General features: G+C 53.1%; 5 protein-coding genes and 1 non-coding gene across 9 annotated transcripts in view; 2 read left to right on the plus strand and 4 right to left on the minus strand.

Moving 5' to 3' along the window:
* Window positions 1-3,633: 3,633 nt before the first annotated feature.
* On the minus strand, window positions 3,634-9,727 carry DAPK3 (death associated protein kinase 3). The gene is made up of 9 exons (XM_072845785.1): window positions 9,624-9,727; window positions 8,636-8,779; window positions 6,705-7,065; window positions 6,367-6,496; window positions 6,161-6,209; window positions 5,969-5,995; window positions 5,716-5,868; window positions 5,040-5,085; window positions 3,634-4,817 (listed from the first exon to the last, which is right to left on the minus strand). The coding sequence occupies exons 2-9, from the start codon at window positions 8,695-8,697 to the stop codon at window positions 4,275-4,277; spliced, it is 1,371 nt and encodes a 456-aa protein (XP_072701886.1). The 5' UTR covers window positions 8,698-8,779; window positions 9,624-9,727; the 3' UTR covers window positions 3,634-4,274.
* A 368-nt stretch (window positions 9,728-10,095) lies between these two features.
* EEF2 (eukaryotic translation elongation factor 2) lies at window positions 10,096-19,332 on the minus strand. The gene is made up of 15 exons (XM_072845915.1): window positions 19,176-19,332; window positions 18,162-18,376; window positions 17,291-17,472; window positions 16,993-17,204; window positions 16,019-16,197; window positions 15,524-15,629; window positions 15,094-15,207; window positions 14,773-14,911; window positions 14,153-14,348; window positions 13,713-13,971; window positions 13,275-13,382; window positions 12,828-13,181; window positions 11,703-11,885; window positions 11,484-11,616; window positions 10,096-10,526 (listed from the first exon to the last, which is right to left on the minus strand). The coding sequence occupies exons 1-15, from the start codon at window positions 19,176-19,178 to the stop codon at window positions 10,333-10,335; spliced, it is 2,577 nt and encodes an 858-aa protein (XP_072702016.1). The 5' UTR covers window positions 19,179-19,332; the 3' UTR covers window positions 10,096-10,332.
* LOC140643749 (small nucleolar RNA SNORD37) lies at window positions 15,397-15,465 on the minus strand. The gene has a single exon (XR_012039641.1). It is a non-coding gene; the product is annotated as a small nucleolar RNA SNORD37 (small nucleolar RNA).
* Window positions 19,333-19,471: 139 nt separating the features above from the next.
* On the plus strand, window positions 19,472-44,514 carry PIAS4 (protein inhibitor of activated STAT 4). Of its 2 annotated transcripts, none has more exons than XM_072845917.1 (11): window positions 19,472-19,559; window positions 25,883-26,318; window positions 32,338-32,422; window positions 34,183-34,224; window positions 34,640-34,730; window positions 35,083-35,211; window positions 35,299-35,404; window positions 38,807-38,880; window positions 39,042-39,202; window positions 42,752-42,882; window positions 43,822-44,514. In XM_072845917.1, exons 2-11 carry the CDS (start codon window positions 25,886-25,888, stop codon window positions 44,025-44,027), a joined length of 1,458 nt encoding a protein of 485 aa, XP_072702018.1. In that variant the 5' UTR covers window positions 19,472-19,559; window positions 25,883-25,885; the 3' UTR covers window positions 44,028-44,514. The 2 variants fall into 2 exon arrangements, with proteins under 2 accessions (XP_072702018.1, XP_072702017.1); XM_072845916.1 differs by lacking the exon at window positions 19,472-19,559 and adding an exon at window positions 21,419-22,476.
* A 2,587-nt stretch (window positions 44,515-47,101) lies between these two features.
* Window positions 47,102-50,621, plus strand: LOC140643710 (uncharacterized). Its single transcript, XM_072845873.1, is given in 5 exon segments — window positions 47,102-47,380; window positions 47,717-47,889; window positions 47,983-48,062; window positions 48,065-48,248; window positions 50,600-50,621. Coding segments are annotated over 5 exon segments (738 nt in total).
* Window positions 50,622-52,513: 1,892 nt separating this feature from the next.
* The window catches only part of ZBTB7A (zinc finger and BTB domain containing 7A), a 21,565-nt gene continuing 5,860 nt past the window's right edge, over window positions 52,514-68,218 (minus strand). For all 3 annotated transcript variants that reach the window (XM_072845157.1, XM_072845158.1, XM_072845159.1), the window contains exons 2-3: window positions 57,830-59,037; window positions 52,514-54,510 (exon numbers count right to left, since the gene is read on the minus strand). In XM_072845157.1, coding sequence (XP_072701258.1) covers window positions 54,057-54,510; window positions 57,830-59,022 — 1,647 coding nt within the window. In that variant the 5' untranslated portion in view covers window positions 59,023-59,037 and the 3' untranslated portion in view covers window positions 52,514-54,056. The remainder of the gene's footprint in view (window positions 54,511-57,829; window positions 59,038-68,218) is intronic.

Genomic DNA, 68,218 nt, shown 5'->3' on the forward strand with positions numbered 1-68,218 from the left:
CTGCTCGGATGGGTCTGTGCTGCCACCAGCCACGCTGGGGGCAACATCTGCACTTGCGTGTGCTGGGGACAACAGCAGCTTGCTGTGGCTGTGGAATAGACTAGACTAGACTAGACTAGTTCAGTTGGAAGGGCCCTACAGCGGTCACCTGGTCCAACGGCCTGACCGCTTCAGGGCTGACCAACAGCTAAAGCGTGTTCTTAAGGGCATTGTCTAAATGCCTCTTAAACGCTGACAGGCTTGGGGCATCGGCCACCTCTCCAGGAAGCCTGTTCAGTGTGTGGCCAACTCTCTCGGTAAAGAAATGCTTCCTAACATCAAGTCTGAACCTCCCCTGGCGCAGCTTTGAACCATTCCCAGCCATCCTGTCCCTGGATCCCAGGGAGAAGAGATCAGCACCTCCTTCTCCACATCCCCTCCTCAGGAAGCTGCAGAGAGCAATGAGGTTGCCCCTCAGCTTCCTTCTCTCCAAAGGAGACAAACCCAGAGCCCTCAGCCGCTCCTCAGAGGACATGCCTTCCAGCCCTGTCACCAGCTTGGCTGCCCTTCTCTGGGCACATGTGAGGACTTTCACATCCTTCTCAAACGGCGGGGCCCAGCACTGTAGCTCTGCATGCACGATGAAGACCTGGTTGCAGCGCTGTCCTTGGCTAGCGGTTAGCTCCAAGCTAATAATAAATTCTCCACGCCGCTCTGTGCCTGGTAACTAACTGAGCTTAAATACTGTGGTGAGATAGGTGAGCGTGTTGAGATCTGTCAACCTGCTATCAAAATACGCCGGCTAAAGATAGGAAGTGCCATTAAACTGATGTACTAAAGCACATGCGGCGCACCACGCATAAAAGGTTCGCCATGTTAAAGTACAAAACCTCTCACGTGGGATGAGTGTGGTGATCTTTTGGGCACTAAAATAACTTGGCTGTGGTGTCAGCACAGCTCGCTTCAGAAGATTTTTGGGCATGCCTTAATTAGAAGCATTGCTCCAGAAAAGCAGCTGCCACAGATTAGCAAGAAGTCACCCAAAAACCACCAAGCCTGTTTCAAGGGGTGTTTTGAACAGCCTGGTGAAGCAGCCAGCAGCAAGTCAGATCCACCACCTTGTCCTTGTGTTACACCGCTATTTTCCGATTGTCTGGCCAGAACAGGGACGCCACAGCCAGAAACGAGACATGAATGCTGATGGCATCACCCACACTTCCACAAGCTATAAAAAGGCATATTTCCTTGTGTGCAACCCCGTGCATGCCTGGAGAGACCCACAAAACTATAATTACACCGTTACACGGCCAGGCGCTCGTCAATGGCAAAGCTGAGGAACGCCTGAGCCAGGGACAGTGTGCTGCGACTTGTCACCGATACCTTGTAAGTCCATTTGACATCGTTACGTGGAGCCTTTCCCACAAATTAAATGCAGCTCTGCTCGCTGGCAGAAAAAAAAGCAGCCTCAGCTCCCCAGCAGGATCCGGCATATAATTTCCATCAGGGTTTCCCCCGTGTTAACAGATAGGTTTAACCCTCACCCGATAAGCCGTGCAAAACCATTTTGCTTTCATGAAGACATACAAGGCAAAAGACATCGCGCTCCCTTCAAGCCAGCCTCTAGGAAGCAAAAATCGAAGCCTAAAAAGGCCACTTTGATATTCTCTGTCCGCAGAGAATATACAACACCCCAGGGCGGCGTTAGCTCTGGTTGCAAAGAGGGGAACCGAGGCAGAACATCCCAGTACGTCACATCGCCGAAATCTCCTGGGGACCAGCACAACCCCTCGCTTCTGAGCACCACCCGAGTTCCTATAGTGTTTAGTATTATCTGAGTCCCTATGGTATTTACGTCCTGGACACTTTCTCCCCAGTAAATCCTCCTCCACGGTGTTTTTCCCTTTCTTTGCAGCTGTACGTGGTACATCGTGCGGCCTGCTGAACTCGTGCCAAGTACTCTGCAATTTAAAACCCTCTAAAGCAGGTCACCCTGAGCGCAGCGGCAACAAAACCCACCCCAAATTCTGGTTTTTAAAAAATGTTTTGGTGTTATCTTGTGCATCCACCAGGATGAGATCTCCTGCTACCACCCCCTCCAGAGCAAGCGTACCTGCCGGGCGGCTGGGGAGGAGACAGCCGTGCCGGCCAAGGTGAATGGCCAGCCCCTTCCAAGAGCCTTGAAACAGAAACCGGCGGCACAAGGAGCATCTGGGAAGCCTTAGCACTATGTGAACTTTGCACAGCTCGGGAACAACTGTTGCTACAGGATTTCCATACATCCTTTCACACGCTGGCTCTGGTGACGAACCAGCTCTGCGAGAGCAGATCAAATGCCCGGGACTCCAGCTGAATCTGCACCCCAAAGCCTCCCCCAGCCTCCAGGACACAGCGCCTGGAGGGAGGATGACGGCCCCAAGCCCCCCAGCCAGGCTCCAGCGTCCCCCACCATGGCCGTACCCCCCTCCAGCACGCTGGGGCCGCAGCACAGATCCTGCTCTGCCCTGGGACACTGCCACCAGCCGGGCGGTCACGCCATCACCCCTGGATGCCAAGCGCCTTGGCCTGGAAAAATGGGACAGACTAAAATTATCCCCGAGCCTGCGTGCCCCGCAGGTTGGGATGAAACCTACACCCCGTGGGACGTCAGCGGGCAGCGGCCGGCACGCGGGGCTGCCTGACGGCTGGCGCAGACGGGGGCACGGGGCATGTCCCCTCCGCCCAGGCTGTGCCTATCTTGCTGCCACCCCAAAGCTGCAGGGGGGGACACTGGAGTGACAAATAAAGCCTGAATTGAGCAAATCCCCTCAGCCCGGAGCTCAGCTGGAGGAAAACCCCCCAGTGCCCCCCCGGCCATGGGTGCTGGTGAGCCAGAGGGACACCTGCCATCTGCTGGGATTTGGCCGGTGATTCCCCCAGGTCAAATTCAGCTGGATTTTGGCTCCATCACCACAGGGCCGTGGGCAGCCGGAAACCCCTCGGTGCTCGTGGTGGAAACCCAGCACCGGGCTCTCGCGCATGCTCTGCGGAAAGCGGCGATTTGGGACCTTGTGCCCCCATCCCCAGGAGGCCAGGGGTGAGGGGACAGGGTCCAGCCCACGCTGGCCCCCCGGCCCCAGCCACCAGCTGCTCTCCGGCACTCACCGGGGCATCTCCTGGTGATGCCAGAGCCCAGCAGCCCTTCCTGGCCCCGATAATATTGGGGCTAATTCCTTGTCCACTCTGTTCCCACGCAAAACGGGATCTGGCTGGTGCCCTGCAAAAGAGGGATCCCTGGGGAAAAGGGTAGGGACCCCCTGGGACCCTCCCCACACCCAAGGGCCTTCCCCGAGCCCCAGGGACCCCCCCAAACCCCTCCAGATCTTCTCCAATTCCCAGGACCAGCCCCCAACCTTCCCTGAGCCCCCCAGACCTCCCCCGGGGTCCGAGGCAAGAGGGGCTGGGGGCTCCCCCCGCCCGGGAGCATCCTGCAACCCAGCCCCATGCCCACAGCCCCCTCCAAGCCCGCAGGGAGCTCGCCCGCCAGCGTTGGGGCCGATAAGGCAAAACAAAAGCCCTTCCCCTCCTAAATTAAGGAAATCCCTCTGGGACAGCCACGGCGTGTCCTTGCCCCCTTCCCACCACCCATCCTCCCACGGCAGGAGCCAAGGCGGCTGCCCCGGTGCACGGAAACCTTTATTTTGTTAAAAGGGGGAGCGCCCGGTGGGCCCGAGGGCTGGGGTGGGTGCAGGGGGTTGCGATGCCCTGGGGGAGCAGGGGACGGCCAGGGTCACCCCTGGGGCTGCCACGCCTTGGGCCACGCAGGAATCGGTCCTCAGTCATGGCTCGCATGTGGCAGACGCTGAGCTGCTGCCAGGGTTTAGAGGAGGGGTCTTCCCACCAAGACCCCCCCCAGGCAGGGCACTACGGCAGCTCCCCGGGCCCCGGGCGGGACGGGGAGGGGAGGACTGGTCCCTGAGCCCTGTGGCAGCGAGGGGAGGGCAGCCAGGAGCACGGGGAGCATGCGGACAGCAAGCCAAGCAAGAGCCGCACGCAGGAAGCCAAAATCCAGGCGAGCACAACTCAAGCCCCCTGAGGCGGGGGTCTCCAGGGAGGCGCAAGCCCCCGGCACGCCACCGCGAGCCCAGCAGAGCCTAGGGACATTTACCGAAGGCTGTCGGTGGACCGGCTCCTCGGGAGAGCCAGGGGCAGAGCCACCGAGGTCCCTTCGGCGCTGCTGCCGCTGCGGGTCAGCGGGGGGAATTGGGAAGGACGGCCCAACCTCAGCCCGAGGGCAGCCGACCCCGGCACCGGCCGAGCTAGCGGATGCTGCCGTCTCCCTCGCCGCTCTGCAGCTTCTCCCGCTCAATGGACCATACCAGCTCCTGGACAAACTTCATCTCTGAGGCCACCTGCTTGGCCAACGCCTCGTAGTGGTTCTCCAGCTTTCGGTAACGCCTCTTGAGGCCGTTGGCCACCTGCACCACGCTCTTGGTCTCCTCCTGTGCCTGCTTCTTCAGGGCCTCCGTCTTCTGCAGCTCCTGCCGGATCTGGCGGAGGTCCTGGCTGATGCTCTCATTCTCTTCCTTGTACCATGACTCCTTCTCTTCATAGATGGACAGCAGGGCCTCGATGTCCTCCTGGAAGGACTTCTTGTTCCTCTCCAGCTCTCGGAGGCTCTCCTCAGCTGCAGCCACCTCCTCCATGACCTTAGAGAAGCGCTCGAAGTTGATGTACGTGTTGTTTGGCGGCATGCTGGAATGGGACTTGATGGTGTACTCCTTCAGGCGCGTGGTCTTCAGCCGGCGGCGCTCGGGCTTCTTGCAGTTGTCTTCATTGCGGACGTTCCTCCTCTTGATCACCTGTGGAGAGGGACAGCCGCAGGCGTGTGGCGCAGCCGGGACAGCGGCAGCCAGACAGCTTCGGCGCCCACCCACAGTCCCCGGCAGCGCAGCCACCAGCGGCACCAAACCAGCCCCAAGTGGGGGCTGGAAGAGCAGCGGAGAGCTGCCGGAGCATCAACACTCACCCTCGACCTCTTGGATGTTTGACACCCAAAAGGTGCCGATTGTTTAACTTCTCACCTTAATCCAAGGGTGTTCCAGGCTTTGAGCGATGGTCATCCGCTTCCTGCAACGACAGCAAGGCTGCGACCGAGGGGCAGAGGCTTTGCTGCCTCTGTCCCAGTTAAACTCCTGGAAGAGCAGCTCGGATCTTATCACCTTTGGGGCGCGGATGAGCCCAGACAAACTCGCTGTACCCAGGGGCCACCCCAGACAGGGACTGCATCCAGCTCCCATGCCCTCAGCCAGCCTCCCAAGAGCAAATACACGCAGAAGAGCCCACACGAACCTCCCGACCGAGGCACAGCACCACTGCTCCCGCCCCAGACCAGCGTCCTGGGTGCCCCAGTCAGCCCTTGATCCCTTCCAAACCACGCTCCCTCCATTTCAGCTGAGCTGCTGCACCCTCAGGGTGATCCCAGAATTCACCCCATGCCTGATGCGGGGGAGACCCTTTGGCTGAGGGTTTTGCAACACCAAACCCTACAAGTAGCAGGAGGGAAACAGGGGGATAAATGGGATTTATAAACAACCAGCACAACAGGGATGGGCACAGGATGGGCTGGCAGCAGGCAGGCTCGGAGCTAAACCCTAGCGCGGGCAGGAGATGTGGGAGCTGCCTGTATGCAGGGGGTCAGGGCAGGAGGGACCGTCCCCTCTCCCAGGGTAATCCCCAGGTCTGCTCCCTCTCTCTCACTTGGGGTCCTTGACAAGCAGGCGGCGGATGAAGTCCTTGGCCAGCTCGCTGGTGTTGCTGAAATACTCCTCGTCGAAGTCGTAGTTGACAGCGGATATGTTGGTCAGGGTCTCTTGCTTCGTTTCCCCCAGGAAGGGTGAGGCTCCGCTCAGCCTGTGGCGAGAGCGGGTTGTGACACCCCAACAAGGTGACAGCCCGAGGCGGGGGACTCGCCCTGCAGCGCCCGTCTCTGCCAGACTCCCCTTATACTCACAGGATGTAAGTGATGACCCCGATGCTCCTGGAAGAGAGAGGAAGATGAGGCTGAAGCCCCGCCGAGCACCGTCAGTCCCCTCTCCCTGCGCTTTCAGCAGGAGGGGAGATACACCAGCACGACCCCGGTTCCGGGAACCGGCCGTTGGTGCCATTGGAAGGGGACTGGGAGAGGAGGGGGGGACTCACTCACCACATGTCGGCCTCCAGCCCCAGGGGTTCATAGTTCACGATTTCTGGGGCTTTAGAAGGAAAGAAAACAGGCTTATTCTGGGGGAAAGACACACCCCAGCAGCTGCCCAGCCTGCCGCACCAGGGCTTTGGGCATCTCTCCGGGATTAAGCCAAAGCTTTCAGAGCCCAGAGGAGCCCCACAGGAACACTGCCAGCCGGGTCTCACCTACAAACTCCGGGGTCCCAAATATATTCTTGAATTCATTCCCAGCTTCAATCTTGTGGGCAATCCCGAAGTCGATGAGTTTGATGCGAGGGTTTGGCACATTCTTGTCCAGCAGCATGATGTTCTCTGGCTGCGGGGGGAGAGGAGCTGGTGTTTACCCCCACACGCTCGCCCATAGGAGCCTTGTGCCGCCCTGGGCTCCTCTCCCCAGAGGAGAGGACACATTCCTCCAGTAGGGAGAGATCCCAGAGCCAGCCCCACTGCTCCGCAGGAGCCTGGATGCTCGTCCCCGCTCCCCAGCTGCCGAGCATGGGGCGTTCGCACCTCCCAGACCTCACCTTCAAGTCAAAGTGGGCGATGCGCTTGGAGTGCAGGTAGTGCACCCCATCCAAGATCTGCTTGAGGAACTGAGTGGCCTCCTCCTCCGTCAGGGACTCCTTCTCAGCCAGGAAATCAAAGAGCTCACCGCCCGAGACCAGCTCCAGGATCAGCACCACGTCCGTCTTGTTCTCAAAGATGTCGTGCAGCGTGATGATGTTGGGGTGCTGGATCTCCCGCAGGATGTCCACCTCCCTCTCGATCTCCTCCCTGCTCACGCCCCGACGGCTGGATGACAGCCGACGCTTCTTGATGAATTTGGCCGCGTATTCCAGACCTGTTTTCCTCTCTCGGCATTTTCGTACAATGGCAAACTGACCACTGCAGGATGCGGAGAGGAGGTGAGGAGAGGACCTCCTGCATCGCACGTGCTGGCGTGTGCTTGGCAGCAGGGTCAGCACCAGCACGAGGATGGGAGACGCTGCGTGCAGGGACTCAGTGCTGTGCCAGAGGACGCACGGTTTCCCTGGGGTCTGTCGGGGATCAGGGTCCTCCCGGCACACAGCCAATGGTGGGGTTTACACACCCTGGCACCACTGGAGCAGGCGTGTAAATCCCAGTGCTGCCCGGCACGGAGGAAGGGAATTCCTCCGAGGGACACGGCAGCTGCTGACCCTCCCCGGGCTGTTTCACGTGCTGCTGTGACCACCCGGGGTGGGAGATGCCCAACGCCCACGTTTCCAGCCAGGAGCCCTTGGGCTGCTCCCGGGAGCAAACCCCGGAGCCCGGCGGGGGACCATAACGCTCCAATGAAGAAGGTGGGCAGGGCGGGGAAATGCCTGAAATAAAAGTAACCGCAGTTGACAGCTTAGTTCAAAGCACGCTGTGGTTGGGGGCCGGGGGGAGGCAGGGCTCTGGGCATTGACAGGCACTTCAATGAGCCGGGTCCTGCCAACACCAGCATCTCTGCTACAGCAGGATCCTGACCCTTGTCCCTCCCCGCCCCGGCCAAGCCCCCCACAGCCTCTCTGCCAGGATGCACAAGAGCCCCTCAACACCTTTCCCTGAGGATGGGATCTAGCCCACGTCCCCATGCTGCTCCCTCCCGGTGATGTGCGGTCCCCGTCACCAGCCTCCGCGCACGCCTGGACCCAACACTCCTTTATACGTCCCTGGATCATGGCCAGGGCCACCCACAGCCCCCCCCGGGGCAGGGACCAGCCTTGCCCAGGTGGGATCCGGCCTCCAGGCACCATCTCCATCCCCATGGCTCACACCGGACCGCAGCTACAGCGCAGCCCTGAAGGGACCCAGAGCAAACCGCTGGAAGCTCCCCCCCTTTAAAAAAAAAACACTAAAGCCACCCAAAATGTTTCCACTGCACAATTATTTCCCAGTGCCTGAGAAGCCCCGTGCCCAGGCAGCCATGGTTGCGGCAGACCCTGAGTCCCGGCAGTGCCGGCACGGGGCTGGCATGGCCGAGGCAGCGCTGGAGGATCCAAACCCAGCCCACACCCCTCCCACCGCCGCAGCCTTTGCATCCTGGATGATTAAATCCCATTCGCATGCAGTGATTCACCCCCAGATCTGTCCCGCAGGCGCAGAGCCAGGCGGCAGCGATGGAGAAGGGCCGGAAGCTGCCAGCACCAGCCCGGCAGCCCTGGCCAAACCCGGACAGGATGGGAGCTCTGCAGGGAGCTGCTAGGCCTGCCCAGATGTAAGAGCGAGTTTAACGTTAATTAACGCCCTTTTTTTTTAATATAGAGCTGCTAGAGGTGCCTGGCTCTCAGCACAGCCCCCTGCCCCCTACCCACCACCTGCAGGTAGCACAGAGGTGGCACAGGGGATGCCACCGGCACAGGGACACCACGAGGGCTTCAGCAGCCGGGTGAAGCTCGGGCAGGGGGTGCAGCCATGGAACCCCCCCAGAGCGCGGCAGGATGTCACTCACCTGCCCAGCTCTTCCCCCATCTCATAGAAGTCCTCCACGCTCTCCTGCCGGAAGGTGGACATGGCTGCGGAGCCCTGGCAGAGCTGAAGCCGCCCTGACCCTGAGAGCCGAGGAGGACACCGGGGAGCAGCCGGGGATCAGCACCTGTGGCACCAGAAAAGGGGGTTTATGTTCTGGGAGCTGCACGCCAACACCAGCGATGGACGGGCCCCACTCAGGGACCCCGTTCCCCCAGGGGGACAGAGGACAGGAAGGCAGGGAGCCCCGAAGCAGCGCAGCCCCATGCCGTGCTGTACCGTGGGGTGGCTGGGGCCGAGCCACAGATTATTCCTGGCCCCCCCACCCAGGTCTCATCACGCCCCAAGGCTTCTGGGAACCCCCTGCCCGCACTGGCCCCAGTGGGGATGCCCTGGAGGAAGAGAGGAGGGAATAGGGGCGGTGGCTGCGTAGGCCCCATGGGCGCCCTGGCCCCCATCCTCAACCCCAAACCCCTTGTCACCGCAGCCAGCGACACCCAGCTGTGGTGAAGGGACCCCCCCCACCCCGGCCAGCAGCACCCCGCCCTGCCCACAGCCCCCCTCACAGCCCCTCCCTGCCTCACAGGCCCCACAGCCCCCCATCCCTCACAGCCCCTCCCTGCCTCACAGGCCCCACAACCCCCCAAAATCGCTCACAGCCCCTCCCTGCCTCACAGGCCCCACAGCCTCCCCCATCCCTCACAGCCTCTCCCTGCCTCACAGGCCCCACAGCCCCAAAATCCCCCACAGCCCCTAAATCCCTCACAGCCTCTCCCTGCCTCACAGGCCCCACGGCCCCCCATCCCTCACAGCCTCTCAGGCCCCACAGCCCCCAAATCCCTCACAGCCCCTCCCTGCCTCACAGGCCCCACAGCCACAGCCCCCCACCTCTGATCCCCCAAATTCAGGATCTCGCCCCTCTCCCACCCCCAGAGGCCCCCAACCCCCTCCCCGCCCCACATCCCCCCAACCTGGGCCGCCGCCGCCCTTGTCGCCGCCGCCGCCGCATTCCAGCACTGCTGCCGGCTCCGCCCACCTTTGGCTCCGCCCTCTCCGCGCGACGCCCCGCCCCGCCGGTACCGGCGGGGCGGGCGTCGCGCGGAGAGGGCGGAGCCAAAGGTGGGCGCGCTGATGTCGCCTCTCCCCGCCCCGTTTCTCCCCCAGGTCCTCCCGCCCGCAAGGGGGCGCCCCATTTTGGTAGGCAAAGCACATCGATCACCATTATCCGATTTTTATTAATTCCAGTGGCACTAATACAGGCGGTGATGGTCACGACGGACAGTCACACTGCAGAGGGGGCATCTCCCCCCCATCCCCCCCCCTTTTTTTTTGTTGTTTTCCTCATTTTGCCCCCATTTACCCTGTTTCGGGAGAAACGAAGGAGCGCGTCCCCTCCCCTTCTGCAGAAACGCTTTGAGGCAAATAAATACAGAATTGGGCAAATCTAGTGGAAATGTTTTAGTTACAATGGCAAAGATGAGTCATGTGCAACACAGAAACCTATAAGGCTTTTTTTTTTTCCTCCTCTTTTTTCTTTCCTCATTTGAAGTCTCAAATCGCTATGAAACCGATTAATTAACAATGCAAAGAGATGGCGGTCACGGGCGTCTACCCCTTCGCACGGGCCTTAACGCTAATTAATTAATTCCCCCCCCTTCCCCCAGAGTCCAACGAGTTTAATTAGAGTTTATCGAGGAAGTTGTCGAGGGCGGGGATGCCTTCCTTCAGCCCTTTGCGTTTGCGGGTCTCGGCCACCACCTGGCAGGGACGGCTGGCGCTGTCGAAGGGGTCCCCGGGCAGGATCTGCCAGTGGTCGAAGACGCACTGGGGGAAAGCCTGGCCGCCCGTGTTGGACCTCAAATCTGCTGTAAAACCTGCGAGGAAGAAGAGAGGGGGTGAGGTGAAGGGGGAACGAGCGTAGTCCGGCATCACCTCTAGCAGAACCCACCCTCTGGGTCATCACCGGCACACGGCTAGAGTGAAGGAACCCAAAGCGGCACCCAAAAACCTGCAGAGATGCCAACCACAGCGTGCCTCTGCCGTGAGGGAGGGCTGGAAAAGAGGAGGCTCCGGGGAGACCTCGCTGCTGCCTCACGATACTTCAAGGGGGCTTCTGAGCAAGCTGGGGCCAGGCTCTAGCAGAGCCTGTTGTGGTAGGCCAAGGGGGAACTGTTTTAAACTAAAAGAGGGGAGATCCAGACTGGATAGAAGAAATGTTTTATGCTGAGGGTGGTGAGACACTGGCCCAGGTTGCCCAGAGAGGTGGTACATGCCCCATCCCTGGAAACATTGAGGGTCAGGTTGGAATTCAACCTCATCTAGTTGAAGACGGCCCTGCTCATTGCAGGGGGGTTGGACTAGATGACCTTTAAAAGCTCCCTTCCAACCCAAAGCATTCGGTGATGTCGGTCTCTTCTCCCACATAACAAGTGCTAGGACAAGAGGAAATGGCCTCAAGTTGCACCAGGACAGGTTTAGACTGGATATTTGGATATTGGAATTGGGTATTAGGAAAAATTTCTTCATCAAAATAGTTGTCAAGCACTGGAACAGGCTGCCCAGAGGAGTGGTGGAGTCACCATCCCTGGAGGGATTTAAAAGACGTGTAGACATGGCACTAGGGACATGGTTTAGTGGTGGGCTTGGCAGTGTTAGGTTAACAGCTGGACTCGATGATCTTAAGGGTCTTTTCCAACCTAAGTGACTCCGTGATTCTACAATTGTTGCCGTCAGACAGCTGGACACAAAGGATCTCTTTCCTTCCCAGGGCTGGCACCAAGCTCCAGGAGCTGCCGCTCGCCCAGGGGAGTGCCCAGGACCAGCCCACTCACCAAAGGACTCGTTGACAGGCAGGTAGGCCTTCACCACAAACATGGGGGTGCCAGCCACCTGGGTCTCCTCAAACACGTGGCCACGCTTCCTGTTCAGCACACCGTAGATGCCACCGACCACCTGCTCCGGGCACTGCAAGAGAGAGGTGTCAGGACCACAGACTGCTCGCCCACATTTTCTTCACCCAGGATCTTCTGGGCTGAGCAGAGGTTCCTCACCTGGATTTCCACAAGGTAGATGGGCTCCATGAGCCTGGGCTGAGCGGTGAGCACGCAGGCGTACAGGCATCTCCTGGCAGTGGGAATGATCTGCCCGCCTCCACGGTGGATGGCATCGGCGTGCAGGGTGACATCATGCACATCAAAACGCACAGCACGCATGTTCTCCTCGCACAGGACCCCCTGGAAAAGCAGAGCAGGGGATCAGCCAACAGCATGTCGGGGGACAGCTGGCGTTCCCCACCGGAAGGCTCCGGTCCCCTGGCTTACGGGCATTCCCTGGAAGCGGGTCCTAGAGCAGGAAGCACAAGAGCCCGCTTGGCAGAGCAAGGAGCCCTTCAACAAGTCATCTTCCTTGCCTAGGACCCAAGAACCAGCTACTCCTGCCCCCGCGTCACCACTGCAGCACCTCCGAGAAGGCTTCAGGCGCTGCAGCCATTTACCAGTATCTTCATCCAACAGCTCCAAGGTTCACATCAGCAGCAGAAGTGCTGACGCACATTTATGATGCTGCAACCCAAGTATTTGGCCAGGAAAAGTCATTTTTCACATTACTGGGACAAAAAAAAGTTGTTGGCATGGTATCGTCTTCAGACTAAGACTACCTTAAAAAAGTAAACAGGGAAAAAAAACCTCTCCGGTTGCTGTTCCCAGTCTACCTGTCAACTTGTTCTTTCACAGTCATCTGTCTAGTCCTGAAAAAAATAATTAGTAAACAAGGCCAGATCTTTGCTGAGGCTCTGAGTACCTTTCATTTTCTTTTGATGCTAGTTTCATTATTCATCTTAATAGTTTCTGTCCCTGCTGTTGCATTTTGCTCTCCAAAAAGCTTTTTAAAATTTTAAGTATGTGCTGCCACAATGAATTTCTCCACAGTCCTGGGAGAAGGCTTTTTGTCTTGAGGCTGTGTGTTGTGTCTAAACTGACATGGCATCTTCATTCCAGCTGTCTCTGAGTTTCATTTATCCTAAAAGATACTTCTGAATTATAAATACGTTGCCCTCTGTGACAGTTTTTCCAAAATTTCTCAGAGAAGACGTGCCGTAGCTGTTTATGATGCCACACACCGCCTGCCCCAGAGCAATCCCAGCCCCGCCGTGACCAGAGCCAGGCACTGCCCCTTACCTCCTTCGTTGCCCACTGGAAGCCAGCCACCACGCTGTCCTTGATCTCGTTCAGGTACTGCACTCCCTTGGTGATGTCGGTCAGGATGTTGGGGCCGGTGCCGTCGGGACCAAAGCACCAGATTTTCCTGGCTTCGGTAACATCCCACTCGTACTTCTCAGCCAGGTAACGAGCTCGCTGCTTCAGCTCCTGACGGGCAGAGACTTCACCCTTGTCAATGTCTTCAGCCAAGCCATCCGGGAAGGGCCGGGCCTTCATGTACAGCCTGTTGTGTTTGTTGGGGGACTTGGAAAGGCACATCACGTTGGATTCCTCGCTGACCGTCTCACGGTAGGACACAACAGGATCCGATTTCTGCAGTGACAAAAAGCAGAGAAGAGCAGTGAGCCACCAACCAAACCACAGCTCATCAGATACCCCCTCAGAGCTCACCAACAGCCCCTCTACCTTGATAGGAATGCACGCGTGGTCCTCTTCCAGATCCTTCAGGCAGATCTCCAAGTGCAGCTCCCCTGCGCCAGCGATGATGTGCTCCCCAGACTCCTCAATGATACACTGAAAAGACCGTTTACGCAGCAGGTGAAGCTTTCGACTGCAACGCAACAAAAGCTCTTGCACATACAATACTAGTGACTGTCTCCAATTTTTGCCTTTGACTCATAGAGCTACTTTTAGATGCTCTTTCCACTGATCTGGGGGTGACTCGGCACCAACCCCAAGGTGAAACACGGTGTTCCTTCCCACTCTGATAGGCCTGGGACCAATACTCAACTCAAATAACTTTTCTGCAAGCACCCCCAGTACAACCACGATTAAAGGCAGAAGCCTCCTGCGCCAGCATGACCAGGACTTCTTCCTGTCCCCGAAACCATTTTGGACTTTCACCTGCACCATAGGGTCAGACTTGGCAAGACGCTTCAGTCCCTCCACCAGCTTGGGCAGGTCAGCTGGGTTCTTGGCTTCCACAGCCACACGCACAACGGGGCTGACGCTGAACTTCATGACTCTCATGTTGTGAGCGTGCTCGAAGGTGGTGATGGTTCCAGTCTTCACAAGGAACTGGTCAACACCAACCAGACCAACAATGTTTCCGCAAGGCACGTCCTCGATGGGTTCAACGTAGCGGCCCATCATGAGAATGGTCCTGGTGAAAGAGAAAGTTGTTTTAATTAAGTTTGAAAGAGGAGGTCCCACCAGGCCATATCCTGGAGTTCAGCAGCAGGCTTGAAGTCCACAGCCAAGCGCCTTGCCTGGCCTCAGAGACGAGAAGAGGCCCAAGACAGTACTAGAACCACAAACCAGAGCACACCCCAGCCAGGACTGACCTTTGAATTGGCTTCAGGTACAGATCCTCCTTCTTGCCAGGTGTGTAGTTTGGTCCCATGATTCTGACTTTCAAGCCAGTTGAGACGAGACCAGAGAAGACACGTCCAAAAGCGTAGAAACGTCCCTTGTCAGAGGTTGGCACCATTTTAGAGATGTACATCATCAGCGGGCCTTTGGGGTCACAGTTCTTAATACCTGGGAAGAGGGAGAGAGAACAACCTAGTTCAGTACCATTTCTCACATTTGGTATACATGCCCTGTCCCCCCCACTCACCCCAAATCCCAACACGAGACCTGTACCCAGTATTGTCCCAGCCTGTTCACTTCTGTCCAGGCAGCTGGCCAGCCCAGACAGAAAGATCACATTGCCAGGAGATGTTTTAAACGAACACAGGCTCAGTCTGAGCCTTTGGTATATACCTCTCCAGTTACTTAGCTAGCTCAGTCCTCCAGAGTAAAGCTCATAAGCTTGTTTGATCCATACTAGAAAAGCTACAGACTCAAGAATTACACTGGCTACCAAGCTGTGTACTTGGAGAACAAGATGGCTACGGGCGCATTGGAGCACGGAGCACTTATGTGAAGAGAAGCCTAGCACCAAAGCAGCGGCTCAGCGTACCTATGGCAGCCTCATCATCAGGGGGTCCCTCGTAGAGCAGCTCACAGCGGTACTTCTGGGCTGTGACAGGAGAAGGCAGGTGAATGGTGATCATCTGCAGCAGGGCATCTCCGGCAGGCAGCCACCGCCTCATCACAGCCTGAGCAGAGATCAGAGTAAGAGCCGGTCAGATTGTTCACGACCTGGCAGTTAACCCTCCCTTGCTTCCCCAGCCTCCAAGCTGCCAGCAGCACCTTCCCACCCAAGCAGGGTCTGCAGCTGCTTAGTAAGTTGACATGGAGCAGCACAACTACTCATCTCCTCCCCACAGACAATTCAGACCTTCAGCAGGGGTTTGCCTTCCTTGTCCTTATCTTCGCTGTCAAGCTTGATGTCCAGTTTCTCAATCAGTTTAGCCGCCTCCTCTTTCTTGAAGTTCATGATTGCATCAAAAACCTGGAACAAAAGCAGCAGTTATGAATGTCGCCGGTGACCTAGTTTGAAGCAGCAGCACAAACGTCTCTAAAGAGAATCTCTGTTCTTGCTTGTCACCCAGCTGAATCCATTTGGAGGCTCAGACACATACTTGCCTGCACAATATCTACTACCAGCTTCCCTGTCTGCACGAGTAACAAGCTAGGCTTGTGTCAGATATTTAAATTTCTTCAATCAGACAAGTCAGGTCAAAGTGAAGAAATTTTCCATCATCATACACTGTAACTGAACCAGAGCGTGTACGGCACCAGCAAGGGCAGAACGCTAAGGAACTCACCTTGAAGATGGGATCAAGGATGAGCTGGCAGAAGGTCCTGGGCAGTTTCTTTCCATCAGGGCTGGTAGCAGACTTGCTGAACTTGCCAGTAGCAGGATCAAAATATCTGGAGAAAGAATAAAGTCAGACAAGTATCAATGCTCACTTCAGCTACAGAAGCGTGGCTTCTTCTGCTTGCTCAGGTCAGAGGAAAGAGCTGCTGAGTAAGAACCGTCTTCATACCTTCCCCCATCACTCTGAGGCTTTCAGAGCTCGCCAAAATGCGTTTAACTCATGCTGCCAACTCACCGTCCCCTCCCCATTTATCTGGGTGTTTCCTGTTCTGCAAAGATTTCATGGGAAATGGTTCTTTTGCTACCACATGCACCAAGTCACTGAGACAGGGCTGTAAGCAGGCACAAACACATCCTCCCTCCTTGCCGATCTTCTACAGCATCAGGTTGCAGCCACACAGAGCTCATCTGGAATTAAAATCAACAAGCCATGATTCCTCACCTGTCTCCCCACAGCTTCTTCATCATGTCTTCTACTTTCTTGGCACGCTCAGATGGATTCAGCTGGGCATCACCCTTGGCAGCGAACTTTGCAACATACATTTCAGCAAACTGTTTCAGAGTGAAAGCCCAACCATGCAGGCCAGAACCAAAGCCGACGGTACCAAGCACTGGATCAATCTGAAAGGGAACAGGAGAGCTGGGTTACAGAGGAACAGCCACAGAGCGCTACAGCAGTCAGCCTACTCAGTCCCAAACAACACTCAACTACAAAAAGAGTTTGCAGGTGGAGCTTTAGGACTACAGGACCCTCAAGCAGTTCTATGACAGCAGCCATCTCTGAGGTCTGGGGACAGCCTGGCCACACACCCACCATTTTAGCTTTGTACTGCATCAGTTTTTCATTACTTTGACCAACTACGTACTCAGACAGCTCATAGCTACGTAGATTTGCGTGCAGGTAACATTCCTGCCCTTCATGGGGAGTATCAGCAATACATGAAAACCTGCAGCATGCAGGAGGGTGCTCAACAGGAACAAAGCACAAGCTTTTTCTCAGAGCCGACAGTCCTGCTCGCTACCCAGGAACCCAGCGGGGAGAGCTCGGAGCGCAGGGACTGGCAAACACCTACTGGCCTTCCATTTCAGAAGACAGCCGGGGGAGTGATGCTGTGTAGGAGCCTAGGATCTCGCATCACCCAACATCACAGATGTGATGTGGGCAAGAAGGCGTCCTACAAAACAAGGGCACCCTTTGTGAAGAGAGAAAATACTTTCTTGTATTTATAGCCTTTATTTGCTCAAGCCTTGAACTAGCAGAAGATTTGGAAGGAAAGCTAGCAAGAGCTCCAAACCAGCGCAAGCCAGGGTAGTACGGGTACCTTCATTATTCTACTCTCAATTCTCCACTTGAGACAGTAAAGAACCACAACTGCTCCCTCTCACTAATTTCGAACAACACAGCCTTCCGCTTACCATGATATTTCCCATGGGGCCACTTTCTCCTTCTCCATACGTGGAGATAATGACGTTCACGTTTTCCACGATGCGCTGGAAGGTCTGGTACAGCTCTTCTGGCTCCAGTTGCAGCTCCAGCAGCGCTCGGTCCATCTTGTTCATCATCAGGACAGGCTTGATCCTCTCGGCAATGGCCTGACGCAGCACAGTCTCTGTCTGCACGCACACGCCTGCCAAACACAGGGGTATTAGTTATCCTCATCTTTAAATGCGCCCAACATACAGTCCAGTTGCATAAGGCTACAGAAAACCTTACCAGAGACACAGTCTACAACAACCAGGGCACCATCAGTGACACGAAGAGCAGCAGTGACCTCTGAAGAGAAGTCCACGTGCCCAGGAGAGTCAATCAGGTTGATCAAGAAACCAGAACCATCCTTGCTTTGCTTGATGAAGGCCAAATCATTTTCAGAGAGCTCATAAAATAGGGAAATAGCTCTGAAAAAAAGAAAAACTATTAAAATTATCTACACGTTACCCCTCCCCAGTGCTTAGAAACAGCTTTTTATCACGCACAGACAACTATGCCTGGGCTTAAGGATTTCCTGAAGCATCCTCCTGGGAGGCCAGTGGGGGAGATAACCAGGAGCGCAGGCTAAAATCTGCCCTTCCTACACTTTTCTGAAACCATAACCTCTTCTGACACCGTGCCATTTAAAGTGTCTGAAGAGGGATCCATTTCTTCCAGTCAAGGATTTATGCTTTTTCTACTCGGCCGAATCTCCTTTTTGATCCCTTCTCATGCCCCTTAGGGTCCTCAAACTGCCCACGGTGACACAGCCGCCAGAGATGCTCCCAAGACAGTCTCCACACCGCATCCGTGGGACTTCAGTGGACATCAGCCACATCCAACAGTCCCAGTGCAAAAACAGAAGGCTGAAGCTCCCGCTGCACATCTATTTCCCAGTGGCCACCAAGGTAGTGCTCTATGATTCACCACAAGCCAATCAATACTTGCTCTTTCATTTAAGCAATCCTCATGAGCAAGAGATGAGCTTCTGAACTAGACTAGAGAAAGCCGTGTCGTCTTCTTTCATCTCACGATCAAACCAGTGGAGGACTCAGAGCCCCCCTGAGCTCAGACCATGCAGCAGGAACACTGAAGTGCCTGAAGGGAGGGAACTCACGTTGATTTAATGGTGATGCACCGTTCCTGCTCATCCTTCCTTGTGTCGGTGAAACGGGTCTCCCCCGCGCGGGCAGAGGCAATGATACCAGCTTTGCATACCAGAGAATCAGTCAAGGTTGATTTGCCATGATCAACGTGGGCAATCACAGACATGTTTCTGATGTTGGCCTTTTTGTCCATGATGGCCCGTATCTGGTCTACTGTGAAGTTCACCTTGAAAAATGAGGGAAGGGGGAGGGAAGAAAAAAACGCAGGGTATATAGAAACGCCTTCGGCAATTCTAAGAAGCCCAACCAACACCGCGGGTACCTGCCATAGTCACTCTGACATCAGTTCTGCCTGTGCAGCCCGCGTTACAAGACAACCCACAGCAAGGGCACCGCAGACACCGACATTACAAGCAGAGAGGCCTGGGCCTGCAGCGCCAGCACCCAGCGCGCTCCCTCTCCAGCTCAGTGTCCTGCAAACTGCGGCAGCGTCAACATTTCCCTGAGACAAACCCCCACGAAAACCCAACCCTCGTTCGGTCGCTGCTCCCCTCGGGCGGGTGACAGCCCGGTGCGCCGGTGGGTTTGTCCCCCGCCCGGGCCGCAGCGTTACATAAGGCCACTGCAAAGGCCCGTCCGCGGCGCCAACGCCGTCCCGGTGCCACATCACCGCCGCCGCTCTCCCTCCCCACAGGGCAGGCGCAGCAGCACCGGGCCCCACCGGCACGGCCGCGGCAGCCCCGACACCGGGAGAGAAGGGCCCTACGGGGGCTGACACAGACCCCCCGGGCCACCGAGCCCCACCCGCTGGGCGAGGGCCCCGAGTCTCCCCAGGGACAGTCCCCTCCCCGCCGGCACGCTTTCCAGCCCCACCCCTCTCCCCTCAGCAGCGGCCCAGCCCGGCACGACAGGCCACTGACACGGCCGCAGGCCCGCGCGCCCTCCCGGGGCAGCCATCCCCACTGCTGCAGCGAGCGCGGTGCCCGCTCGGCCCCCCAGGGCGGCGGCAGGACGCGGGGGCTCACCATGGTGGCGGATGGCGGTGGATTCTCCGGGGCGGGGGGGTTACAGCAATGGCGGCGGCAACAGCCCTGTCTCGCTGGCGAGCGCAGAGCGGGCGGAAGAGAACGCTGACGTCAACAGCCCCCTTCTTATACGACGGCGCCGGCCGGGGGGCGGAACCTGCGCACCCGGCACCCAAAGCGCATGCGCTGCCGCGCCTCTCTGGCCCGCAGCGGCCGGCAGGCTCTATGGTTGGGAGGGCTGTTCCGCTGGGGCGGGACCACGTGGCCGCCCACCGGGACTGCACCGGGGCCTGCAGGGGGAGCTGGGACCGGCGGCTCCCGCCCCGTCCTGCCGTGGCTCTGCCCGGGCCGCAGCGGGGGGAAAGTCCTCCCCACCCGCTGCCGGTAACTCGGGGGGGAACCGGTCCGGGGGATCGGAGTCGGTACGGCCGCTGCGGGCGGTGATCCCCGAGGCGGCGGCGCCGCCGCTGTCGGAGCGATGAGGGCCCCCGCCGCCGGCCCCACCAAAGCGGCAGGCGAGCCCGGGGTCTCGGCTCCCAGGAAGAGGCGGTAGGGCAGAGCCCGGTGTCAGCCCCGGCCCGGGCACCAGCACTGGCCATCGTTGGGCCCGGCCCGGCCCCTCCCCGCCAACGCCGGTCGGGCACTGCCGTGGCCCGGCGCACCCCGCCCGCCCCGGCCCCGCAGGGTCCCCGCGCTGCGCATGCGCGGGCCGGGCGTAAGGGGGGGGGGCGCGGCGCTGCAGCGCCCCCTGCGGGCGGGGAGGAGCGCGGCGCCTCGCGGCGGTGCCGGGCCGGGGCGGGGTCACCGGGGCGGGGGGAACCCGCCGGGCCCCGCACCCGGCTGGGCTGCTGGTCCCGGCCTGCCCCCCGGGGCTGCCATGCAGCGACAGGTCGGGCACCGAGGCATCCCCGCGTGCCCTGGCCGTGCCCTCGTCACCCCTGCACCACGCCCCGGGGGTCGCGGGGGGGGACGGTGAGTGCACGGTGCTGCACGGGGGACGAGGCCTCGCCCTGCACGCCCGGGCCGTGCTGCTGGGCACGGCGCCGTGGCTGTGCCCAGGGGTGCCCAGGGCTGACGGGCTCCGGATGCAACCCCAGGGGCCATCGAGGTCCCTCAGGGGAGCCCAGCGGCCCCGCTCCTCCTCGGGCAGCGGCGTGATTGCTTGTGCTCCGCAGAGCCGAGGCCGGGATAATCCGACGGATGGATGCGGAATGACTGGGCAGTGCCAGGGAAGACCCCGCGCCCAATTTGGGGAGGATTCCTTTCAATCCAGCGCAGGAAGGAAGGGCCAGGCTCCCCTTGGTCTGTCCCAGCGAGCTGGGAAGCTGAAGCTTTACGCAGTGAGGAGCATTTAATGTGTTAGGAACACGTTAAAGGGAGGTTAGACACACGGGCGAGGAAAGAGGGACTGCAGGCAGGGGGGAATGTAACTCTCCATCTCCACAGCATAAATATTTTGCTGCTTTTTCCTTCTCTTCAGCACCGCGGGAGGCCATTGCTCCACCTCCCTCAGCTGCAGCCTAAGAAAGCTCACACAAATCCAAGTCGCTCTGTCCCCACGCCACCTCGCCCGGCAGCTACGCTTGCTGCTAAAGTCCCAGCACATCCCCAGCCTGTCTGTCCCCTCCACCGGTCACAGGCAGGGACCGGCAGGACAGCGGTAGACCTACACCCGGGATGGATTTAGCCCCCGTCTCTCCTGGTGTGACAGGATGAGCTATCAGCTGTTGGGGTTTCCATAGCAATGGTTTGAATTTTTAGCACCAGTACTGGCTTTTGCCAGACTGGAAGGGAACAGAGAGGAGCCTGATTAACATATTGGCCTGCTTAGGAAACTGGCTAATTGCCTTTCTGCTTAATTACCTTGTGGGGTTGATGACAAGAAGGGGAAAGTGCTGGAAAACCTCTCCCAGTGCAGCGTTTCACCCCGACTACTGGGGTTACCTCCTGGTAACTCCGCCTGGAGCTGGAGGGGACACCGCTGTGCACTTCCTTCTTAGAAATGGAACAACCAGACCCCAGGGAGAACAGTATCGGGCCTAGGAGAAATAATTTCTACCTACAAAGAAGGTATTTTTAATAAACAATGGGTTATTAGAGAGAACGTCTCCTCCCCAAGCGCCCATGGGAGGCACAAATGCCGACCTGTGCAGGAGGGCAGGGGGATCTCTGGGATGCCATCGCCACGGAGCTGGTTGGTTTTGGGCACGAGGTGCCACATGTGCCTTGGCAGGGAGCCTGTCTGAGGGGAAGGCACGGCGGGAGGCTGTCGAGGCCCCTGAAGCAGACAGGCAGGGGTGAGCGGCATCCCTCGCTAGCGGAGGACATCAGAGGGTCTGGCAGCTCTGAGATCCAACAGGAAAATCTGCAATTTGCAAGTTCAAGTTCAAGCGGAGGCTGCTGCGGGGTGAGGAGGAGGAGGATGGTTAGGCCGATGTCCTTTGGGTTTCTCTGATGAAGGCACAGATCCAAAAGTGCCATTTTCATGGGTTTTTCTCCAGCATTTTCTCTTCAGAAAAGCCTACAACAACCGCCTGCTCTTCAAAAGTGTTTCCCAGCAAAACCACAAGTGATCAGATCCGGTGCTCCCTGGTTTCAGGACAAAACTGCCCCAAGGTATCACTGCCAAAGACACCCCAGGCCGAAAAAAAACACCCCAGCATTCAGCCAGGGACCGGGGTGCAGGGGGGGCCCCTTCCCCGGCCCTCCCCTCCCGGGGCCCGCAGCCTTGGCCAGGCTCCTCCGGGATGGCCCCAGCGCTGCCCTCCTCAGCAGGGAGGGTGAGCAGGGCCCGGCCACGCTCCGGGGCGGCACAGGGGCCAGCACAAGCAAGCAGGGCCTCGGGACAAGCCCACCGGGCCCCGAGGCTGGCCCAGGCCGACACCGGGCGCAGTGAGGCCTGGCCTGGGGCATCCACATGCCGCCATTTTGGGGGCACCACACATCACTCCCGGGGGGCCGCGCCGCCACCTGCCCGCTTGCTCTCAATCTCTTGCTCGCTGCACGGGACTCCTCCGGGCCGCAGCCCCAAGGCCGCCACTCCCTCACCGACAACCCCCCCACCCCGGTTCACGGGGCGCTGTCCCTTTAAGCCACCCGGGAAGGCGGTGCCGGGCGGGGCGGGGCCACTGCGCCTGCGCGGCGAGGCCGCGGCCCGCGGGCAGAAGAGCGCGCGCGCGGATTGGGCGGTGCGTGCCTCTCGCGGTCCCTCCCCCGCCGCGGGCGTCACGTGACTCGGCGGCGGCTCCCGGCGCGGTGGACGCTGGAGGCCAAGATGGCGGCGGAGCTGGTGGAGGCGAAAGTGAGTGAGCCGTGCCCCCGCCCCGCTGGCGGGGCCTGGGCCGGGCCGGGCCGGGCTGGGCTGAGCAGGGCCGGGCCGGGCGGCCCTTGGCGGGGGGACCGCGGGCGGGCGGCACGGCCTCGGCCCTGGCCCCGGCGGTGAGAGCCGGGGGGGCGGCGCCCCGGGACCGCCCCCCCCTCTTTTACCTCAGGGGCAGCCCCGCCCCGGTCTCCGGGCCCGGCTGCGGCCCCCACCGGACCCCGGGCCTGGCCCGGCCCGGCTCGCAGCCCCCGGGAGCCTCCCGCCCCTGGGCCTGCCCCTGGGCCGCCGGGCCGTGCCCCGGCCTCCCCCGCAGTTAATTCCCAGTGATTAATTAGCGCAGGTGGTTTCCCCGCGCCGCCCGGCAGAGCTCCTTCCCCTGCTCCCCGGGCCCCTCGCCTCCTCCCCGCGGAGCCCCAGGCTAGCCGTGCCCGGTGCCCAACCGCCCCTCTGCGGCCTGCCCAGGGCTCCCTGTGGCCGGTTTGGGGGCGCGGTCGGCGGGGCGGGGGTGTGCTCGGCAGCGGCTGGGGCGCGGAGCGGAGCTGTCCAGCCGGGCCCGGCGGGCGGAGGGCTCGGGAGCCCTCACAGCGGCCCCGGCCCGGCTTTGCCCGTCTCGCTGTGGCTGGGGGGATGGCGGCAGGATAAGCAGTGCCCGGTGTTGGGGCAGAGCCCCTGGCTCTCCGTGGTGGGGAGGCTTGGGGCAGCCTGTGAGGCTCCTCGGTAGTGAGGTGAGGTGAAGCGTCTTCACAGCAAACGTGCCTAAAGTTGCATTGCGCTTCCAAGGTGTCTTGTGCACCCCATCGGGCCTTCTGGCGGAAAGGACCCTCGCTCTGCTGTGGGTGTCTCCTTTTCCCTCTGGGTCCCTGTTCGCTGGCACCTCTCTGGGAGCCAGGACTTCTCTGCGTCCCGCTGTTGGCGTGTGGCAGCGCAGAGAACCGGCTGGCAGCACTGGAGTGGGCTTTACCCAACAACATCATGGGAAGCTGGCGCTGAGGGTGGTACTGAGCAACACCAATGGATGGAAAGCGTTTAGTGCCTGCAGGATCAGCTCATCAGTGAGGATGTGGCTAGATGGCTGTAAAAATAAGATTTGGAAGAGTCTTGTTTTAGGAGGCACTAGCCGCTCCCTGCTCTTGGGCCCCTCTCGGTGTTGTGAGCTGAGCCCAGGACTCCGGAGGAGGTGTGCTTCCAAGGCGTTGTAGTTGCCCCCATAGCAGGTGTTTGATGGGCTCTGTGCCACTCACATGCAAGGCTTCCTGGGGGGGAGGAATAGACTTTAGCGTTAACGATCTCAGTCGTTAATGATATCTCTGTACTGCTCATGCTATCGGGCAGGTCCAAGCCTCAGTGATAGGTTTTCTTTGTCTGAAGGTTGTTCTTCTGTTACTGCTCAAATCTGGTCGTCCTTCTGGATCTTAAATCCTTCTAAACATAACCTGCAGAAGACTGTCAGCTCAAACTCCGCTTTATGCACCAACAGTCCCAAGTGGCTGGTGGTGCAGACAGAGTGAGTGCAGGAATACCTGTCTGCTGTGCTCCTGTGACTTCCCTGGTACCACACTGTTGAAGTATTTCTGCTGCCTTGGCGTATTTATCTTTGCAAATATGCTATTTATCCTCAAAGTGCCTCAGAGAGGACAATACATTCTCCATTTTGGAGAAAACTGAGACACAGAAACTAGATTTCTCCAACATCGCAGAGGTGGTATCTAGTGAGCAGTGACATGAATCCAGATCCCTCGAATCCTGACTTTCTGGCAATTAAACATCCTTTCTTTCCTCTTTAAAGTTATCTGCCTTTTTTCCTCTCATCAAAGGTATTTTGGGACACATCACGACTGCCAAAAATTTTAACTAGAGCCAGTGATGTTTATGTAACATCTTTTGGGCTTCCAGATTAAATGACAGATTTCATGAAAAAAGGAGAAAATAAAATGACATTTTCTCTATAGTCTAATTCCCACACACACAAAAGTGGTTGTTAAATGTTTCTGGAGTCAGTAGTAGCTTTCTTAATTAAAAAAAAAAAAATATATCTGTATCTGTTTTATTCCAGGAAATTACAAGGCTACTATTAACTTCCACAGAAATCTGTCTTTTATGTTTTTTTAAAATTTAATCCACAAACAAGGGTGGAGTATAGGTTGGGGAAAAGAGACCTGCTGGGTTTCTGCTTCTGGTTGTTTGTTTGGGGGGGGGGTGTTTGTTTGGTTTTTTTTACTGTGGGACAGCTGGGGTTTCTTCTTGAGGTCCTGTGTTTTCCACAAACCAGGAAGGATATTGACTGAATGCATGTGGGTACCAATCAAGTATATTTTCAGGGCAGCTTGAATTTTCAAAAACGTACACTTGATAAGCTTGTCTTGTGTATTCATAAGGCTGCTTTGCCATAAGAGAGAACTGAAACATCAATCTGAGCAGGCTCTAGCAGTAGTTTTAACAGAAATAATTTCTAGGTCTTAGTCTGATGGAAAGTTGCCGTATAGTATGGTCTCTGAATCTGATGACAGTTACAGACCTTCTGAGTTTCCACAGCAGCAAGAGAGTAAATTTTTGAAGATGAGACAGTTTTTTCCTGCTTATCAAAACACTGAAATTAAAAGTACCAGTGCAACAGCAAAGGCAGCTACTGGCTGTGATCATGGGGGAGTGCTTGGCAAAGCACCCAAATAGAGTTTGGAGGCATTGTTCTCATGGGAACATATTGCTCTCTTTAATATCTTTTAATATCTTTCCATAGTCTAAAACACATAATATTTTTTTAAAGATCCTGTGTAGGTAGGAAGGATTCTGGAGGGTTTTTTTGCCTGTACAGATAATATACAGGTGCACTGAAACACAGTATGAAAGGATTGGCAGCCCCAGTTCACTTAAATGTCATCTGCTTTCCAGTTCACATGCATTTTCTTCCCATGCTTTACGCTAATACCATTTTAGATGAAGTTTGTAATGTAGCTCTCTTACCCAAAGGTGCCTGGGAAGTTTGAATGCCTTGAGCCTCTGTGGTAAAGCAGTTAATGTGCTCTTTCATGTGTGGGGCCTGCTCTTTGAGACGTTTTCCTTTGTGGTCGCTCCTGCTTCCAGTCAAACTGTCTTGAGGATGCTTAGCATTTATCACAAATTATTTTTGAGTGATTTGATGAATGTCATGGTGTTTCTCTGATTTTGGTGATATTTCAATTGATGGTCTCCTTTGTATTTGCTTTGCTCAAACAAGTACCTAAGAAATGGGATGCTAATCAGGTGAATAACAGCTGATTTGAACAGCAGGTTTGGTGTCTGTCTTGTAAGGGATTTTTTTAGTATTTTGGGTTCCAGTTATATAGTGAGAACTGACACTTTGCTTTTTTTATAACTGTAAGAACGTTTTTAATTTTTTATCCCCTAGAACATGGTGATGAGTTTCCGAGTCTCAGATCTTCAGATGTTGCTGGGTTTTGTTGGCAGGAGTAAAAGCGGACTTAAACATGAACTAGTCACCAGAGCATTGCAATTGGTCCAATTTGACTGCAGCCCTGAAGTTTTCAAGAAAATTAAGGAGCTCTATGAGACTCGCTATGCCAAGAAGAGCTCTGAAGTCGCGCAGCCTCAGCCACAGCAGCACCGGTCTCCCGAGGCACTCTCCATACATTCATCGTACGACCGTGGGAGCACCGTTGCTCGGACTTCTATCTCCACTACTAATATTGACTATCCTGCGCTCTACGGGAAATACCTTAACGGACTGGGAAGGTTGCCCCCCAAAGTTGCGAAGCCTGAAGTTCGGCTGGTGAAACTTCCCTTCTATACAACCCTGGATGAACTGTTGAAGCCAACAGAATTAGGTGAGTTTTCAATATGCTGATGAATTCATGATGGACTCGGTGTGGGAAAGAAAAGTGAAACAAGTTTGTCAAAAAGGTGACTGTTTTCAAGGATCTGTAAAGTCATGTGACAGAAGGCAAGACTGATTAATGTCCTCTCCCCCTTCTCTCCCCTCATACTTAGAATTTAGAGAAGAATGTTTATATCTGTTTTTTTTTTTTTTTCCCCCCCTTGTCTTAGAACAGGAATGTGGTCACTTTGAGATGTAATTTGAAAGCCTGTGTTGTTTGGCTGTAGCTTTCATATCCTTCGTTGGCAATGCTGCTGTGTTGCACGTTGCAGTCTTCTGCTGTGAATCATAATACGTCTTCCATCTCTGTAATTTGGCAGTATGTTGATGAAAATATTTCTGTGTTGGTGTCGCACCTGTGCTAAGCCAGTATGCTGGCATATTGGCTGGCATATTAGCTACGCTAATGCTATTTTTCAGTGCTTAAAATACCTGACCTGAAGCCTCCTATGGGTGAAAGAGGGTGGTACACACGTCAAACAGTATTTCTGACTTTTTTTTTGTGCTTGTCATAGTTATTTGTGCGTGATGCTGTGTATTCTGAGGGGCAACTAGGAAAACTGGATGAAGTGCTTTTTTCCACCCTGAGGCTAGGAGACTGATTTTTCATTATTTAATTCTGAGAAACAAAGAGTATTGTCACTGATGTTAAATATAACATTCTTGTAGCAAAGACAGCGTATACAGAGGAGAAGTATCATTGTAGTCATCTGAACCTCAGTGTCTCAAACTCAATGTGGTAATATCAGGCTGCACTACTAAATGAACCTAGAACTTGGGAAGCTAATCTTTCTTTGCTGAAAAATATTTGATGTGCATGTGGATTGGAGGAAAAAAGATAGATGAAGATATGATGGTGCAGGTACAAAAAAAAAGGACTAATTAATCAGACTTTGTAATTTTTATCTTCATTTGGAGGCATTAAGTATGTTAAAGCTGTGACCATTTAAACAGTTGAGGGGTGACTGCCAGTGTAAGGCTAATTATTTTAAATGCTGTTTGGGGAACAGGTTAGTTCAGTCTTAAATGTGGGGTGGCATTTGTTAGTCAGGAACACAAATGTAGTATTTTGAAGGAAAACAAATTTTCAAAAGGTGGAAACATCCAGAGAGAGAAGAGCCTGGATATACTTACTGTGATTAACAGATTTTTTTTGTTAAAAGTTGACATTAAATCTTCTACATCAGATCTGAACCATGGTCTCATTAAATTTAGTATCTCACCTCTGTTAGCTGACACCTCCCTCGGGTCAGCTTGTTCCCTAAAGCATATTTGACTAATTTCCCTTTTGATGAGAGTGTTTTCAGTGTAACGGTGGGAGATTGGTAGTGAGTAGCTGGGTATGAACAGATGTTCCGTCTTCATTGTCCCAGTCAGCTGTTCAGAACCTAACGACACCTTCTAGACACTTGTTTAATTTTCCCAACCTGGTGACCTGCGACTATAATTCCTTCTGCCTATGCCGATGTGAATAAAGCAGCATTTGTTTCTCTGTCCAACACTACATGGATATCGGCTGCTCCCCATTGCTATCTGGAACAGCCGGGTGCTGGAATAACTTTGACATTAGAAGTTATGCTTGTATGGGGCTCTGCTTAGTGTGGAAGGATGATAAAACAAAGCACTCTGAGGAAAATGGAGTGTTTTTTCCATATGGAAGCTGCACCAGTTCATGCTTTGTTGTCCAGATTTCACATTCTGTGTTTGGACCAAGCATAAGCTCCTTGTCAACCTCAAACTCATAACATGGAAGTACCTGAAAGAGATTTAAGATCTTGGGTCCATTTAGAAACACCCAGCTGCTGTTGTAGTACCTCATTTCCCAAGGCTACAAAAGAGGTATTTAAGCATATAGCCGTGGTGGGAGTAGGGGAAGTTTAATTTATATGTTACGGACTTCAATTGGAAGCATCTTTATTAATGAAAAGGCGCTCTTGCCTCTTTGAGATGATTACCTTGAGATCAAAGGTGAGGTGGGCGATGCCTAATTTGGTCTGTAGGCAAGCAGATTCCCTGAAGGACTATCAAATTACTATTAGACTTGTAGACAAAGGTGGCTTCAGCTAAAAGCAGATAGATTAGGTCCATTGTGAACCAGTTGATATATCATATTTGGTAACTGCACACACAATTTCAGTCAATTTAAGTATTGAGTTTAGCATCTGAGTTATCTACGTGAAAACAGCTTCTGCTGCGGCTTTCTGGTTTGGTCTAAGGATGTCAACATGAAAGAATTCTTCTAATTTACTGAAATTGCTGCAATTCTCTTGGGTAGATAAGGCTTAAAATTAAGATTGATCAGATACCTTTTTAGAGGGAATGAATACTAATATCTTTCCTGCATTGTATTTTAAGTAGCTAACAAGTGGAGTATTTATGGTGCTCTGTGGTATCTGAGCACCTTGCTGATAAGCGTACTTATCCCCTGGCACCTTTTTGGGTAAAGCAGTATGAATATAGTTTTTGACAGTAATAGTGTGCTGTAAGGAATTCTGAATGATTTTTTTTTTTGTTCCAAATGTTAGCTGTGACAGCCTGTACTTGCCGGAGATACTGAGGCTTCTGGTCTTCTCCTGGAGACATGCCAGAGGAGATCTTGTGGTGCAGCTGTGGGAGCAGAAGGCCACGTAGGCTGGGAGGTCCTGCTACTGTCAATGTAAACAGGATTTGTTTAGTTTTGCCCTTTTGATAATACCTGCCTTGCAGCGGTGGCGTTGCTCCTCTGTCGTGTGGAAGTAGTAAAACTGCTGCTCCAGCCCCCTCCTCTGAAGCCAGGTTTCAGTCACTATAAACGGGGCCACCAGTTTTGCGGCAAAGGCAACTGCCTTCCCCTGACTGCAGAGCAAATGCCGGTGTGTTGGGCAATCTCCAAGGAATCCCAGCAAAACATGTGTTCAAACTGGTGCTATATCCACCTAAACAAACCGCAGCATGTGTTAAAATGAGCGCTTCTGCCGCTTACAAAAATACAAGATGCTATACAGTCAACTTGCCCTGTCTCCCCAGGACCCCACATGAATACAAATGACCTTCAGTCTAGTCAGAGTAGTTCCAATAGCCAAGGAGGGAAGAAAAAACATCTATATATTGTATTGTGCCCTGAGGTGGGCTGTTTTGGAGGTGTAGGGATGTGAATGAGGACGTGCAACAAGCTCCTCAGCCCTACAGAAGCCTCCTGCTTGCAGCTCATCTCTGGCTGATCTACCTTTGGGATCTCCAGCCACGGTGATGACAATATACTCTCTCTTTCCTGGGAGTATATAATGCCTTTAGCGAGTCTGACCAATAAGTATAATAGTGAGGAATGTTACGTTTAAAAAAAAAAAAAACCAAAAAAACCCAACCCTTCTTGCAGGGAAACCCTAAAACCCCCAAATCAATATAGTCCTTATTTTGCGTGGCACGGTCTAGCCTGCCAGGTCGAGAGCTGGAGATGAGGTTGGCTTCTCGGAATGGGATTACATTGGGCTAAAGTCTTGCATATGGTTTGCCAAGTCCTTTTGGGTTTTGGGAGTTTTATGTCTTGACTCATTGCTAATCGAGCTCAGTCTTAAAAATTGATTTCCTGCTATTGTCAACTGTTAAATAAATTGATCCCAGCAGCCGTTTTACAAGTCAAGGAGCTGAGCTGTGTGCTGAGGCATCTGTCCTGGAGAAAGGGTGAAACTCAGTTATCCTAAAATATTTAGCTTTAAAAAAACTGTAGGTTTTTTTCTGGCTGCTCAGCAAAGAAATGAATAGCTGATTAGGTACTGTAAAAGTGTACCTCCTGGAGTTTGGGCTTATTTTCCAGCATTAAGATTTTGAAGGAGAATTAGGTCTTTACACAGGTCTGTCTTGGAGCGTTTTTTCTTCCAGTCTTCTGGGGAAAGTTCTCTTGCGCTTTTCTCCAAAGCATGCAGTTCTGACTGCTGTCTGCAACAACGTATGCATGGACACATCCATGGTCTGTTCAGCAGTCGTCTTGATTTTTGTTTTCCCTTCAGCTCTTTTTGTCCAGGTAACATTGGAGTGCCTTGTGTGACTCTCCAGCAGCTTTCTGTGAGCGCAGTTGAGAAGCACCCCTCAATGCTTGCCTGGAGAAGGGTCTTTCACAGTGAGAAATAAAGAAAATGGGGAGCCTGTGCTGCTTGTTTCTCATACTGCACACACAAAGAGGAGAGTTGTTAACTAAGTAGCTGTAGAGAAATGTAGGCACCTGGCTATTTTTTGTTTTCCTGTAACGGTGGTTTCACAGTCAAACTGAGTAGCCCATCGATAGCTGGTGCTTTGCAGCCAGGACTGCTGTGCAAACTCGCCGTCGTATCCCATATGTGGTAGCGGTGGTCTTTCAGCCTCAGCCCCGGAGCGATACTCACTTCTGGTGTTGTCAGCAACTATTTGGCGTGTCACAGAAATAAGCAACTTACCTGGTTTGAAATTCCATAGCGTGCTGGTTTTAATGCTGGAATATTTTGCTGGAGAGGTGATAGTAAATCTGTTGGATACTTCACAGGGTTTGACTTCCATCGCTGATGGCATCCTCTGATGGTGCCAGCCAGTGCTGCGGGCAGCCTGCTTTCAGCAGCCAGGCGCTTTTTTTGTAAAAGAAGGGTGAGCTGATATAAATGCAAAATAAAACATGAACAACTTCTCAGTTTTCCGAATCAGATTTGCTTTGTCTTCGTGTAGGTCAACAATCAGGAGGACAGTGTGTCTGTAGAGAGTTATTTAAGCAATAATATTAAATTATTTTTTTGTTGTTGTTGTTCTTATCATTCATCACTTTCTAAGAATAACAGTCCTTATGAAATGCTTCACTTCTCGATGGTTGTTTTGGTCAAGAGACATTTGGATGGAAACTGGAATTAAATTAAAAGTCCATAAAGATACCTTAATTTTTTTTTATTTCTGAAAGCCCTTTTGCATTTTTAAAGCTGAATGACCAATCCGTAGTCAGTGAATCATATTGTCACCGTGTCTTCCAAGATCTTAGAGCTGTTGAGGTTTTATCCTTCCTTCATCTCATCTTATTCATAGACAGTAAAGCACACTTTTTTCTACTTCTCAAATTCTGGTATATTGGCTTTGAATAAAGTAATGATAGAAGTGATGCAAAGAAAATCCAGTTCTAGCTAAAAAGAAAAAATAAAAGCTGTTTTATCACTTCCTGTTCTTGTGTTTATCCTGTGACTTTCACCAGCCCAGGGCCTCGACTTCAGTTGGAAACGTGTACTGACAATTAAACTTAACATGTTTGAATATATTGAAGGGCACTGAGCGGAAGTTGTAACAGAAGTTTTCCACATATCAAGCTTCATTTCAACCATGTTAAATGCATTTGATCTTAAAATTGTCAATGGATAAAAGGCCACAATTAATGCTGGGTTCTCAGTTAAGTGTTTCTGAAAATGGAGTGCTGTAGCACCCTACCTATACGTGCACCCTCAAGGTCATGCGTTTGTAAGTCACGTTTTGTCTCTTACAGCTGTTTTTTGTGATGCTTTTTTATTATCTAAGCTGATCGTTGTTCTTGTTGTTGTTGTTTCCTTTCTTTTCCAGAATCAGTCTGATCAGTCTGGTGGTTTCATGCTTTCATGTCATGCATAGGTCTCTTCTTATGCTGCTTTGAGTTCTAGTCTCCACACTGTGACGGCACTTATGGTTTGTTCCTATATGAACATGTAATTGTTGGCTCATTGATTATTCGAGGGGAGGAAAAAATAAAAAAGAAAAAGCAGGTCCAAATCCAGTGTGTACTATTAGTGTGCTAACTGGCAAAACAGGCAAGCAATAAATGAGCAAAGCTGTAATCAACAGTAAATTTACCAAAATGCATGGTGGTTGGAGTTCTCATGCAGCCGTAGGGGAGAAAACAAGACTTAGAAATAAACATAGCCCAGAAGATAAAAAAATCACCTTGTGCTTAGCAATGTAAGAAGAACTAGATGTTATCAATTTGATGTACAGTCTTTTTTTTTCCTCTTCAGTTCCACAGAATAATGAGAAGCTTCAGGAAAGTCCATGCATTTTTGCATTAACACCAAGACAAGTGGAGTTGATCAGAAATTCCAGGTACTTCTCGTTGGATATTAATAGTTCAAGAAAATGTAGCTGTATAAGTCCTCTGTGTTCCCTCTCTGTGGAAGCCTTTGTTCTCTGCAAGGAGACTCAGTTTGAGGACATTAGCAGACAGGCTACTTCTCATGTAAAGCAAATAGCTTTGGGGGCGGTGGGAGGTACAATTTTACCCATCTAAGTCCCCAAGTTTCACTTCTGCTTCTCTAGTCTTGCTTTTGAATAGTACGTTTGGGCAGGAAAAGCAGTATGAAATTGTCAATGACCTAAATTCTCTGTTGAGCTTGTGTTGTGAATATTTGCAGATTTTTTCTTTGCATCAAAAGTTCAAAAGCTATACATGTAACGCTGTTTGCATCTGAAAGAAAGCCTCCTTGTTGTAAAGGATGCTATAGTAACTGCATAAGAAAACATCTTGCACCGATTAGGATTTACCCTGACCTCTGTCGTGATGCAACTTTTGATTCAAACAATGAAATGCGTAAGAGATGTCAGTGCAGGCACTAAGGCTTCCTCTTCTGCTAAACTGCTCCCTTGGTCCTTGCTGCTGTGAAAGGACAATGATGCAGAAGAGGTCCTCCAAACTAAGTGTAAAACCTTTAAATATTTCTCTTTACAGTAAAATCATACTGTTATCATAGAGTCAGAGAAAGATGGCATTTCTTGAATATTCAGTGCTTGATTACTGTTGTGATCCCAGTAGGTCAACAGAAGCAGTGCAGGGGAAGCTGTTTGAAGACTTAACAGAAAGGAAATGATATACCACGGAAGTCTTTCAGGGTGATAAAAGACTACACATGTTGTAGCCGATTCTTGGTGCTCTTTTCTCCATATATTCAGATTTGTGAGAAAACTTTCACTGTCGGTAACACAAATATTTCATAGCAGGGTTTTCAGTGAAAGTCTAGAGTGATCACACAGTGCAGGTCCATCTTCTTCCACTGCTTGTGGGTGGTACCCAGGTGCTTCCCCCAGATCTAAAACTGCCACATCAGCTCCTGTCTGTCAGCTGAACTGAGGTTCCATCCCTTCCACCCCCAAAATCAAAACAATGATACTAAAACACTGAATTGGAATGTGAAACGCTGTCAGAGGCAAATCAAGACTAATTTTGGAATCTTGTCTAACGCCTTGCATCCTGTGCAGAAGTTAGAGCATGTTTTGCATATGTGTCTAAAGACTCCTAATAAAATACTCCTGTTCTGGGAGATGTTTCTTTCCTGATAGCAGTTGAAATCCTGTTACGGATAGTACTACTGAAGTTAGCAATACTAACAGTTGTTCTGCTGGTGCCATAATACTTGATTCCCTGGTTTGCACGAACAGCTTTAGCTGAATAATTGAACAAAGAGAGTCTTCAAAGGATGCTGTCAGGTAGACCTGACCTTAAAACCTAGTTTTTGTAAATGCCTACAAATCATCAAAAGGATGCTAGGCAAACCGGTATCTTTCACCCAACACTTTTACAGTTTTGAAAACCCAGAGAAAGGCTGGAAGACAGTGCATTAGGAAAAAAATTACAGGACCAGTGATATTTGCAGAGGGAATTGTACAATTTAAATAAACTTCTGTAAAGCAATTCTTTAAAGGTTTATTAAAAAACCCCAAAAACTAAAACTCTTGAGTCTGGCAAAAGTGACAGCTGATTTTGGTTGTTTTGGGGTTCTTTTTGTGTGGTTTTGTTTGGTGGTTTTTTGTTTTGTTGGGGTTTTTTACATAATTAATCTGAAGTTTCTGTTTCTTCTTTAATTTACTAGGGAGTTGCAACCCGGTGTGAAATCGGTTCAGGTTGTGCTAAGGTATGTCTGAGCATGGGGCTGATTTAACATCAGGTGCAGAACAGGGGAGGAGGGAATGCATGACCAAAAGATATTAACTTTCAATGTGGTTTTTGTAGCTACAGAGTTAACTTACAGTAAGTTGTTTGCTCACATGCCTAACGCAAGCATCTTAAACTCTACTTTCTAACCTCTTCCTACATGTACTGCTTGAGTTAGTGCTGCAGTAGAAAACAGCAGTGTGTCAGATTTTGCTGCCCAGGTATCAAGCCTGCATCCGATCTGGGAGAGCCAAGTGGAATCGGCTTTGCTTTGGCCAGATGAGGGAGCATGGGTTGGTGTGGTGATGGTTGACTGCTGGTAGCTGTTGATGTGCAGAGAGCTTTGAACATGCAAACAGCATGGGGATATTGAGAGACGTGTCGTTTCTTTACAGAATCTGTTACACAGACACTAGTTCTCCTCAGGAGGATCAGTACCCTCCGAACATTGCAGTGAAAGTGAATCATAGTTACTGCTCAGTGCCGGTAAGTCAGCTCAGCCAGGAGGTGTGACATTGCAACTTTGGAAGGACTTGTTTAATTTAGAAAGAAATTGGTTTCCTGATGAATGCAGACAAGAAGCCAGAGTATAAAAGTGCACTGCTTAGTTTAAAGCTAATTTTCTAATGGATTAGCTATGTTGTTAATAAACTGCTCTTGCAAAAAGACTCCATCCTTTTTACTTTGCGCTCGGTCTGACTGTTCAGCTCCCTTCTACCCCCATCCTTGAAAACTGTAGGTGAGTAGAATTTAGTGATGCTGATGAATAGATGAACCCACATAGAAGCATCTTGAGTAAAAAAAAAAAATATATATATATTTAATCTTTCTGCCTTAGGGCTACTATCCATCAAACAAACCTGGAGTGGAACCTAAAAGGCCCTGTCGTCCCATCAACCTCACCCATCTCATGTACTTGTCTGCAGCAACCAATCGCATCACCATTACCTGGGGGAATTACGGGAAGGTACGTGCCAAAGGAAATCGCACAGAACTGCACAACCAAGCGCAAAAGAGCGGCCTTGCTCATTCTTTCCCTTCCTTCTCTCATTAGAGCTATTCCGTGGGGTTGTACTTAGTGCGGCAGATGACCTCAGCAGAGCTGCTGCAGAGGTTGAAAACCATTGGGATCAAACATCCTGAACTCTGCAAAGCACTTGGTGAGTATGTCCGCTTATGAGGCGGCCTGGGGAGGTCGGCTGTATGCCTGTCAGACTGCAGCATTCCAAATAGTCAGGCTGCTAGAAATATGCTTGGGAACAGCTGCCAAGTTTTATACAATTTCTTTCCTCCAGTTGTATAAAAACACTTTTTATTTGAACAGGCTTGCTAAGCTGTATGTCAGTCGTGTGAAATTGCCCCAAATCTGTGTGCAAGTGCAGCACTTCTGCAGCGCGTGTTTCTCGTGGCTCTGCAGAAGCTCTGAATCACTTTAGTTGGATTTAGAATTTGTCCCCAGGTCGTATCGTGGTGAGTGCCGCTGAGGGCCAGTGTCATTCTGACGCGAATGGCTTCATGCCTTCACCTGAGTAATTATGAGCTGATGAACATTACCACAGCACCTCGGCCTTGACCCGCACTATTTCCAAAGGAGATTTCTGGAGCAAGGGATCCTGGTGAAAATGTCCTGCTGCCCCACCCCCCGTGAATCCTAGGGGCTGGCAGTGGGATTTCACCACCAGCACTTTCATATGCGTTGAGAGCTTCAGAGAAGAGATGATCCCGAGAGATGCTTACCCTAGACCACTCAGGTAAATCATCGTGGTATGAGGCAAATGCAAAACATTATTGAAAATGAGGGGAAATTACCTTTCCAAGGCAGAGTCTGACTTGCAGCTCATGAGAGTCTGGAGGATTTCCAGTTATTTAATGTTACTGGAGAGAGCATTCTTACTATTTAGTTCTGCATGGGAGAACTAACACCATGGATCATGATGGTCTTTAAAACATACTATTCAGATCATGGACAACTCTTACCGAATATAAGAAACATAATCTTGAAGACAGGTTGTAGTTCACAGGGCAGATGATGATTCCAGGCATGTCCAGTCTTCAGATGCCTAATGCACTTTGTGGGACACACTGCTGCTTCAGCCAAACTTTTGATCTTCATGTTAAGTGCAGCATTTCTGCAGCAGATGCTGAATGCCTCTATATCTGTGTGCCACACCAAATACTGTCCATGGCAGTCTTGATCATATTAGACTACTCTGACAGCCAGCACTTACCTATTGACATAAGAAATTAAAATCTCCATTTGTTAAATATCCACCATTCTCAGAAGCCCGAGGCACTGGCTCTGCTCCCTTTTTTTGCTGTTCACCAGGACCTTAAATGAAGTGAGCAGAGGCTGGCTTTTGAGTTGTCCTAAACTGCAGAAGATCCTCTCGTTCATCTCTGACACTGCTTGAAACCAGGCTCAGCAGTATGTGCCATTCCCTCTAAAGCGAGCACTTGCAGGGTGGCCTCTTGAGCCGAGAGTGGCAGGCAGATGTTCTGAAAGCAGCTTTCTTGCCTTTTCCCATTGGTAACAAGTGTGTGCCTCCAGTTCTACTGAGTTAGATAACTAACAGCTTTGGCTGGACTTTGGGGCAGGGATGAGTTGCTTTTGGTGACCTTAAATTTAACCAAATAGGAATGTTGTCTTGTTTCAGTTCCTCTCCCCTGTTACTGCTTGGAAGTTGTTTGAACATCTGAAACTGGCAAGCACAAGTTGCTTGTAAACTTTGCTTTTGTAGCTCTGGTTTGTTCTGCAAATGATTCCATCTCATGTGCGTTGCAATATCCCTCAGTACTCACTAAAGCTGCCCTTTGACTTCGGTTGCATCTCGGGGCTGACTCATCTTCCTTTGCATATGCTTCCGTTGACTTCAGTATAGGAACATTGTCTGAAAAAAGAGATCCTTGCATACATGGCTGTGGATCCAAACGCAGCCTTAAAACAGCTTGATTCTAATCGGGAGGTCCTAGAAAATGCCCATTTCTCCTTCCCATGAATCATAGTAATTGATGCACAGAGAAGGCTCTTACAAAGAACTTCACGAAAAATTAAGCTTGGATGAAAAGTCTCCTAATGTGAAGAAAACAACACCAAATCTTGTGATCTTGTGGGAATTTCACATCTGAGAAGTCACTCTCTAATTAGAGCTGTGTGTTGCAAAACGGCATGTAACCTCATTGTCTGGAGACATCTTGTTATGATCTGAAAAGGTCAAAATAAATGGTTGACTTGCTCCAAAGAAAAATGGTGATGGAAGTGTCAAAGGCCTTTTCAGACAGCCGTGTTAGCAGCAGCTACTCTTCAGGAGTTGTGTAGTAGTTTAAAGCTAATTTTCTATGTTGATTCCACACCTTGATGCGGGACCTGCACGTCTGCTGCTCTTTTTGATTTGCCTGCAGCTCCTCTGGGTTTTCCTTTCAGGATGCAGCAGCAGGGGCAGGATTCTCTACCTCCTTTCCTACCATCTGATTCTTTCCAAATATATGCTGGATTGCTGCTTGTGACTGTTTTTGCATGGCTGTCTTGCTCTTTGAGCTGTCTGCCCTGGTACCTCTGGGTCTGTTTGCAGTTCCCGTGAAACAGTCTGCTGGAATAAATGATCTGGCCAGCATATAAACAGAAGAGATGCAGCCCAGTAGCGCTAAGAGGAGGCTTGTGTATTTGATGGGGAAATGATGGGATGTGGTTTCCTGTCAATTTGACTGTATCCCATGTTTGCTCACTTCTGGGGGCACTTTCTCTGAATTTCAAGGGGCAGGGGGAGGCAGTTAACCCTGTCCTATTGCCACTGATCTCGGAAGGGAATAAAATCCATCGTGCTTATGCTAATGACCAGATAAGCCTAAACTGACTTCATTCCAGAAGTCTTGCCATGTGCTAGAGCTCTGTCCATCCACTCTTTCCCTCCCTGCGGGAAGCCCAGGTATGTGGGTGTCTTAGTCCCCTCTGAAGGGGGACAATGTTAACTCCCAGTTGGCTGCCTTGGTATAATATTAACACGAAAAAGCTGGTCAGCAGTGTGATTTCCTCTGTGTACCCCAGCCACCCAGCCTGTAGTTTGTAAATAAGAGGTGGAAGGGTCGCTAGGAGAGCGTTAACAGCGTAGCTAGCAGTTAGTATGCAGCCGGTTGCCCTCATCCCAACAGCTGAGTCCATCCCGGCTCCTTCATTTGGTCTGCATGGATGAGAAGCAGCATGTGCTGTTTGGCTGGGAGAGCTGGGTCGTTGGGATGGGGGGGGGTCTGTAACAAAACGTAGTCCTGGCTGACCAAAAAATACTCCAGCTGGCCTGTAGACCATGAACTGCCGCCTCATGCACAAGTTTTTTGGCTAGCCAAGCAGCGTCTCTACTGAGCTCTGCAGATTGTGCAAGCCTGGTCCAATGCAACAGTTTTCTGCCTCCTGTGTCCTCTGTCCCTGACTGGCGGAGGTTGTCATCTGTGGGGAAAATGACTCGTACGCAGCCAAGGGCTGTCAGTGAGCTGCTTGAGCTGTTCTACACGTTGTTTCCAAGGTTTAAGTTTGCATCTGTTCAATTTTGTGCTCTCTACTCTTACTGCAGTAAAAGAGAAGCTACGCTTGGATCCAGACAGTGAAATTGCCACTACAGGTGTTCGTGTGTCTCTTATCTGTCCGGTAAGTCTTTGCAATATATTTGAGTCTGTTTTTGTCAAGAAATCCTATTCTACTGCCAGACTATCTTTGTAAGCTAATGAACCTTTTTGCTTAGGAGGAGAACTGTCTGGTGATAGCTTGGGTGGGTTTTATTGCTGATCTTCTGCTCTTTGGTTCAACAGCTAGTGAAGATGCGGCTGTCTGTCCCATGCCGGGCGGAGACCTGTGCACATCTGCAGTGCTTTGATGCAGTCTTCTACCTACAGATGAATGAGAAAAAGCCCACATGGATGTGCCCTGTGTGTGACAAACCAGCACCCTATGACCAGCTAATAATTGATGGGTGAGTACATACGCTTCTTTGTCCTCAACCCCTTTCTTTTCTCCGCTGGGTGCGGCATCTTGTCTTTTGGTTGTCCATCTGATTGAAGTTCACCTCAAAACAAAGTTGGAAGCTTATTCTGCTGGTGCATAATATTCTGACTTAATTGTCTTGGTGTGTTAGAGGAAGGCTTGGCTGTTTGTCTGCCGCTCTTAATTTTTTTGATTACACTAAAGTGTTTTGAGAATCAAGCATTTACTGCCTCACTCTTTTCATCAGGCTGATGAACCCACACAACTAGCTGCCTTGGTTGACCGATATCATGCTGCATGGAATAAACCACTTTATAAGCATCTGATAAGGTGATTTTTGATAGGAAACATCTTCCCGTTTTCTTGTCAGTGTGAGGTGCTCATCAGCTCACAAGCAATTCTTGGCATGCTGTAAATGTGATTGGGGGATCTTCTCTGCCAGCTGTTAAACCGAACATGATGCAACATATAGCCCCTGAGAGAGGTACAAATGCAGTATTTGGAAAGATTTTTGTACGGTCTGTGTGGCTGTTCCAGTACAATTTCTATGGCCATTGTGAGTATCTCAGTGTCAGGGATGGGAAGGATGCCTCAGTAGGGACTGTTTCTGTGTTTCGCATGCCTATAGGGGAAAAAAGCAGCAGGTTCAATTGCACTGGAGGGGCAGAATTAAAATGCTTTGGGTATATTGTCCAGGCCGGAAGTTTTGTGGATCTACCTGGGCTCCCTGGGCCTCCCACCCTGGTTCCTCTGGGTACACCTGGTGGTGGTTGATCCTGCTAGCAGGCTGAGCCTGTGCAGCAGGACCTTGGGGTGCTCAGTGGGCCCTGGGGTGCTCCCTGCTGGGGGTCACCATCCCCCTTGGTGCGGGAGGGGACACTGGTGCACTTGTCAGGGAAACGGGGTATGCTGGGAGGGAACCGGCTTTTGGTACAGCACTTTCAGAGTGGGTTTGCGAAGGGCAGGCCGCAAAGTTTTGCCCCAGCCATGCATTTGGGTCTGGCTACCATCCTGGGGCCGCTGCCTGCCCCGTAGTGGGCCAGAGGGACAGAGCCACACCAGCATTCCCATTCTCAGTATTTGCAGTGAGGCAGCCTGTCTCTTCTGCACAAGGGATGTTCTCTTTCTACTGTCTCATTTTGAATGTGGCATAGTTGGGGTAGTGCTGTAAAAGCACAGGAGGGAATTAAAGCAAAGTAAATTCCAAACAGCATTTGGAAAAGGGTGAGGCAAGAAATGCATGCCCCGAGCCCTGCCAAGAGCTCTCTGGCCGTGAACTGGGAAAGGTTGGTTTAGACTTGCCACTCAACTTGTCATCTGGTTTTCAGTCCATATGGGAATGGTGTTTCCCATATCTCTGGACTAGAGTTAGTTTGCTCTGTCTTTTTACCAAAGAGAAGAGCAGAGGGCTCACCATAAGCTAAGAGAGCTGAAGTGCTACAGTTCAGCAGTACAAGAACACTTTGGAGGTAATGTTCATATGTCTGAGTGAGGTTTGATACTGGAAAGCTTAAAAAAGGCAGCTGTGTGCCAAGAGGATTATTCTAAAAACCAGGAGATCTCCCTCTCCTTGTTGCAGACCTGGCAGGGGGAGTCGTATATGCAAACTGCAGAACGAGCTAGGCTGACAGCAGGGGCCACCTGAGGCAAGCCAGAAAGCTGGCGACGATGCTTGTCAGCTCCAGAAATATGGGTTCCAGAGGCTATCTCTAGAGAAGAGCACAATAAATTGCCTGGCTCTTTTCCAGGAGGAAAGGAAGGAACAAGGAGTGAATTAATGTGAACAGTAATCTCCACCCACCCCCCAGATGAAGCTGCTTTGCCTCAAAATGAAGGGAGCCTTTTTTTTATGCGCTGGGACCACTGACATCCATAGTGATGCTAGCCAAGCCAAGAGCAACCCTGAGGACTGGTGGAGCAAGATGCGTGGTTCTTGGCTTCTGGAAAATGATCTCCACCCTCATGGCTTGTATAATTGGCCTCTAATGCAGATTCCCTCAAAAGTAGGGAGAGTTTAGAGAGAAATTTTTCAGGTGCATCCAGCTCCCTTGGCACACAAGACAATGAAGTGAGCAGACGAGTCTCAGCCTGGGTGGTATATTCCCAGGGCCAGGCTGATAATATTCTGAGCATTGCTGTGTTTGTAGGTACTGATTTGATCCAGGAGTTGTGGCTTTTTAGGCAGTCTGAAGCAGCCTAGGCATAGATAACCTGTTTGCTTTGTCCTCTGGCCAACGCCGACAGGAAAATCCAGTTCCTTTGAGATCTCTAACAAGGCTGCTGAGGCTGAAGGGGAAGGTACGAGGGGCTGGATTGTGGAACCTCCACAGGTCGGCAATGCACGTGTTCCTCCTGGACGAGGAGGAGGAGGAGGAGGTCGTCACTGGTGAAGGCTCAGCAGATTTCTTTGTCCCTTCTCTGCAGTGCTCAAGACTGGATTTCAGTGCCGGTTCTGCTGGATGGAGGTAGTCTCCAGACCTCCCTGAAAGTAAGCTAGAGGGAACCTGGCAGTCACAGCTGGATGTTGTTAGTCAAAAAAGGGGCGTAGGCTCCTGAGGAGGTAGTTGGTTGGTCGAGTCTCAGATCCTCTGGGCCTTGTCAGCTTTTTTGGAATGACAGCCTTGGTGGTTGCTCTGCCGGATGACAGGACTGTCTGTGGAAACACATTTCCTACTTGAGCTGGGAGAAAGCAGAAACTTTCTCCCACTAGTGTGCCACAAATAGTTTTCTTGAGCTTGTAAGATTTTGCTATTAGCTCCCCTTTATACTGAAGGGAAACGCTCAGGTCCGGGAGTGAATAAGGCCTGTGGAACAGTGATTCCAATAGCGTGTCCAAATAAACACCCCAGGCAAATGGTGGGACATATCAGAATAAAGCAAGTACCCAGTTTGTGAGGCACAGTGAGCCAGAGTAAGGGCCTCATTCTGGTTAGTGTCTCTGCGGTGAGAGATGGCTGACATGGAGGTATCTACACTGGGTGTATTTTCAGTGGTGAACGTGGGGTTTTTTTCCTGTTGCAGGAGGCTGCATATATTGTTTTGGTGGCTGCTGTGGAAGCTTTGGGAAATAAAAGTAGGAAGGAAGTGAAGTGCTGCTGTTTGGATTGCTTATTTCGTAATGTCATAGGATATTTTGTCTTTTGCTAATGCCTTGGTGTGAATGTACCTGCACCAGCCCTGACACAGCTCTAGATGGGGCATCAGACGTCTGTCTGGAAGCGGTACCACAGACTTGGGAAACCGGGTGAAGAGGCAAGACTGTCTTCTAATTGCACATAATTAAAATGTTAGTTCATGGTTTAGGTACATTGTCAGAAAGGACTGGGATTGTTTGCGCTGTCGGAACCTGTACTTGTTTTATGGGAAATAAAACAAGCCCTTGACTGCAAGGGCTATCTGTTTGGCAGCCTTCTGCTAACACCAAATTTCTTTTTAATTTAGGACTGTTTAAGGTGAAGATCCAGGTTGATGGCCCGTCACTAAATGCACTCTGCTGATTGCCTTGAGCTTAATAGATGGCATCTTTTCTCCTGTCCAGGCTCCTGTCAAAGATCCTGACAGAATGTGAAGATGCGGATGAAATAGAGTACCTGGTGGATGGCTCCTGGTGTCCCATCAGAGCTGAGAAAGAGCGGAGCTGCAGCCCTCAGTGTCCAATATTAGTTCTAGGTGAGTATCTCGGGGGCTAAAGGCTTTAAATTACTGTAGGAAATGTGCACAAATTGCAAAACTAGAGTTCCCCATCTGGCTTGGGAAAAGCTGTGTGATACCTTAACATGAGTTTGGCTCTTGGAGAGCTTCCTCTGGATAGCCCCTTCGTTTTCAGCATCTCCAGAAATGAACAGCATTGCCAGGGTGCATTGCATCCCTGCGGAGGAGGGCCCAGCCCAAACGGGGTTAAATCAGCAAGGCTGGGTTGTTGCCAGTATGGCACCGAACAAGTTTGTCGGTACCTCTGCAACCACCCCTGAAATGTCATCGGCAAGACCAGCCCAGAACTGCACTCTGCTTCTTTTGTGGGAAAAGAGGATTTTGACTCGAAGGGCTGTCTGTTGGGCAGCCTGTGCCAGGTCCTCTAGCAGTGGTGATGTCTACTGACAGGGTTGGCAGTGTTGCTGTGTAACTTCTTGCTTCGGCTGAGCCAGTTCTCGAGCAGATGCCTTCCAAGCGGCTGGTGCCGGTGCCGTTGGGCACTGTAGCAAGTTCTGACCACAAAGAGAGCATCAGGTTTGTGGCGTTGGCTCTTTTTTTAGGCAGCTGCTTGAATGGAGTTTGTTTCCTTTGCCTTTTAGACTGGACATCAGGAAGCATTTCTTTACCGAGAGGGTTGGTCACACACCGAACAGGCTTCCTCGAGAGGTGGTCGATGCCCCAAGCCTGTCAGCATTTAAGAGGCATTTGGACGATGCCCTTAAGAACACGCTTTAGCTGTTGGTCAGCCCTGAAGCGGTCAGGCCGTTGGACCAGGTGACCGCTGTAGGGCCCTTCCAACTGAACTAGTCTATTCCAAGTACCACACAGCCATGAGAGACCCAGAGTATTGGAGCATCCCCTCAACTGGGCGTGAAGTGTCTTAATTAATCCTCTCTCCTCCCCCACCTCTTTCAGGTTCTTCAGATGTGAACGGGCTGTTGCCCACTCCTAACGGTAACGGTGAGAACGGCAAGGCCACTGCTGACGTTGTGGATTTAACACTGGACAGCTCATCATCGGAGGAAGAAGAGGAGGAAGATGAGGAAGAAGATGATGATGATGAGGGACCCCAACCAAAACGACGCTGCTCTTATGAGAAAGGTTTAGTTTCTGCCTGCTGACTGCGGAAGCAGCTCTGAATCTCAGAATGGACAGACTTGAATACTCTGGTGCTTATTAAACTGGAGGAGGGGGAGAATGTCCTCTCCCACCTCATCTCCCTTCCTCCCTGATCTCCTTTGACTTTCCTATTCCAAATTAATCATTAAAACAAGAGAAAAAGAAAAAAAAAAAAAACAACAAACAAAACACAAATGAAAAACAAACCATTGAGCTGCTTCGTGGTTGGAAAACTACCCCACTCAAAGCCTGACCCTGAACTGGAGTCTGAAGTAAGGAAAGTGTCTTAAGCCAGGCAGTCAGAATCCGCAGCTCGCTGGTCTCTGCTGCCCTTCGCCAGGACGGTTTGAATCGGTGGAGTTCACCTGCAGATCTACAGGACATCTAACTCCCGTGCACCTCCAAAGCTGTGTGCATTTTTATTGTCTTGTTAAATAACCATTCCTTAATTAATCTAAAGTTTTCGCTGGACGTGTGAGTCCGGGGCGGGGAGGGGGGAGCAGGGAGAGGGACAGGAGAGGGGTGGGTGGGTGAGGGAGGTTTGTATAACCCAGCAAGCATAGAGGGATTTTTAGGGGTGGGGATGGGGGGCACGGGGTGAAAGGGAAGAGACGTACGATTGGAATCGCACTGTTCTAGATAGGAGCTCCAGCAGCTCTGCACCTCATGTAAAGAGACACGTTTTGAATCTTTTAACCTAATCCGAAGGTAATGTAGAAATTGTGCGTAGTGAATCGTTTTAGTTGAGCAGAAGCCATGGGGAGGGTGGGGAGGGCTCGAACCACAAATCTGTTGTATTTTTGAAGTGCAATAACTTGGTGTTTTTGAAGACTTAAAAGGGCTGCGCATTCCCTTTTCTTTGAGAAGGCTTTGTTTCTGGAGGCGGTGGCAGTGACCTGCAGGACAGCTGGACACCTGGCACGTGAGGAGGAGCGGGGTGGGGGGCGAGGGATGCTTGGGCCTTCGAGAAAATGCCAGGTGGGGGAATCTCAGTTTCTAGCCAACTACCTCGGTAAACTCCAATTCAGGTTTCTTTCAGTCACGAACCAGTGTGCGGCCCGGCACCGGCGCTGCTGGCGGCACTGTTGGCAGGGTGTTGAGGACAGAGCCGAGGGACGATGCGTGGAGCCCTGCGACCACGTGTTAACAGCCTCTGGACTTTCCACTTCTCTGTTCAAGACTTTGGTCCCAGACCCAAAGCTACTGCTATGCTCTTGATGGCAAAACGTTGTTGCTTTTGAGTTTCCAAATGGTAACCTTTTTGACTTTGTCTTAGAGAATTTTTGTAATTAACTTCGCGTAAGCAGCTCTGCTGTTCCCACTAACGCCTCTGAACTGTTTTGCTTTGGACCTCGCTGACTTTTCTCATCCGTAGATGAGAATAAATGTTGGAAGGAAGCTGGCCTGTGCCTCTGCCCCTCGCCGTGCCCACGGGACGGGTGGCAAGCAGGAGCAATGCCCCCGTGCCCAACGTGAGGGGCGTTGCTGCAGCCGGGGCCGCCTGAGCGGCGTCCAACTGCGCTGTACCAAGACCCCCAAGCTCTGGGCAAGGGGCGCTTGGTGTCAGTGGACCCCAAAACCCTCCTGCCTCCATTCGGCCCTCGCCTCCTCGGGGCGTTGGAGGGGGCAACGGCAGCGAAATGGCAGAACCAAAGCGATGGCACTTTCCAAAGCACTTCTCCTGTCTTTGAGAAAAAGCGAAGCACGGCCAATCTCATGTCAACAGAAAAGCCACCAAGGTCCACCCAGAACTATTTTGAATCCTTGTTAGTGACTTGCCCAAAAGCATCTAGGAAGAAAGCAAAGAATTATCCTCTAAATGCTGTTGAGCAGGAAGCTTCGACCTGGCACGTTTGGAGGTTTCCTCTCCAAATTCTCCCCAGTCTCTCCCGCCTGTGGTGTAGGATCCCCGAATCCCCTGCCCAGCACGGGAGGGAACCGGCCTCCGCATCGGGCTGCGGATGCTGGCAGAGGGCGTCCGTCACCCCAGCCCTTCCGTATTTTGTCTTAGCAAATGAAAACTTGAAGGCAAAAGCGGGGGGTTTCTCCCCGGGCCTCGTGCGAGGGTGTCCCGGCCGGCAGCCCTGGGCAGGGGGAGCGGGCAGCAGGCAGGGAGGCAGCCGCATCTCACTTGCTCTTCCGCTGTTTCCAGTCTTGCTCCCACAGAGAAACTCTTGTTTGTATGACATAGGTTTTTCTTTTTCTTCTCTTTTTTTTTTTTCTGTTTGCGTGTAAGCAATATGTTTTCAGGTTTAAATGGGGGTGGGGGTGGGAAGGGGGACTAAAACAAAAAAAACCTGGGTAGAGCTCAAAAATTAAGTTTTACTGTATAAAGTTCTGTGGCTCGCATCCCTGGCTGCACAGTAGCTTTAGAGTCCAGTTTTTTCTAATATTTGTATTCTAATTTAATTGCTTTTAAATTTTCCAGGCCAAGCCACTGTTTGGAAACATCATGCTTCTGTTACTGCTTTCTGTTTGAGTTGGCCAGCTCTTCCTGTACATATGTTTTTTCTTATATCCTGTTTTTTTCTTTTTTTGTAAAGAGAAGAGAAAAAACGAAAAGAAAATTATTTTTCTTTCCCTCAGTACACATTCTTCAAAGTTCAAATTATAGTGTTTGTTAAATAAAAAGAAAGATTTACATTTAAATTCGGTGTCGGCTTGTTGGGATTTCTCCCTGGGGTCCCCAGCAGCTCCCTGACTCTCCCCAAAAGGAGCCTGGGGGCTCTGGGCAGGAGGGGCCCGGGGCAGCCCCAGCTCCCCCAGGGGCTCCCCCTGGGAGTCGGGGGGCAACCGGACCCACGGGCCAGGCGGGCACAAGGCCCGGTGCTGGACACCCCCGTCCCCACGGGCACCTCGGTGCCACTTCGAATTCCTCCACCTCCAGCGGATTAATCATTTTATTTATGAGGCTTAAAGGTCCAAATCCCGCTAAACCCGGGGCTTTGCCAGATAAACAGCCTGCTTTGCGAAGGCAGCCCGTTTGTGAAAACACAATTAGCAAACCCTGTAATCTGCACTAATTACCGGGCAGGGCTGGGAGGTCTCCCCTCTGCCTGGCGGCAGCGTGGGGACCATGGGGGACGCGGTGCCGGGGGGACGGCGGCCGCCCGGGGCCTCCTTCACCATCGAGTACCTGCTGTCGGAGCGGGGTGACGGGGGACCCCGCACCCCCTCTCCCCCCGGCCGGACCCCCCCGCCAGCGCCCCGGCCCCCGCCAGAGCCCGGGGACAAGCCATCGCAGTCCTACATTGCCCTCATCTCCACCGCCATCCTCTCCTCCCCGGAGAAGAAGCTGCTGCTCTCCGACATCTACCAGTGGATCATGGACAACTACCCCTACTTCAAGAACAAGGTGAGGGGCTGCGATGCCGGAGCGAACCCCTTTTCTGGGATTTTTCCCCCCAGTTTTGGGGTGGGCAAACTGGGAGCTGAGCCCAGGGTGCTGGCGTCAGGTGGGGGACGGGGCTGGGCTTGACTCACCGCGTCTTTGCTGACCCCAATCTACCGGGAAAACGCGTGTGCTGGCGTCCGGATCTCGGGACGGTTTCAAGTGGTGCCAAGGGGCTGCTTTCTCCAAGCGGGTCAGGTGCCGTTCACTCTGGTGCCTACTGATGTCCCAGAGGTGCGTGGGGCGGGCACAGCGGGGCCGTGGTGGGCACAGGCTGGCTGACGGCGCCTCTCGGCCCAGGAGAAGAGCTGGCGCAACAGCGTCCGCCACAACCTCTCCCTTAACGAGTGCTTCGTCAAAGCCGGCCGCAGCGACAACGGCAAAGGCCACTTCTGGGCCATCCACCCCGCCAACCTGGAGGATTTTGCCAAAGGCGACTACCATCGCCGGCGGGCCCGGCGGCGCGTCCGCAGGTGAGTGGGGCTGAGGGGGGCCGGGGGGACTGGGGGGGTCGCAGGGGGTTTGGGGCTCAGGGCTGACCCCGGCTGCTCTGTTTCCCCTCACAGGGTGAACGTCAGCTACTACCACCCCTACGCCCTCTACGGCCTCGGCTGCTGCTGCCCCTGCTGCCCCCCGGCGCCCCCCCGCCCCCCCCTCGCCCTGCCTGCGCTGCCCCCCCTCGCCCTGCCCGCAGCCCCCCACCGCTGCCTGCCCGAGCGGGCGCGCTGGGGCTGGGGACGGGTCCCCGCTCCCCGTGGCCCCGGCCCCCTCCTTCCCCATCCCCGGCTCCCCTTCCTGTAGCCCCCTGCTCAGGGGACAGGGGGGTGCCCAGGTGGGGCCCCCCAAAACGTGGGGGCAGCTCCAAGCAGGACCTGCCCAGGGACGCTCTGGATGTCACCTGCCCCATGTCGTCCCCTCCCCAGCCAAGCCAAGGGGTCGCGTGCGTCCCCCCCATCACGAATGAACCCCCACGTGCGGGGATGGGGCCAGAGCCCGGGGTCCACATCCCCCTGAGGGAGCCCCCCAACGCCCCCTGTCCCCATGCCCAAATGGGGACCCCCCCCCGATCTCCCCGGGGTCCGACCGTCACAGGGTGCCCCAGGAGGGGACCCACTGCCCCATGAGGGCCGGCCACATCCCAGGGGTGCCACCCATAGAGGTGGGGGGTCCCCAACCCCCCCCGCGGGCCCAGGCACATATGGGGCTTAAACCCTCCAGCGGCAGGCCCCTTGCCCTAATTATTTTCTTACTAATTGTCCCTGACGCCCCTAATGAAAATCGCGGCTCCCAGGTGTTAAGTGGCATTAGGGCGTCTCGCTAAGAAAGACGACTCGGCCACTAAATCCGGGGAGATAAAACCCCCAAAGCTCTTCGCGCTCCCGAAAACTAGGAAGCTTATGACACAAATTAATCCGTTAACATTGGCCGTGCCCTTTGGGGGGGGGCAAGGCTTGGGGGGGCCCCCGGGGATGGCAGCGATGGAGGGGGCTGGAGGCCAGGCTGGGTCTTGCTCGGGAACAGGGCGGCAGCAGGGTTTTGGGGCTCGGGATCACGGCGTCCCCTCGGTGCCACCGGCGTTCCCTTCGCCTGCCTCGGTTTCCCCGTTTGCAACTGGTCCCCACCCCCAGCCCGGCCTCGTGGGGGGGTGCACACCCCAAACCCCATCCCCGGAGGCTCCTTAAACCGTGGCCATCTGGGTGCCGGCGTTTGCCCCAGCCCTAATCTGTGCCCAAACGGGATTAGGGCCCCGTGCCCCCCCCAAGCAGCTTAATGAGGCCGAGCTGCCCCAGCGGGGCCGGATCCGGCCGTGGGGGTACTGGGCAGACTGGGAGGGGGCACCCGGCTCCGCGCTGGGGCAGTGGGACCCCCCCTTGCTATTATTTTGCCAGGGAGGGGGGTTTGCTCCATTTGGGGAAACTGAGGCACAGCGACAGGCCAGGCCTGACACCCCCCTGCGGCCCTGGCCACCCCAAATCAGGGGTAGCCCCCCACCCCCTGCCCCGCTCCACGCTGCTGCGGGTCACCCCTGCCAGCGCAGCCCCCCGGCCCGGGAGCTCCAAACCACCGAAAAAAAGCAGAAAACATCTTAAACCCCCAAAACAGAGGGGACCCCCCCGCAGGGCTGGCGCCCTCGATAAGCTTTTCTGCCTCCCAAGAAAACCAAACGGCTACGCGTGTATTTTTAATATATAGTTTATTTTCTTTTTTTTTTTAAAGCCCCCCCCAAAGTGCAATTTTTATTATTTTAATTTTTTTTTTTTCCTCGTCTCCCACACTTTATAAAGAACTATCAAAGTTACAATCTATGGAATGTCTTTTCTGTGCTTTTTTTTTTTTCCTCCTCCTCGCCTCGCTCCTTTACCCAGATATACCACAAAAGTAGTTTACACATAAAAACCGCTGAAACCTTGCGAGTGCTTTAGATAGAGAATCTCTTTAATAGATTATATATAAAGACGCAGAAAAAAAAAAAAAAGGGAAAAAAAAAAGAAAAAAAAGAAAAAATAAGAAGTGGCCCCATCTCGAGCATCCTCGCTGGGTCCCCGGGCAGAGCTCGGGCTCACGCGTGACCCCCGCCCCAGGAGAAGGTTAAGCTCTCGGTGTGTGTGTGTATATATATATATATATATATATATAATTTTTAGAAAACACAACTTTAAACGCAGCATTTTGCTACTCGCCCCCCCCCCGACAGCTCCATCTTGTGACGCCGTGGTGATTTGCTCTTTTAAAAAGTGTTCCTCTTTATTTAAATAAACCTTTTCATAATAAATCGAAAATATAAATAGATACGATATAGATAGCTATATATATATACGGGGGTTTATTATTTTCCTGTTAAATAGTCGAATCAGGCCTCGGGGGGGGGGGGGGTGTCCCAGCTGCGGTGGGACCCTCGCCCCAAAGGGGTTGGGGGCACAAACCGCTGGGTGCTGGAGGAGAATTGGGGGGGAGAAGAAATAAGCCCTTTTCCTGCGGAAGAACGACCCCCCTCACTGCCCAGGCTGGGGGCCCCCCCGCCCCTAGAGCCCCATTTCGGGGGGACAAGCCCGGGGGGCTGGATGCAGCATCTTTACAAGCAGCGCGGGGGGGAGGGGGAAGGCGATTCCCCAAACCCCCCAACCCCCGCCCCAGGAGGGGCAAAGCCCCTGCAGCCCCCCCACCGCCCCCTTTACCCCCCAGACCCCAAACTAGCAGGGAATGACCCCAACCCCCCCGCCTGGTGTCCGGGCTGAGCCCCGCACCAGCCCCCCGCTGCCCTGACACTGGGGGGGGCGGTTGCTTTTTTACCTCTTTTGTACCAGAAAAAAAAAAAAATTAATTTTTTTCCTTTTTTTTTTTCCCCTTCCTTTTTCAGTTTGCCCTTCCCCTTCGGGTTCTGCCCAGTTATTATTATTATTAATTAGTATTTAATTTTTTTTTTTCTTCCTTTCTTTTCCCGACCTGACGTAACTCAGCAGTTATCTTTGGCAACACTTTATCACAACCTGAATTAAAAAAAAAAATAAAATAAAATAAAATAAAATCGTGACAATGACGACAACAAGAACAGACGCATCTCGACGCAGCGCGGGGCGAGCGGCTGCGGGGGCCTGGTGCTGCTGCAGGGCTGGGGTTAAGGCAGGCGCTGGCTGCGGGATGGGACAAACCGGGGGGGTTGGGGTTTTTTTGTTTGGTTTTTTTTTTTTTTTGCCTTTGTTTTTCTTTTTTTTAGTGCAAACTCAAACTTGTGCTAAAGTGTTGCCAGCGAGGGCCGGGCTGGGCCGGGGTGGGTGTCCGCTGGGGACGGGGACGCGGGGACGTCGGGACGCTCTCGCCGCGGGGAATCCTGAGACTAATTCTCGCTCTCCTCTTTCTGTGCCATTTTCTTTTTTTTTTTTCCTTTTCCTCTTTTTTCTTTTCCCCCACCCCTGTTTTCCTTCCCCCCCCTCTTCTTCTTCTTCTTCTTTTTTTTTTTATTTTCCTTCCCCCCTTCTGTTTCTCTTTCCCCCGGCTGGCCGGGGCGGAGGAGGCCGCAGGGCTCGTTCCCCAAGCGCCGATTGCCCAGAGCCCACAAACCCTCCAAGGCTCCTTCGGGGCTGGGGGGGGGGAGAAAAGCAGCAGCGAGGAGCTGGGTGGGGGGGGAACCCGGGAAGAAAAATTAACACAAACTAGAAAAGAGATACCACAACTCTGATTACAATAAAGAACCTCAAGTAAGTGTCTATTTACAAATCCACGCTCGATTCTTGGTTTTGCATATGCCAGAATTAGCCAGTGCTAAGCAGAGGTTCAGCCCGGCTGGGGCGCGGGTTTATCTGCTGCAGCCCCCCGCCCCGGAGCCCCCGCTGCCGGCCGGGAGCCGGGACCCTCCGGCCCCTTCCCGGGAGGATTCGATGCCCAGATCCGAATTTGCCTGCCCGGGGGGGGGACGGGGACCGGGAGGGATGCAAAGCCCACGGGGAGCATCGCGGCCCCCCCATTCCGCGGTGGGAGAGATGGGAGAGACGTCTGGACTAGCACTGGCTAGGAAACATTGAAAAACCAAAATTAAAAAAAAAAAGAAAAGAAAAGAATAATAAAGGGTGTGGGGAGAAATGAACAATACGCAAACCCAAAACAAACCCCGTGATTCCTGCCTAAAATTCAAGCTTCCGTGGGTTTTTTTTGTCATTCCTGAAGTGCAACGACTTCGGCGGGTCTGGTGTCAGGGCATGTCACAGAACCTAATTAGCATCGTTCCTCCCATCGGACACCTTGCAGCTTTTATTACTCCATGAAATATAACTTGGATTCTGCCTATGGTTTTTTTTTTTTAAATATATATATATATATACACATTTTTCTTACAAAAATAAATTTAGGATTTTTTTTTTTTTAATAATATTTTTTTTTCCGTAGAAGTTGGTTTTGACTTGTAAACATGGTTTGCTTTTGCTTTTTAAATTAAGATAAAGTGATCTCAAAGTACCCGTTCCATCGCAAAGTGCTAAGACTTCTTTGTTTGTGTTTTTTTTTTTTATTTTTTTATCATGGTTTTTTTTTTATTATTTTTTATTGCTTTTTCTGCATTAAATAAACATCCATCTCTCCCCCGCCCCCACCACTCAGCCCTCCCCCCCAGCACACACTCCCCTCTCACTCCCTCTCCAAAATACATTCGGCCAAACCTGCTCTTGCTTTGAGAGTAAAAACAAAACACCAAAAGGGGGGAAAAAAAAAAACAAAAAAAAAAACCCAAAAAAAAGAAAAACAAAACAGGAAGAGAATCTAAAAAGTGCTTTCAAAATAAAAGGGCTTAAAATCTCTTTGTCATTTAAAAATGTGCATTTAGAAAACAGGTGACCAGCTGAAAGGTGCCTTTTCTCATCGCCGTCTGCTAACCCCGAGGGTTATATACCCGCCTCTAGAGCCATAGAGCATCTATATATATATATATATATATTGGGAATGGGGCCGGGGGAGCTGGGGGAGCTGGGGCCGCCGCAGCTCACCTCCCCCCTCGCCCAAAGGCCTCCTGCCCCTTTAAGGGAGACCTCAAATAACCTTTTTTAAAAGGAATTTGCCATTTTTAGGCGCTTTCGGGGCGTGTGGGAACACTGCTGCGCTGACCCAGTGCCTAAAATATACCGGGGGGGGGAAGGGTTTGCCCCCCCGCTCCCCCAGCCCCAAATTTTGCCAGGGCAGCGGGTGCTGGGAAGGGGCCGGTGGGATGCGCGCTGTGCCGGATCCGGCTCAGCCCATTCCCGGGACGAGCTGGCACCCCGGGACGGGGACGGACGCACCCTCGTCCGGCATTATCCGCTGGCCGCAGCGCGGGCACGGCTCGGGCTGAGCCGGTGTCCCCAGCCCCGGGTGTCCCCAGCCCCGGGTGTCCCCAGGCCCGGGTGTCCGACACCCGCAGCCGACAGCAACCCTGCACAATCCTGGTTGTCCACTCACATGATTAGGCAATTTTAGGCAATTTTAGGCAATTTCCTACACCGAGACACTGCCATCGGCTCCTCTCTCTGGCAAATTCGGCTTCGCACCGGGGCTGGTGGGAAGGACCCACACCCCCTACCCCAAAAAACCGACCCCGACCTCCCTGGCAGGAGCCGCCTCTGCCCCGGGACGCAGCGACGACCGAGCATCCCGCGCCGCTGGAGCTTTAACTTCCCCAAGAGCGGAGGGGGGAAGGCTGGCCCCGCTCCCCGGCCCCCCGAGGCACCGTGTACCGCCCGCCCTGAAAGAGCCCTTCCACTCCTACCACTTTTTTTTTTTCTATTTTTGCTTTTTTTTTTTTTTCCTTAAATAGATCTCTCTCTGAAATAGGTTTTTTTGTTTGGTTTTTTTGTTTTTGTTGTTTTTTTTTTTTTTTTTTTAAAACATGTGTTTGGACACAAAATAAAGCTTTGGATTTACATGGAAGCTCTTTTCCATGTGACAGAGCCGCTTTCCATCCCCACCCCGCGCTTCCTAGCATCTGCCTTTCCAAGAAAAGGTCCTTGGCTACTGAGGGATCCTCGGGGGAGCCCTGCTTACGATGGGAAGATTGGAAACATAATATATATATATATTTTTTTCTGTTTTTTTTTTAAAAAAAGGGAGAGAAACATCTTTAAAGAGAAAAATCGGAGGAAAAGTACTAACTAGATTTTGTGACACTTTGTTTTTTGGTTTAGGAGAGTCCTTGCGTGTTACCCTCAGCCGACCCTCCTGCTACATTCAATCCTGATGCTTCATTATTTGAATTATCCTCAAAGTGCTGCTGCTCCTGGCCGTTCCCCTGCAGGGTGTCCTCTGATTCTTGACTCTCCCCACCAGCTTGAAAACTTCCATCTTCGGGGTTCCCCGTAGGGGTGGTAGGCAGACCCCCGGCATCTCTCACCCGGGGTTTACGGCCCCTCCTGGATGGAATACCGTTGCATCCATCTTTTTTAAGGTGCCTGTGCAAGTGGTCGGAGCGGACGAAAGTCTTGCAGCAGCTGTCGCACTGGTAGGGCCGCAGGCCGGTGTGGACGCGCATGTGGTTCTTCAAGTCGTAGTTGTGAGCGAAAGCGGCGCCGCATTGCTGGCACAAGTACGGCTTCTCCCCTGTGTGTTTCCTCATGTGAACCTTCAGCTTGTCCTGCCTGCGTGGGAGAGAAAGGACAGGGAGGGGGGGCAGGTCAGCCTGGGGGTCTGCCTTTGTCCCTCGCACCTGCTACGGGGCCAAGCATCGCCCGGTATGGGGCCGAGCATCGGTACAGGGCCGAGCATCGGCACGGGGCTGAACATCGCCCGGTATGGGGCTGAGCATCCGTACGGGGCCGAGCATCGGCACGGGGCTGAGCATCGCCCAGTATGGGGCCGAGCATCCGTACAGGGCCGGGCATCGCCCGGTATGGGGCTGAGCATCCCTCGGTACGGGGCCGAGCATCCGTACGGGGCTGAGCATCCATACGGGGCTGAGCATGGCTCGGTACAGGGCCAAGCATCGCCCAGTACGGGGCTAGCTGGCTCCTGGCAGGGCCCGTGCTGCCGCAGCCGCTGCTTGCCAGAGCCAGGGGAGGGCAGTTGCGGCAGCCGGGCTGGGGACCAACAAGGCCACGTGAGCCGCAGCGTCTCGCTTCTTCCTGGAGGAAAAAAAAAAATCAGGCACGAAGCGCGTGGCGGGGCAGCGCAGGCAGCGAGGAGCACCACGCCTGCCCGGGCGAAGGGCAAGGGAACCGCTCGCCTCTCGCCACGAGGATCCGGCCCCATCCCTCCCTGCTCTCCTGTACGGAAAAGGCAGGTCCCAGCCCCGCACGCCCCGTCGCAGCACAGCCACCGCTGCCTTCGCCCATGGGGGAAACTCTGGCAGCACGAGGAGGACCCAAGAGGTCCTAAAGCTTAAGGGAAGGATCAAAACGCCAAGGACGTGCCCACTTCTGGTTTTAACGCAGCTCCCAAAGGGGCTGGGCAGGTGGGCTTTGCTTAAAACAACGTGGTATGCAGCAGCACACAAAACCAGCTTTTTTGAAATAAATTTTTATAATTTATAAAATTGTATAAATATTTATAATTTTTATAAAATCACTCTGCCTTTCTTTCACAGAAGATTATTAGAGCTCCATCGCCACTCCTCCCCCTGCGAACGCAGAGGAACCAGGAAGCACAAGCGAGCAAAAATCAGCGTAAACCGACGGGCTCTGGTCCCCACCCAGCAAGGGGGTGGCAGGGAAACACCCCGTGCCAAACAGTCCCGGCTCGTCCTCCTGCCTTTACCCAAAAAGCTCCTTCAAGAGCAGCGACTGCTTCTCTCTGAGCAGGCTCCCCGTGCCCAGGCTTCCCCAGCCTCCTGCGACATGCGGCATTTTTAACAGCACAGGGAAGAGATTTGTTTTCAAGCGATGCGCTGTCACCTCATGGGGTGAGGATGGGGAAGGAGAGCCCGGTGAAGGAATGTGAAAGAATAATAAAATCAGGGGGGAAATAAGGATGACGGAGTGCTTGGTCAGGTTTGCACCCATTTTTTATACTGGGAGCCTCGGAGATAAGGCTTCGAGCACAGCCCAGGTGCTGGGGGAGAAGCAGCAAAAGCAACTCCTTGACACTGCCACCAAAACCAACCCGGAACAGAAGAGACCTGGGCTGGCAGCTCGAGTTTATCACGCTCTGCCGTACCCCACGGCAGGCCATGCTGGGGGACGGGGCTGGCACAGCCCTGGGGAGCCAGCCACGGGCAGAGGGAGCTGGAAACCAGACGGGACTTTGGGCAGCAGCCTCAAGGGAGATTTTCCACAACCGGTGTGACCGCTGTGGGTCACAGCAGGAGGAGCAGCCGGACGCTGTGGGGCAAGACACAAGATGGGGCCCAGCGTTGGTGGGCAGCAAGGCTGATGGCAGCTCCCTGTCCGGGCTTCTCCGGGATGTATTTCGGCTGGAAAATAGCATGGCCCTGGCATGTTATGAAACAGCCTTGTTTATAGGGGCTGGGATAAGGACGGAGTTTCCACCCCGTTCTCTGCAGTGCCAGGCCCTACCAGCAGCCCCCAGGGAGCAGGTCCCCATCCAACACCCACAGGAGGAAGGCGAGATCGAAAAGCGATGAGGTGGCACTGCCCCACCGACCTCCTCCTCTCCCAAAAATGCCATGCCTCCCCTCACCTCTACCCCCACTGTCGACGGCTGCCAGGGACCCCGCGGCATTTCCGCATCCTCCGGCTCCCGGCCACACGAGGACCTTGGACCGCTCAGGTGCGGCAGGCGGATTCTGCACAGGGGTGTGTGTGCAGCACCCAGGGGCCCCCGGCACACTCGGGGCAGATCCAGCACGGGGCAGGGAGGTGCCGTGTCGCAGGGCCCAGCCGTGCGGGGCCGGGTGCTGGGGGAGCGGCAGAGGGCTGGCATCCTGCCCCCACCATTATCTGCATTCCTCAGCTATCCAACATGGGGCTGGGTGCGGCCACGGGGAGGGGGCTGGCAGCGTCGTGGAGCAGGACACGGCCTCCTGCCCACGTCCCAGCCCCATCGGCTTCACACCAGAGCCACCCGCCACGTCCATGGGCTGCCCACAGCAGGGAGCAGCCCTATAGACCCCCCCCCCCCCCCCAAGGAAGAGGGTCCTGGGAAGCAAAACAGTCGGCATTTGTGAAGCTGGGAACATTTCAGCAGGCAGAGAGCAGGCAGGGTGGCTCCTCTGCCAGGCAGCCCACACGGTCCCTCGGCAGGGCAGGGGGGGACCGGGGTGGGACCCCCGCCCTGGCTCGGCCATCACAGCCGCAGAGACCAGAGAGGAGGCGGCGCTGCGACGCGTGGACTCGAGTGAACCGGAGGAATCCGAACAATATCCCCTTTCTTCAGCGTTCCCATGGCGGAGGGAAGAAGCGGAGGAACCCTGATTAGAAACAGCACCGAGGCGAACGCCCCCAGGGAGCTGAACCAAGGCACCGGCGTTTGTGTGTTGTTCGGGGCGGCCATCGCTCAGCCCATCATGGCTCACCGAGAGAGGACACGAGCAATTCAGGGTTCAGCCTCTTCCCAACCCAACTACCAGCCACCAGCGCTTCAGTCACCCCCATGGAGCCCTTTCTAAACGATTCTCCAACTCTCGCCTCAACCCCGGGCTCCTCGGCCACGATGGAAATACCAAGGGCTGCAGCTCTGTTTCATCAAAACCAAGTTATTTGGCCTCTGCAGAAGCCTGGGTCTGGCCAGGTTTCCAGCAGAGCTCAGCAATTCAGGACACCGGGACAGTGTGGCTCTGGCTATCAAGACAAGCCTCTTAAGATATCTCAAGAGTCAGACACCCAAATTGCTCGTCTCTCTGGAAAACTCTGGCCTTCATACCCAGCTCGCCTGTTAAGATGGAAATTAGTTGAGCAGGCAAGATAAAACTGCACAAGACCAGCCCTGCGACAGCCCCTGGGAAAGCCAGGAGCCAGTTTTGTGTGACAGTCCCCTCTCCTCCAGCGTCCGCCCGCTCCTTACCTGGTGAATCGGACTTTGCAGATGTTGCACTCGTAGGGCTTCTCCCCGGTGTGGGTGCGGATGTGGCGCGGCAGCTTGCCAGCCCCCTGGATCACCTTCTCGCAGATGGGGCACTTTTGGAATGCTTTTGCCCTGATCTTCTTCTCCACTTTCTGGGACCAGGATGGGTAGACATCGCTCTCGTTTGAACTGCCGAAATATTTCAAGTAATAATCCATGACCCCATCATCATCCTTTCGGTCGTCCTCCCCGAGCTGCTGTCTCCCCACAGAATTCATCATTTGCTGCAGCAGGGCGCTGGCAGCCAAGCCATCCACCTCCCTCGCATCATCCTCCGTCTCCGCTCCAGCAGGAATGAAGCTGGGGGAGTCGCCGGCTTCCTGCTGGTCCAGAGGCCCCCCCGGGGTCCCCTCCTCTTCTCCCGGTGTGGGCAGGCCACGGCCGCTGTAATGTCCGTTCTGAGAAGGTGAAAACAAGGAGCCAGGAGCCGCCGCCTCCTCCTCCTCTCTGTCCAGCCACATGGCTGGGTTGCTGTCAGGATCACAGTCATTCGCCTTTGGTCTTTCGTTTAGGGGGGCTTGCGAGTAGAAGTCTATGCCATTGCAGTCCGGCTCCTCCTCCTCCTCTTGGCCTCGGAAGTTCAGTCTCTGAAGGTCTCTCAACTCTGGGTTGGTCCACGGAAAGCTGCCTTGGTGGCCATTAACAGGGTTGCTCTGGAAGAACTCCAGGTACTCTTTTGCTCTGAGATGGTTCCTTTGATCAATTTGATCTACTGTATCCATCTGGTCATTTTTGGCCAGAATCTTCCTGTCCAGGAGATCCGTGCAAACATCCCTTACCGCCGGGATCTCCAGCAGTGTGGCGGCATTGAGGATGTCATTGACATTTGAAGTGCTGACAGTAAGGGTCGCGGTGTAAGCGAACTCCAGCAGAGCCGACAAGGCGTCCGCACTCACAAAGTCTATCTCATACACGTTTTGCTGGTCCACCACTAACCCTGAGGTGAAGAGCTTCTTGAAGTACTGGCTGCATGCCGCCAGGACGGAGCGGTGGGTGGGGAACTCCTGGCCTTCCACCAAGATGACCACGTCGCACAACAGCCCGTTGTTTCTCTGCTCATTCAGACTGCTGAGGATGTCGCTGCTGTGATCAGGGAACGGGATCCCTATGGGGCCGTCCACGCCACCCGCCATCTTCGATGCAAAAGGCTATGAGAGAAGAAGGAAAGCGCAGTGAGTCACAGGGGCCTCGGCTGCTTGGAGGCATCGGCTTCGCGTGGGCAAACTCCCAACGCAGAGCTGCCCATTGGCAGGTACCTGTCCGCCAACGCCAGCGTGCTCTGCGGCAAGCACTAGCTAGCGGCTTGCGTACCCTCCACGCTTCTCCACATCACCGTCAAGTCCACCGTCCTGCCCGGCATTTAAGACATGCCTCCATCAGCAGGTGAGGACGGACCCGTGCTTACCTTCACTCTGGGAAGGAGGAGGAGAAACGCAGCCCAGGTGCTCTCAGAGTCTGGAAGAACAGCTGAATTAGCACGGATCTGGGCCAGAGCTAGCAAGCCTTGGCAAGGACCAGGGTTAATACAGCCAGACAGCATCTGGATCAAGCTGGCAGGCATGGCTGGCGTTGGGCTGGAGTGGCTTGAGCCCCACCAGTCCACCTCTGGGAGTATTTCCCAATCCCACCACTTCTACTGGAAAGGGCCCCTGCTCGTTCAGCCTCGCTCTGCCTAACCAAACTCCTGATACAATCACATAATCACCAGGAAAACCGTTCCCATCGCTCGTCCCTGGGCTCCCAGGGTCTGCAGACACGCTTAGAGAGATGCGGGCAGGGTGCTGGCAGCGAGCATCCTTTGGAAAGGACACAGCAGCAAGCTCAGCGCTCGAGGGCACTGGTGTGCAGGAACAGGGGAGCACCAACCACCCCAGCCTGCTGCAAAGGGCGTTTTACAAAGAGCCAAGCTTAAACACTTAAACCCAAGGCACTCGCTCCACCTTCCCCAGGAATGGGAGCCTCGGCGGTGGCTGGAGAGGAAAGGAGACTGGTCTCACGAAGCACCAGCAGCAGCCCTGGCACCAGCCCCCGGCATCTCAGAAAGGCTTCAGCAGAAGCAGCAGTTCTTTCTGATGCCGAGGGTTTGTTTGGAAAAAGATAAATAAATAAGGCAGTCACTCCTGATGCGCTAGCATGGCAGAAACGGATCCACTTGACTTTAAATACATCCTCTCTTCAAAGGCTGAAAAAGCCAGAGCGAACCGAGCAGCCCGGTGCCGGCTCGCCTCCGTTCGGAAGGGATCCCCCTTCGCCGGGAGAGGTCAAGCCAGGCAAGGCCAGGCTTGGCCAGGCAAGGCCAAACGCAGGCAAGAGCGAAACCTGGCAGCTTCACCCCGCTGCCTGCCCTGAACGAGCTCCTTAACTTCCCCCAGGCCCAGCCTTCTGATGTCTAAATCGGGAATAATGTTTCCCTCCTCTCTGTCTCAAGCAGTAAACCCCTCTACTCCTTGCAGCAGAGATGCTGTCTGCCTATAAATCAATATATTTGCTCCCCTCACTCCAAGCACTGGATCATTAGGAGCTAACACAACCAGCAGTATATCCACACACAAATAATTTGGTTCATAAAATACCTTGGCACAAGCGCTAAGTATCAAAGTCCCCAGTTTACAGATGGGGAAACTGAGGCACAGCGGGAAGTGGCCTGCCCCACATGACGGGGGGGACGGATGAGTCAGGAGCACATCCAGAACAGAAGTAATTATACAGGAAGCAACTCTGAGCACCGCGTTATAGCATGGGGATCTAGCAACCAGGTTGCAAAACAACGTTTGCTTCCCGACACGTACACACCCCCTCCCACCCCCATTCTGGGCTTGCTAGCAGATTTCTCAGTACTTCTTCATATTTTCTTATTTTGAAGAAACTTCATTAATCCGAGGGAAAAAAAAAAAAAAAGCATTTCTGCACCTTCTTGTTTTATACAAAGAAAACGCAGGAGAAGGCAGTTCTGAGTCTGTGAAACACCAGTCTGAAGCAAACCCCTCAATATTAAACAGTAACACATAAACCAGCCTTAAGCTCATCACACAAATGTGATGGGGGGGTCAGGGCGGGAGGGAAGAACCAGAGGAGCTGGGCTGGATGCACAGGGCAGCCGGTGCAAGTCCTGTCATGAAGACCAAGCACCAAAGCAAGACGGCTTCCCGAGATGTCGGGAGCAAGGGCACCAACTCCAGAGCTGCCGCCGGGGCTCCCGCAGTGGCAGGATTTGAACCTGAAGCCGTATTTCACAGGTTTTTTTTAAAATAAGAGGTCCTTGCTAGGGAGGAAAAGGCTGTTTGATGGCTGAGCGCAGCGTGGGGACCAGGAAAGCCAGCACGGCTCCGAATTTGGGCACCGGCTTCAGGTGTGACCTTGGGCAAGGTCACCGCATCTCTGCATCCCCAGGGGGTCCAAGGGACCCTCCCGAGCGGCTGGGCTACAGCAGGGGAGGCCTCCGCTGCCTCAGCGTCGCTTGCCCCATTCCCACCAGGGCAGCCCCAGAGCTCCCTGAAACCCCCTGATCTGAGCCACCACCACGGCCCACGGCTCCCCAGAAAAGCAGGTCTGATACCTCTGCCCACCCCCCAGTGCCTCCTGGCCCTGGAAATGACATTAGAGCCTTTCCCCCCACCCGTGCCCCTCTAGATTAGATCTTTACAAAGCTTCCCCCCCACCCCCCAAAGAGAATTTGAGCTGCGTGAAACATTTTGAAGCTTCAGGCAACAGTCTTCTGGGCAGCCAAGCTTCGTCACCCACACAACCGGGCTTTGTGGGCTGCAGTGCCCGGCTCTGGGGACCGAGGGGGCCTGGGGGAGCGAGTCAGGCCGTGCAGGCAAGGCCAGCCGCCCCCCCCCCCGGTCAGGGGGCCGGGACAATCAGCCGGACAGTGTGGGAACGGCTGCAGGGTCATGAGACTGCCGAGGGCTGGCATGGAAAGTTGTACAACTTTGCAACTCATTCTCCTCGCACAACACGCCCTTTGTGTCCCTCATCTGCAGTGGCCGAGAACATCGAGGGGCAAACGGGCTGCCCCGAGTCCCCCAGGAACGGCCACAGCCAGAGACCACCAGGCTCCTTCCCCGAGCACTGCCGCCCATCCCCTAAAAATCAGACCCCGTTCCCTTTTCAGGGGGCTGAACAGCCAGGGTATTAAAGCCTGCGCAGAGCTGGGTGGCTCAGGGGATTAGTAACAAGAGATGGAGCCTTCCAACCTTTACAGGTTCAAAAAAACCCACCCCACCAGGAGCAGGCACAGGGCACAACGCCGTGTCGGTGGGTTGGGTGAAATCCGCTTGGAAAGGAGTTCCTGACGGCCAGGTGACAAGTGACAAAAGCCGCTGGCGCGACCGCCAGCTAGTCCCCTCCTTGGCAAGAATAAGGTCTGAATGGGCCACCAAGGGGGAGATTCAACTACTGACCTAAATTTCCCAGGCAGCTCTTTTCTCTCTCGACACCCCCCGACCGCCGAAAAGGCATTATACACTTGTTGTCCCAGACTGCGCGTCTCTACAGGGCTGCAAAGATGCCACATTTCACCCCAAAGAGGCTGCGTTTGAGAAGTCAGGAAATCGCCCTCACATGTAACTCGTAGCAGCTGAGGGGGCACCGTCAACTTAAAATATGGTCCATTCGAAAGAGAGCGTTTACAACAATACCAGAGCTCTCAAATTTATTTACAAACCTGTCGTAACACGACGCACATCCCTAACTACTCAGCTAACTCTGCTTTCATCGGTGCTGAGCCCGCTCTGCATTTCCAAAATACCAACGCAACCGAGCTTCGGCTATCCCTGGCTGTCCAGGTCAGCCTGACACAAACACAGGCCGATTCCAGGCAGGAAAAAATGTCATTTTTTGGTGCGAGAAGTGCTGCTGAACACCTTGTGAGCGAGGGAAGCCCTCCGCCTCCCCAAGACGCTGCTCGCAGCAATCTCAGCTGTTCCACATCTGACTGGTTTTGCGCCGAGGCCGACTGCAGCTCGACGCTGCTCCTCAGCACTAAGAGGTTATTTTCTTAAGCTCAAGTTATCAACTCGCTTTCAGACCTACCAGACAAACTGCAAAAGAGCAGAACAGAGCGTTAACCGAAACCCCTGAGCTTGCACTTTACTCACCTCGAGTCCAGCGGGATGTCACCCAATCGCTTTCCTACAGGAGTTCTGGAATTTGACATTTACATTCAAATGAGACGACCACATTAAGATGGGATCACAACCAGAAGTGCTGACAAAACACTGCTTAATTACTAGTTTTCCACATAACCTCAGTGGGGTTGTTTGGGTTTTTTTTTTTTTTCCTTTTGCTTCTTTGCATTGCTTTAAAATTTAGCTGGGTAAAGAGAGGAACCTGAGCAGCTTCGAAGGGCTCTAAAATATGCAGGTATCAGGCAAAAGAGCTAAGCCACATCTGGCTAGCCAGTAACAGCGAATGTTGTCAATGTGCTCTTCATCCGGAAAAGATCCCAAATCACTTTACAAAGGCAGGGCTCTCCTCTCCCGCAGAGGTGCCACCCACTCCAGCAGCACAGATGAGAAGCTTGAGCAACGCTACGTACCCGCTCCGGGCAGAAAGGGAAAATTATCATTGCCTTTTCCACCGAGCACGAGGCGAAATGGCTTTAGGGCACTGCTACAATCCACAGTGCAAGGTTTCCCGGGAATAACTGCGTTTTGGGCTACGGCACGTGGTTATTTGGCCTCTTGCAGGTTCAAGGTACCCAAGGAATGGAAATCACAAGTTGTTATACCCGGTTTCTTAGAGGAAATGCACATATGAGAGCGTCAGGGCAGACTTTGCAGCAGCGCTGCTGTGTGCTAGAAAAGAATTATTAAAATAATGTTGCTACTAAAAAAAAAAAAAAAGTCAGTGGTTTGCTGCCCAAGGCCCAAACATTATCCTAGCCTTCACTCACCACTGACTGCAGAAACGGGCATTTTTTCCCTATGAATAGCTCACCCCAATTATAGGTCACACAATGCAAGTCCTTGTCTCTTCACTTTATATTTAGGGAGCGATCATGCCAGTTCCCCCCTTCCAGCTGCATGGACACATCTGCAAGCCTGGATCCCTTGAGATAAAACGCAGCTCTCCAGCCACTTGGAGCATGAGCCATCATCTCTGCTGACACCAAGCTCTGCAACATCCCAAGGACAAGCCCAAGCAGGTCTCCCTCTGCCCAGGATCCACCCTAAACTATGCAGAGGCCTCGGGAAACACACCTAGCACGCAGCAGCATAAAGCCAAAAAGGTGGGAAGATGGTAGGCAGGAGGAAATGAAGGAGGGCGTTTTGCCGCTTGGGAGAAGTCACTATTTCAACCACTCTACGGTGCCATTAAAATTCAACTGCTCTCTAAAAGGAATGCGCTGTCGGCAGTTTAGTGCCAAACTATCCGAATTATGTGGACCTGCAAAACAGATGCATGTTCTCGAGAGGAAGACCCTGCACATCAACAGAAACAAGCTGCGCTGTTTGAAAAAGTTAAGATAAAATAAAAGCACGCTGACTCTTCTTTTTAAATCTAAATCCTCGCCATTTCGATAACGCAACGGGAAGAAATCTTTTGTGTTTAGCAGGTACTTGAGTCTTCAACGGCAAAAAGAGTGAATTCAAGCTCTCTTCTATCTTGACTGGACATCGCATCTGGGGTAAAGCACCAGAGGACACATATGGCATGACCAAGATCATGCAGCTATTGAAGTGAAGAGATCAGAGCAGAACGAGCATCCTGCAAATAACTGTGGCCTCTCTGAGGACAATATGGCTCTGTTTTCTGCAAACGGGCATCCCCTCCAGCCCCCTACAAATCCCCATCTGAAGGCACTGGCTCTGGGAAGCATCTTATTCCCCAACGCCTCTGCCACAGCTCTCAGTGCAGGGTCTCTTACCGCAGCTCTAATCACTGGATTCACAACATAAAGACTCATCAAAGGAATGAGATTGACCACATCGTGAGGATTCAGTCGGCTCCCAAACAGGCACCGGGCTCCTGATCACACAACCAGACCAAACCACCGCTCCCCTGGTGCCTCAAAGCAGGGTAGTTGTTTTGTTCTGATCCTTCCAAAGACCAGAGCTTTCCGAGCATCCCACTTCAATATCTCAAATTTAACGTGAAGTGGAAAAACAACTGAGATGCTATCACAATATCCAACAAGGTAGCCCAAGCTCCCCGGTTACAGTAACCATCCTTCATTTCAGTCCAACTCGATGAACTCGCACCACTATCAGGTAAGCAAAACAGCTGGGGCTTTCCTTGCCGCTGCCAGGTCTGACCTGCCAGGGAGGTTTGCCTCTTCCTACTGTCTAGAAACATATGCCTGGGCAGCGTAGGAAGCTCCAGCACAGAGTCAACCCTCGTTCTAGGACTGTTTCATACCAAGCAGCTGCCCTAGGTAAAAGGAAATCCACCCAAAAACCCGCAGATCCACCAATCACCGATTCTTCAGCACGGATCAACACCACATCCCTCATCTTAGAAGAGCCAAAGCACTTTAACGAGCCATATATCGAGAGGGAAGAAACACCTAATACACTACAGAAACAACAATCTCTGGGGCAGGACACACAACGATTTAGCAGCAGAGAAGTTCAGACAGGAAAGGAGAATCCCACATCCTGCTACCGCTGCCAAGGGAACTCTGGTAGGAAGAATATCTGGTAATTGCTCCCATTGAAGTTTGGATGGAGCACTGGAATTCAACGCCCCTCAGACGCTCAATGAGCATCATGGGAACTTTAATGACCACAAGTAATAAAGAACCTTGATTTTCTTTCGTATTAAACAAAAAATAAAATAATAATAAACCCCACCCACAGCAGAGCACCTCCGAGGTAGGAGCGGTGCCAAGAGCTGGCTTCGCCGCGGTGCTCTCCTCTCCTCGGGCTGGCCAAAAGGGGCAGATCTGCAGAGCCAGTGGAGCAAGGACAACCCTCCCCCAGCCAGCCAGCCATTTCCTCGCTCAGGAACGGCTGCATCCTGTGCTCATTCAGAGGAGCCTGCATAGGTCTGATATATTTGGCAGAGCATCTAAATTGGGCTGGAAGAGCTGCATTGAAGAATTCGGATGAAGAAGTCCCAAGCCCACGTTACACCAGCTTTTCAGCTCGGATATCGAACCGAGCTGTAAAGGGACGACCACCAAGCCTCTCATCAAGGTGACACATCGCCTAGCAGCTCCTGGACAGACAGGTTTTGGGGGTAATTCAGCAACCTCCCTGCTACCTCAGGCAAACCGTGGCGGCTGATTGAAGGTATCCCCAAGAGACCAATTTAAATCGGTCTTTTATACCCATTTGTAATCTTTTCAGTATTCAAAACTGCCCTCGCCCCGCCCCAGCCCTTACCACTGCGTCAGCAGTGGGAAGAAGTGAAGGAGAACTTCACCGAGACACCTCGGTGGTGTAACAGTGACCACTCATGCCAAGCCAGAACCAGAGCAAGAGCAACTGGAACTGGGCTCCCGAATCCTGCCGGCAGCGGCAGCTTGCAAAGCAAGCAGCAGAAGAGATGCTGTGACCATGACGGAGCAGGGAGATAATGACTACCCAGGTGGAGCTGGTCTCCGTGGTGCTGTTAATGAGATGCTAGAGGTCTGGGATTCCTCATCACGCTAGAGGAAATCATTAGGGACACTGCTACGGAGCACACCAGGAAGAAAAGGGCTTGTTGCTCTTCATTGTCCAAAACTGCTTGGATTTATGTGCTTTTCACATGTTGGTCTGGAAGAGAAAGGACATGCCAGACGTGGCTTTTTTCTAGTTGCACGGACAGCGAAAGCACAAGTGCCGCTGAGGAAAGGGCTCACAACTACCAGCTTTAACATCAAACCCAGGGTCTGACCAACCAACTGACCCTTCAGCAATCCCATCCCTGTTTCCCTCCTTGCCTCCCCCATTCAGGCTCCACATTTTGATCCAAACCTGTAAGCACAACCACAAGACAGAGAGCGTTACTGCTGCTGACCAGGAGAATTAAACCAAAACCAGCAAAGGGAAAGTCACCTGCAGCAGTGCACAGGGCCCACTCCCAACATATCCTGAGTGCCTGGGGAGGAGAGGAAGCACTCTGCGTCTCCCAGGACAAGGTCCTGGGCTTTCACATAAACCTAATGGCATTCACCGCACAGAGAAGAGAGACAGCGCGGCTCTACCTCTAAAGATGCTGGTAGCTCACTTCCACAATTAAGAAAACAGACGAGGGATGACCAAACATCACGCTCTTGAGACACTGCAGATCCCTACTGATGTCTGTAACTGGGAAGGGATTTCCTTCCAGGGCACAGCACAGCCTCGCACAGCGCACGGGGAAGTTCGGTTTCCGCTGCAGCATCAACTACCGGCAAAAACCAGAACTCAACTTAGACCCCGACAAACGGCAGTGGTCTGCTCCCGCCTGCCACGTCACATGGCGAAGCACCGTGGCCCGGCCTCCGCCAGACCTGATACGGCACATCCGAAAGAGGCAGCCGCGGCACGGCACAGAGCCTCCCCGAGCTGCCACCCCTCCAAAACCGTCCCGTGACGGATCAACACACGGCCCTTTTCACCACTGACAGCAACAACCAGGACGTACTAAAACTTCTCTTACGTTGCAAGGTTAGCTTGAACTGGTTACTCCACCCAGACCTCCTTGCCAATTTTCTCCTTTGTCATCAGAGACCGTATTTAATCCAGCAGGAATGTGCCTTGGTTCAAGCCTGTGTAGTCACAGACCCAAGGCCCATTGCGTGTCCCTCGAACTTCCGTGCGTGCAGGGGTTTACTTTTGTGCTAGAAGCCCCCCATCACCGGCATCATTGCTCTGCCTCGGCATTTCTCAACATGATGGTCCTGGGTCCATCACATGAGGTCTGCATGCTGGGACTGTCACTGAGCAGCACCGACAGCCATCAGGTAACAGGAATTTCTCCACAGTGAGAAGAAATGAGCCACCATCCACCGAGGAGGCTGAGAACTGCCCAGCAACCCTCAGACCCTGCTGCAAACCCACCTTCGCTCCAGCAAGGCTGTGTGCGAATTGCTCCCAGGCCTCGCTCCTCTCCTCAGCTGAGCCCCGCAGCCTACGCACACAGCCCTCAGCCTGCTGAAAACATCCCAGCATGGTTTACGGGGCCGGGAAGGCCGGCCGCCCTTGCGTTAATGGAAGCTGCTTGTTATGCTCCTGAAACAAACTCTTCAAAAGCCAAGCCCAAGTGTGCCCACACGCCTGTTGCCGCAGCCCTCCGACGGGTTTTCTCCCACATAGCTCTGCTGTTGCCGTACAGCGACAGAGCAGCTCCCTGCAAAACCATGGCGGGGTTTTTGGGAGATCCTGCAGAATACCAAGCCCTTGCTATTCAGCCCCT

The sequence above is a fragment of the Ciconia boyciana genome, chromosome 24 (assembly GCF_034638445.1).
Source record: "Ciconia boyciana chromosome 24, ASM3463844v1, whole genome shotgun sequence".
In the NCBI taxonomy this organism is placed as follows: Eukaryota; Metazoa; Chordata; class Aves; order Ciconiiformes; family Ciconiidae; genus Ciconia; species Ciconia boyciana.

What these genes read in the sequence shown, in the direction of transcription:
- EEF2 (XM_072845915.1), bottom strand. An exon ending in TGCATCACCATTAAATCAAC is followed by an intron (nt 17,473 to 18,161) that starts GTGAGTTCCCTC and finishes TCTTTTTTTCAG; the next exon opens with AGCTATTTCCCTATTTTATG. An exon ending in TCCAGTGGGCAACGAAGGAG is followed by an intron (nt 11,886 to 12,827) that starts GTAAGGGGCAGT and finishes CTGCTTTTCCAG; the next exon opens with GGGGTCCTGTGCGAGGAGAA.
- PIAS4 (XM_072845916.1), top strand. Translation starts at nt 22,450, where the DNA reads ATGGCGGCGGAGCTGGTGGAGGCGAAA. An exon ending in CCTGGGGGAATTACGGGAAG is followed by an intron (nt 35,212 to 35,298) that starts GTACGTGCCAAA and finishes TTCTCTCATTAG; the next exon opens with AGCTATTCCGTGGGGTTGTA. An exon ending in GACCAGCTAATAATTGATGG is followed by an intron (nt 39,203 to 42,751) that starts GTGAGTACATAC and finishes TCTCCTGTCCAG; the next exon opens with GCTCCTGTCAAAGATCCTGA.
- DAPK3 (XM_072845785.1), bottom strand. Translation starts at nt 8,697, where the DNA reads ATGTCCACCTTCCGGCAGGAGAGCGTGGAGGACTTCTATGAGATGGGG. An exon ending in TGGGACCCCGGAGTTTGTAG is followed by an intron (nt 6,210 to 6,366) that starts GTGAGACCCGGC and finishes TTCCTTCTAAAG; the next exon opens with CCCCAGAAATCGTGAACTAT. An exon ending in GGGCTGGAGGCCGACATGTG is followed by an intron (nt 5,996 to 6,160) that starts GTGAGTGAGTCC and finishes TCTCTCTTCCAG; the next exon opens with GAGCATCGGGGTCATCACTT.